The 71937-nt window shown below is 36.1% G+C and overlaps 4 protein-coding genes and 1 non-coding gene across 12 annotated transcripts; 4 read left to right on the top strand and 1 right to left on the bottom strand.

Moving 5' to 3' along the window:
* Positions 1-24439: 24439 nt before the first annotated feature.
* LOC120078787 (uncharacterized protein At1g03900) lies at positions 24440-26742 on the top strand. Of its 2 annotated transcripts, none has more exons than XM_039033100.1 (3): positions 24440-25174; positions 25616-25855; positions 26380-26742. In XM_039033100.1, the coding sequence occupies exons 1-3, from the start codon at positions 24668-24670 to the stop codon at positions 26440-26442; spliced, it is 810 nt and encodes a 269-aa protein (XP_038889028.1). In that variant the 5' UTR covers positions 24440-24667; the 3' UTR covers positions 26443-26742. The 2 variants fall into 2 exon arrangements, with proteins under 2 accessions (XP_038889028.1, XP_038889027.1); XM_039033099.1 differs by having other exon boundaries at positions 24442-25174; positions 25616-25900.
* Positions 26743-27997: 1255 nt separating this feature from the next.
* On the bottom strand, positions 27998-35652 carry LOC120077751 (protein CHROMATIN REMODELING 8). 6 transcript variants are annotated; one of them, XM_039031743.1, is made up of 8 exons: positions 35576-35652; positions 35155-35301; positions 34351-34881; positions 33782-34205; positions 32386-33253; positions 31416-32025; positions 30656-31120; positions 27998-29000 (listed from the first exon to the last, which is right to left on the bottom strand). In XM_039031743.1, the coding sequence occupies exons 2-8, from the start codon at positions 35242-35244 to the stop codon at positions 28320-28322; spliced, it is 3669 nt and encodes a 1222-aa protein (XP_038887671.1). In that variant the 5' UTR covers positions 35245-35301; positions 35576-35652; the 3' UTR covers positions 27998-28319. The 6 variants fall into 6 exon arrangements, with proteins under 6 accessions (XP_038887671.1, XP_038887670.1, XP_038887674.1 ...); XM_039031742.1 differs by having other exon boundaries at positions 35408-35647; XM_039031746.1 differs by lacking the exons at positions 35155-35301; positions 35576-35652 and having other exon boundaries at positions 34290-34493.
* Positions 35653-39054: 3402 nt separating this feature from the next.
* Positions 39055-39126, top strand: TRNAK-UUU. The gene has a single exon. It is a non-coding gene; the product is annotated as a tRNA-Lys (tRNA).
* Positions 39127-47071: 7945 nt separating this feature from the next.
* On the top strand, positions 47072-53635 carry LOC120077924 (casein kinase 1-like protein 6). The gene is made up of 14 exons (XM_039032033.1): positions 47072-47856; positions 47944-47984; positions 48871-48940; positions 49487-49635; positions 49729-49824; positions 50112-50182; positions 50331-50392; positions 50476-50539; positions 50665-50749; positions 51133-51259; positions 51496-51569; positions 51651-51714; positions 51819-51934; positions 53139-53635. The coding sequence occupies exons 1-14, from the start codon at positions 47781-47783 to the stop codon at positions 53391-53393; spliced, it is 1350 nt and encodes a 449-aa protein (XP_038887961.1). The 5' UTR covers positions 47072-47780; the 3' UTR covers positions 53394-53635.
* A 1939-nt stretch (positions 53636-55574) lies between these two features.
* LOC120078330 (CRIB domain-containing protein RIC7-like) lies at positions 55575-58817 on the top strand. Of its 2 annotated transcripts, XM_039032571.1 has the most exons (5): positions 55575-55664; positions 55748-55936; positions 56033-56133; positions 57125-57203; positions 58135-58817. In XM_039032571.1, the coding sequence occupies exons 2-5, from the start codon at positions 55876-55878 to the stop codon at positions 58557-58559; spliced, it is 666 nt and encodes a 221-aa protein (XP_038888499.1). In that variant the 5' UTR covers positions 55575-55664; positions 55748-55875; the 3' UTR covers positions 58560-58817. The 2 variants fall into 2 exon arrangements, with proteins under 2 accessions (XP_038888499.1, XP_038888498.1); XM_039032570.1 differs by having other exon boundaries at positions 55597-55936.
* Positions 58818-71937: the final 13120 nt, after the last annotated feature.

Below are 71937 nucleotides of genomic sequence, written 5' to 3'. Positions count from 1 at the left end.
AGGGTGTGGCGCCACATTGTTCAAGACCCGGAATCAGCTTTTAAGGGAGCAATTTATTTATTTACCCTTGCTTCCGGGAAGGAGTGAATTTCATCTTGTGTATTTGAGTTCTTAGCTCCCCAATCAGACGAACCCCAAAATGGTAGGCTTATTGAATCAGTGATCTGGCCACTCTTAACCATACAAATCAAAGGACCGCCCTCATAGGCAGGAGTTCACAACTCACTCAAGATTAAGGTTATGTTACCTATGGTCATCCTAGTGAAATGAAAGTCTTTATTATGAACGATGTTATATAATGAGACTAAGCATTTTGTGGTTCAATCTTATACAAACTCCTTTGTCTAGAATATCCCCGCTCGCATGTCTAATACATGAATGATCAGGATCAGATCATTTGTAGCATTTTACAACACTTGTAACACCTACAAAATGGGTCATACTCGTAATGTCACCAAGATTGTTGGGATTGGTGTCCTAATTCTCCCGTAGTCTCGTTGTTTTGTAAAGATACACATCGTTCAATGAATAAAATAAGTGTTATTTAATTTTGGCATTTACTCATATCCAATAAGCAAAGCTTCTTAATTAAGGTGGAATACCTGATCCTAGTGACACTATGGATACGACCTGCTTTGTAGAGGTTTGCAAGTGTTGTAAACTACTACAGATGGTAGATCTTGACCATTCATGTGGAGACGTGGAGCGGGGGTGTCCTAAACAAAGAGTTTGTATAAGACCTGGACCACAAGATGACTAGACTTTGTATATAATGCTGTTGGTACTAGAGACTTGTATCTCTCCTAAACGACCATAGGTGACACAACCTCAATCCTTAGTGTTTTGGGAACTCCTGCCTTTGAGGGCGGTCCTTTGATTAGTAGGGTTGAGAGTGGCCAGATTGCCAAACTCAATATGCCTACCCTTGGGGACTTGTCTGATCTGGGAGCTGGGAACTCAATCCATAAGATGGAATTCACTCCTTTCTCGAAGCAGGAATAATTAGAGAGATTGTTTCCGTAAGGGCTGATTCGAGGCTTGAACATAGTGGCCACAGCTTCTCTTTGGAAGAGAAGACTCAGTCATAGTAAGACTATGACTTATTTTCATTAGAGAGATCAGTGGTACTTAAGGAGATAGATGTAACTACAGGGGTTATAACGGTTATTGGCCCAGCTGTACTTATGAGTGATCTGTGAAGGGTTGTCGCACTGCTAATTGGTTAAGATGGACACATAATATATTTGTGGTAAAGAAAGTTCAGCTTTCGGTCTTTAATGGAGTGCTGGCAGTTAACGAATGGTGGATCCCGTGACTAAAAACTTTAGTCAGTTATTCACGTACCGTTGGAGCTTTGAGCTACAGGTCCATGAGGTACCCTTGGTAGATCAATGGATTTAGTTGAGGTTCAATTCTTGGTGTTGATTTGAAATGTTCAAATTTACAAGAGGTATTTTGACTATATATGATATAATCGGTATGATGTATGAGATACATCTAGTGGAGGATTGATGTAAATGAGATTTACATTAAGTTACCATGGAACAGAAAAAGAACTATGGTTTATATGTTTCATGAGATGAAATATTAAAACTATAGATTATAAATATAATATTATAAATTAGTTATCATTGATATAATAATATTAATTATTGGATCATTAATTCTTTTCTTTTAAATAACCAAAGTAGTGGGTAGTTATTGGATCATGGTACACGTTGAGTTTAAAAGGAAAGTGGTTTTTTTTTTGAAAAGAAGTTTTACAAATGATTAAAAAGGTTTTTGAGTTTTCTCTCCGCGCAAAAGAAACTCACGAGGTCGTCAAGTAAATTCGGATTTACTTAAATGACGGTTGGGCAAGCTAAACGGCCGTGTAGAGTTAGAGCTAAACGATCGTTGTAGTAGTTACTAAACGATCGCATAGTTTTGCTAGACGATCGATGGCCCAAGGTAAACGATCGTATTAGAGTCTGTAGGTGACAGACCGAGCTAAACGATAGACTAAACGATCATATAGCTTTTGTTAGACGATCGCATAGTTTTATCTAAACGATTGGGCATCGATCTACACGATAGGTCTCCGCCATCTCCCTCTTGCCCAGTCGTCTACGCGATCATTGTTTCCTCTGTTCGTCTGCCTCATACCAAGTCCGAACATAGCCCACCCTCTGGATTCTCACACCGATAATACCAAGGTCGTCTTGTTGGTGGTGTCAGACTCAACTCGACACCATCAAGGTTTTCTGGAGGTCATTCGTGGTGCTGTGGAGGCCGTTCATGTTGCTGAGGAGTTCCCAGCCGGGGCGATCGTTGAGGACAAGCGTGAAGTGTTCGTGCGATGTTCATGCTGTGTTGCGGTCGTGTAGATCAGGCACTCGTAGTTGCTGTTGTTTGATTAGAGTCACGCAACGGAGCGTGGAGACACATTCTCATATGTACGTAGAGTTTAATCTCTATTCTTTTGAGTGTATTCATGCTGTAATTTCTCTCTATGATTTGCATAACCGCTTGTTTGAAGTCAACTATAAATATATGTACATTCATGATTGTAATTTGGAATAGTCTTGTTCCGCTGCTCATGGAAATTGCAAATTCGATTTCCTTCATCCTTATCAGTCTGAAAATCAAAGTTCGTGTATCCTGTAAGGATAAAATCCTTAGAACCATATACAAGCATGTAGTCCTTCGTTCTCTGTAGATACTTGAGGATATTCTTAACGGTTGTCCAGTGATCATATCCTTGATATCTACTGACTATCCCCACTGCATAGTAGATGTCAGGTCTAGTACATAACATTGCATACACTAAACTGCCTACGAGATGCATAGGGGACCCAATTCATTTCCTCAACCTCTTGAGGTGTCTTAGGACACTATTCCTTAGACAATGTAACTCCGTGCCTGAAAGGCAAAAGGCCCCTCTTGGAGTTCTGCATCAAATCCTTGATCAACATCTTGTTAATGTACGATGTCTGAGATAGTGCTAGCATTTTGTTCTTTCGACCGATTCAGCTTGCAAACCTTTTGCTCTTGACCTTGGACTATGAATCCCTCGAGGTGCACCATATAAATGGTCTCCTCAAGAATTCCATTCAGAAAAGCTATCTTGACATCTACTTACCATATCTCATAGTCATAATATGAGGCAATGGAAAGGAGGATTCAAATAGACTTTAGCATGGCAACATGTGAGAAAGTCTCCTCATAATCGACCCCCTCTACCTGGGTATAATCCTTTGCCACTAGTCTAGCCTTGAAGGTTTGCACCTTCTCATCAACATCCCATTTTCTCTTATAGAACTATTTACAACCTATATGTTTAATCCCATCAGGTTGATCTATAAGATCCCAAACAAAATTGAACTATATAGACTCCATTTTGAGATCCATGGCTTTGATCCATTCATCTCTGTCAACATCCTTCATTGTCTTCTTATAAGACAATGGATCCTCAACCTCGCCATCAGCTACCATAGCTAGGATTTTAGTTAAACTCATATAACGAATAGGTGGGTTCGCAACCCTCCTACTACGTCGAGGTTCCCTCAACACTTGAGGTGGATTTGACCTACTAGATGAACCTACTTCAAAAATTCTTGTTGAGGTAATAGGCTCTTCAAAAACTTTTGTTGAAGAATCAGTAGTTTCTTTGGAAAGCTCATTCAAAACGATTTTGCTTCTAGGTCTGTGTTCCCTTTTATGATCCTCCTTAAGAAAAGTAGCATTTGTTGATACAAACACTTTGTTTTCTTTAGGAACATAAAAATAATCTCCTCTCATTCCTTTGAGGTAGCCTACAGAACATGGTTCCAGTTCTTAGGATTAACCTCAAGCACATGTGCTGAGCAACCCTATATTTTGAAATGACGTAAAATAGCTTTACGACCATTCCATAACTCCAAAGGTGTTCTGGCAACATTCTTGGAGGGAACACAGTTCAGGATATAAGCTGCAGTATCCACTGCATAACCCCAAAATGAGTCAGGTAAGGAAGCGTAACTCATCATAAACCGAACCATGTTCAACAGGGTTCGATTTCTCCTTTCTGATACACCATTCTGTTGATGTGTACCAGGTGCTGAGAGTTGGGATACTATTCCATGTTCTATCATATAGTTTTGGAAAGATGAATAAAAAAACTCTCCACCTCGATCAGATCGAAGTATTTTAATCATTCTGTTTAATGCGTTTTCAATTTCAGCCTTGAATTCCTTGAACTTTTCAAAAGACTCAGACTTATGTTGTATTAAATAAACGTACCTATACCTTGAATAATCATCAGTGAAAGTGATGAAATATTCATAAACTCCCCTGACTTTTACATTCATTGGACCATAAAGGTTTGAATGTACTAGCTCTAGAGGTTCTTTGGCCCTATGACCTTTTCCAGTAAAAGGTCTTTTAGTCATTTTTCCTTCAAGGCATCACTCACACACAGGTAAAGAATTTCTTTCAAACTCACTTAGAAGTGCATTCTTTACCAATCTCTCAATCCTATTGAGATTAATATGTCCTAATCTTAGGTGCCAAAGTTGGGCATTTTCTTTTGGAGAAATTTTAACCGCTTATTTTGAGTTATGAGAGTTTTAAATATCTCTATGTTATGAAGGACATTTGTTGCTAACGATCTTAGCACATACAAATTACTTTCTAGTTAAGCTGAACAATATAAACATCATTTTTCATAATAAACACTTTATTAAAAGAGAAAAAAAAAGTTGATATTTACATTCAAGTAGACACTTTATAGAAACTAAGTTCCTCTTTAAATCGAGAACTACATATACATCATTTAAAATGAGAAATTTATTCTATAAAGTCAACCGGAGACCTCCCACTACCACAGCTGAGACGACGTCCCCGATTCCAACTTGCACCGTCATCTCATCAGCACTAAGCTATTGCCAAGAACTAATTCCTTGAAATGAAGAATAAACATGGTTAGTGGTCCTAGAGTCAATAATCCATGCAGAATCATCATTCTCCACTAAACAAGTTTCCAAAACTATTAAATCATATTTACCTTGTTTGGCCTTCTTCTTTTCTGCCAAATATCTAGGGCAGTTCCACTTCCAATGCCCATCCTAGTTGCAATGGAAACACTTTTCTTTATCAACCCTCACTAGTTGCCTACCCCTTCAAGCAGCAGATTGTGGGTTAGTAGGCGCCTTCCCTTACCACCCTTCTTCTTCTTCCACTTTCTAGTGCCAGAGGAAGAAGGTGCAGACTTAGTTCTAGAGGTCGAACCTTTGTGAAACTTTTTGGATGATGAATCAACATTTGCTTCACCAACCTTCTTCTCCTTGCTTTTCAACAAAGATTAGAAAGTCTGCAACTCATTAAGTAGAGTTGTAAGGTTATATTTAACCCTATTCAGAACAGCGTTGCTAACAAAATGAAGGAAGCTTGCTGGTAACGATTCCAAAATAATGCTTACCTGGCTGGCCTCATCGATGCTCGACTTGTTCATCTCCACCATGTTGAAGTGGACCATCATATTGAGAACATGTTCCTAAACAGATGTTCCTTCCTTCATGCATGAGTTGAAGAGGTACTTTAGAGTGTCGTGCCTAAGCTGTGCAGACGATTGTCTGAACATTCCCCTTAAGGACTTCATGATCTCTCGTGCAGTGATCATGGGCTCATGCTTCTTAGTCAAGACTTCGCATGGCTGGCCAAGATATACGCTAGGGCCTTTTTGTTTGCCCATGTCCAACACTTATACACGTCTCGAACGTTTCGAGCAATGGTAGGAGGTGGAATAGGAGGAGACTCCTCCGTAAGGACGAAGCGAAGATCATTGATGATTAATATCATGTTAATGGTGTTTTACCAACTAGCGTAATTTTCGACAGTCAGTTTATCAATGACAAGCAAGCTAAGTGTAGCGGTAGCCATAATTAAATTTCTAAAAAAAATAACAAAGTTAATTAACTCTACTTGCATTAAATCACTTTTAGAAAACCAATCAAGTTTTAGCAAAATAGTCTAATGTACCCTAAGTGACATCTATTTTTGCAATGATGCTTCAGTGAGCCAGGACAAAAGTCACCGTAGGGTGATCAAGTGTCCCTTCACTGAAATGAGACAATCTCAACCATTAGATAGAAACAATTCTTTGTAACTGAATCTAATAGTCACCATTGTTCGGTCCAAAATTTGTTAACATCCTAACAATTATGTGTAAATGTAACCCCTCATTTTAGGTCCTGAAGTCCCGCACTAATGAGCCAACCTTAGGGGAAAGCCGATTAGGACAAGAGACTAAAACAACCCTATCCATTTTTGGAGATCAAATAAAGAGTTGTGCAAAACTGCCATCCTTCAGGGGGACACCCACGATGCCACAAGGCGATGCACAAAAACTTTATCCAACCTAATCAGAGAGACTGAGGGATATGTTATCACACATCCCGCTCCCACTTACTATGAACATTCTCTCCATTCACCTTGGTATTGACCTACCCAAATGCCACTCGTAGGGGGGACACTCCCATGGTGCCCCAAGGACGAGGATAGATCTCACGATGTGAACTTTTAGGGAGAAATGTGTAGAGGCTAAAGTGAGGTATCATATAACCCATTTACCTCTCGCTGAATGTTTTACCTAGGGTTCATTAACTTAGAAAATCTGGCTACTGATTTTATCTAAGTGGTTTGTTTAATTTGCTAAAAAACAACATTTGCTTTTGATGATTAAACAACTTTGATTCAAGTCTTGTTAAACTCTTTTTCAACAAATTTGCATGCATGTAACAAATCTATCTAATTCACCTTTCCAGGTAAGTTCCCAGGTAGGGGTGCGACGTTTCCATCGACTTAAGTACCCCAGCCTAACCAGAATCAGCCTTAGACAAAAGGTCCCTTATAGATACATTTGTTACATATTTAACTTTTATTAGAATCAATTTAATCCTATTAAACCGATTTAAAAGATTAAATTTAGATTTCTAATCTTATTAGAAATGTGATATTAGGTCTATCTTAATCAAATTTTAAAACACTTTTAAAAGATGATTAAAGCCTAAGGTTTGCATGCAACTCTTTATTATTGATTTTAATTATAATCCCATGAATTATAACACTTATAAAAAATGAAACAATTAAAACCATTCAGCATTGCAAGCTAGACATACATAAGTTATTTATAACAATTATAAATTAACTTAAGGTAGTGTCAAGCTTCATGCAATGTTCATTCATTACTAATATATAACTTTTATATAAACAAGTAATGAACAAAGTTATAGCATACATTCCATACATACATTCAACCTTATATTATAACATTTATAATATAAATTATGCATGGATATGCTATAATGCATGCATATATTATAACTCTTATATTATATGATGCATGAGCATGCTTTATGTAATGTAAATCATGCATACTAATATATTATAACATTTATGATATAAAATGATGCATGAAAATTAAATGCATAACCTATAGTGGGTTTTAAAACTATATGACATATATTATGGCATATATTAATAAACATACATCACATGCATATTTACATAAAAGTTGATGGACTGGGATAGTATATCTAAAAAGTGAAAAAGAAAAGGCTAAACTATTACAAAAGTTTGTGTCCACTGGTTCGGAACAGGTGACCGAGTCTTGAACCGCTCGCCTTGAAGCCTTACAGCTTGATCGTGTAGCAATCCTCCTGATCGTCGAGCAACGAGTGTCGAGTATAAACAATCATGTAGCAACGATTGCGTAGCTTTAAACTTTGCGATGAGCATGAAAGTCCACGCGATCGTGCAACATGCTTTGAGTAGCACATACCATGCGATCGTGTAGCTAAAGACTATGTGATAAGAATGGCAGTCTACACGATTGAATAGCATGTGCCAAGTATCATATATTATGCAATCGTGTAGCTACTGACTATGCGATGAGCATGATAGTCTACACGATCGTTTATCACGCATGCCTTGCATCGAGTATAAAATACCGCACGATCATTTACTCCTAGAGTGCCTACGCGATTATGCAGCCAATGCAACACGATCGAATAACAACTTTACACGATCGCGTAGTATTAGCTATGCGATCGTTTAGCAGATCCTACACAATTGTGCAAAAATTCTAGACGAACGCATAGCCAAATCTAAATGATCTTCTAGCTCAAGCTACATGATGCGACCACCATTTCGTCTTCTCCATCGAAACGAACTGCAACCTTTGCGTTTAAAGTTTCACAAATGACTCAAAAACCAAAACGAATACTCGATTGCAAGATTTATGCCCAAAAACGCAGGTGCCCTTACAAATTAACTTTTGTAATGTAAAAAGAACACAAAGATTACTATCCCGAAACATCCATCACCAAACCATGCACATACATTTAACAGTTAAACGCATTGCAGAACTTAAAACCCACCAAACTGTAAGCGATTTCAATGCAGCAAATGGAATTTGGAATCAGAACACAACCTGGCTCTGATACTAATTGAAGGAACTCATTTTATAGAAAACCTATGAGCAGAAGCAGATCGTCCAAATCCTATTTCGATTGAAACAAACATTTACAGTAAATAATACAGATTATGCATCAAAATATAAATTACAGCATGCATTTGAACTAGAAAAAGGGTTTAGAGATTATACCTTTGAAGAACTATTCTTCAAGTAAATCCTTCGAACTTTCACGAACACTTCGAACAAGCACGAACTCCTCTCGAACAAATAGCAACAGAACGAACCAACCAACAGTGTAAAGGACACTACCACTTGGTGACCTTGGTATTCTCGGGGTGAGAACCCAAGAGCGGTGACTATTTTGGTTAGGAGGAAGTTTGTGGTTTGGAGGAGAAATACGACTAAAGGAAGAACAAGCTACCGCATAGAGTTTTATTGAATCGTGTAGAGAACTAATTCTATCACATAGATTCTGATAAAATCGTGTAACCTTAAGTCGTGTGTATATTCATTATCGAAAAAATAAAATCATATTTTATTTATCCCAATAGCCACAAAACCACTTGATTAACTTCCCACTAAGGTGGTTATAGAGAAAAAGGGAATTAATTATCAAATAGTTGATAATTATAAATAAATATGATAACCAACTTATCATATTATATTTATAATTTATATTTTTAATATTACATCATATACAATATAAACTATAGCTCTTTTTCTCTATTTATGGAATTTAATATAAATCATAGTTATATTAAATTTAACAACTATGAATCTTATTCATAGAAAATATATTTGAATCATATTCAAGTATTTGTTCCTCCAATTAAACTATAATGTATCATATACATCATGTCAATTATATCATATATAATTGAATCTATTTAATTATATCATATATAATTAAATTCCCTCTTATTAATTTGAACAATTCAAACTAACCCAAAAACTGATTCTCAACTAAATCCTTTGAACTACCTAGGGACCTTATGGACATGTAGCTTGAAGCTCCAATGGTATGTAAATAATTAATTAAATTCTTTAATTACATTATTCACCATCCGTTAACTATCGGGCACTCCACTAAAGACTGACAACTGCACTCTTTGCACTACAGATATATTTCTATGTCCATTGGATATAACCAATCAACAGTACGATCACCCATCATAAATTGCTCGTAAGTACAGTTGGGCCAAATTATCGTTTGTCCCTATAGTTACATATAACTCCTTAAGTACCATTGATTCCTCTAATGAACAATAGATCATAGTCCCACTATGACTAAACCCTTTTCAGGCCAGGTAAGGGTGTGGCGCCACATTGTTCAAGACCCGAAATCAAAATGGTAGGCTTATTGAATCGGCGATCTAACCACTCTCACCCATACAAATCAAAGGACCGCCCTTATAGGCAGGAATTCACAACTCACTCAGGATTAAGGTCATGTTACCTATGGTCATCCTAGTGAAATGAAAGTCTTTATTATGAACGGCGTTATATAATGAGACTAAGCATTTCGTGGTCCAGTCTTATACAAACTCCTTTGTATAGAATATCTCCACTCGCATGTCTAATACATGAATGATCAAGATCAGATCATTTGAAGCACTTTATGACATTTGTAACACCTACAAAGCGGCCATACTCGTAGTGTCACCAGGATAAGGTACCCAGCCTTATCCATATACTATAGACCATTTAGGTCATCATTTAAACATGATCCACCTATATATCTCCACATGCATGTTTAAGTTACAACGATAACCGTGGATGTTAGTTTATTAGTTTGTGGTTAATGCAACTAAAATATCATATTTTCATAGACAAAGTGAATAAAATGTCAAATATTATTATTCACATATATGTTTGTTCATACAAGGCTTACAAACTATAGAACCCTACGAGATTTAGAGCATCAACCCCAACAATTATATTAATGGACATAGAAATATATTTGAGCAACTGTCGGTCTTTAATGGAGTGTCTGATGGTTAATGAATGTTGAATAATTTAATTAAATGAGTTTAATTAATTATTTAAGTACCATTGGAGCTTCAATCTATAGGTCCATAAGGTCAACTTTGTAGTTCAACAAGGATTAAATGAGAATCAATTTTGGATTAATTTGAATTGTTCAAATTAATTGAGGGAATTAAATAGTTATATGTGATTTAATTAATTTTACTTAATTGTATATGATATAATTACTATAATGTATTTGATACATGATTTGAGATGAAATAAATATCTTAATATGGTTCAAATATTAATTATGTGAATTAGATTCATATAATTAAGTTTAATATAAATGAGATTTATATTAAATACCATTGATGAGAGAATTAAAACTATAGGTTATATTGTATATGATACAATATTAAACCATAGGTTATATGTTATATATGATATAACACACACATATATATATAATTATAATTAATTCATTTTGTTATTAATTAATTTTTTTTATTTTTTATTTTTGAATTTTAAAGGGAGGAAAATAACTTCCCTCCACTTAATTCTCTCTACAACTCATGATCAAGGAGAGTTGGTTTTGTGTGTGAGATTGTCTTCTTCACAAGAGCTCTCGATCTCTTTGTTAGTGTGTGACACAGAAAACTCCCAAAACCTCTCTTTTTCTCCTATCAGTCACTCCCTCTTCCAAGATCACAGAGCCCACAAACTCCTATGATTCTCATCCAAAAGAGAATACAGGAGGTTTCAATTGGTGGTGGCCATTTTTGTGAATTTTTGTGAAAACTGTTTGTTCTTCAAGGGTAAAGGTTTCCCAAATCCTAGTTTTTCCTTTTATTTTCTATGTTGGCATGTTGTAATTTTGTGTTATTACATAATAATTTTATTTTGTAATTTTGCGTTCTCCGACCATGGTGAGACTTGTTGATTGTGCTACCGTGTGTTGTCTCCAGAGTCTATTCACCGTGCGATCTCAGGAGGTTCCTTGTCGTCACCGTGAGATCTCCAATGGTCGCTCTGTATCAGCCACCTCAACCTCGTCGTCACCAATCGGGGTGTTAGGTGGTAAGTTTTCAATCGTCGTGATTCTTAAACGTGATAAGTTTTGGGTGGTAAGAATCGGGGAGCCGCGTGATTCTGTCGGGTGTTAGGTAAGTGTTGGGTATTTTCGGCCTCTAGGTTATCACTACCATGGAACCCATTGGGTGTTGGGTAGTTGATTTGGGAGAATGGTGTGTAAACAATTGTCTTTAAGACTAAAGGAGAAGAACGGAGCTCGCGTGGCACGACAACGCTTTCGCCTGCTTAAACCGGAGGTTGAATCCGGTTTGGTGGCTCGTTCGGAGGTGAAGGAGTTTGGGGTGTCTGATGGTCGTTCTGAGGAGGGTGAAGGGTATGGTATGGGGAGTGTTGCTAGAGTTGGGCTGGGAAATTTGTTGGTTAGTGTTTCGACGACGCTCGAAGGGATGAAGACGCCTTTGTCCTCTAACCTAGAACCGGAATTAATTCAAATTGGGGAGAACTATGGTTTGAGTAATCTGGGTGGGTTGGGTATTGGTTCAGGTGTTGGGCAGGGGAGTCTGGGCTCTATTAAAGTTGAGGCATAGGTTGTGAGAGGTGTGCCTGGGTTGGGCTTTGAGGGAGTTGGGGCGAGTGTGGCTAATACATTGGGCGATATGCGAGATGGGGATGGGCCTAATGGGAGTAGGCTGAGTGGGTTGCAAGATGGAAGTGGGCTGGAAAAGAGGGAGCAGGGGAGAATGACGGAATGACTTGGGTGTTATGGGGGGTCGGCTGAGAGATGTTGGGCTGAAGATGGGGGTCGCGGTAAGGCTGAAACTGGACCATGAGGAGGTAAATAGGGTTGGGTTTGTGGAGAGTGTTGAGCGTCTGATTTCTACGGGCGTGAGTGGGAAGCTGGTTCAAACCAACGTTGGTTCAGCTGCAGAGTGTGGTTCAATGACGAACTGATTAGGTTCAATGGGGGAGCGGTTTAGTTCTGTTGGATCCGGTTTCAGTTTGAAAGGAGGGAAATTCGTGGGCGGCCCTTTTTGGGTCCAATTTGAGGGGAAATTTAGAGTTTACCCCTCCCTCCCCCCAGTTGATTGAATATGATTAACTGATTGTTAAGCCTTGTGAGAAGGTTCTTGATGCGGGTGTTTGTTTATGGGAGAAATCTTTGATAGGTCAGTTTGTGGATGCAAAACTCCCGCATTCTGTTATTTATCGCCTTATCCAGAGAATTTGGGGACGCGTAGAGATGTCAACTATTACCTTGCTGGAGAATGGATTGATTATCTTTAAATTTCAAAAGGCAAAGTCACGGGACTGGGTGCTGAAGAATGGTCCGTGGCACTTGGGTAGCAAACCCATCTTATTACGATAGTGGTCACCAGGTATTGTTCCTGAAACCTTTTTTTTTATTCTGTCCTTATCAGGATTAAACTGGAGCGTGTTCCCTTGAAGTTGTGGACAGATAGGTGTTTAGCAGTGTTGGCTAGTGTCGCGGGTAAGCCTGTTTCGTTTAATGTTGCAACTAAAGAGCGACATTGGTTATCGTATGTAAGAGTTTGTGTTCAGGTGGATGGTGATTCGTTATTGGCCCCTTCAGTCACTGATAGAATGTGGGGTCAAAAGTTTATCATTCCAGTAGTGTATGAGTGGAAGCCTCGTAAGTGTGCTTGATGTGGCTCTTTTAGGCATACTGAGGCTTTGTATGACAAACAAGGTGTGGCAAATAGTCAGAATTTGAGTATTATGATGGTTAATGAGGGGTGTTTTGGGAAGAAAGGCGGCCTTGAGAGTGTAAGAAAGGGTCAGAAGTTGAGTATTGGTGGGAAGGGGAGTAAGCCTAGTGATGACACGCAGAAGTGCATGCCATCTTAGTCCTCTTACATAGAATTATGAAGGTTTTTTGGCAGAAATTTCGTCGATCATGATAGGAATTTATGAGAAAAGGAGTTTGCATCGATCAGCATGGCGAATCTCAGCTAATCCATTACTTTGCGTTAATTATGCATTCAATGTTCTATTTTTGTAGCCAATGCAGGAAATAATGCAAACGCGGAAACCGGGCCATCGCATAGAAGGCCGCATGTGGAGAAACACTCCATCGCAAGGCAAACACATCGATCAACGCATAGATGTTTCGGTAATCAGCCGTATGTGTCTATTGCATGGAAGTTGCGCTCGTCAAGCGATTGCGGTCATCATGTAGAATTGCAGTGTTAAGCAAATGCATCCATTGAATGATTGCGGCTATGCGACAACGCATTCTAATGGGATCAATGCAAGGTAGGTGGAATGAACGCATCAATGCATTTGCCTCGAGAAAATCAAAAGCTGATGTTAACATTTCACCTACCGCGCCGTTAGTGGTAGAGGTTCAGAAAGGACTGACGCACCGAACGTCAGACTCAGAGCAGTCCAACTAATGTTGTCGGGGGTCCAAACTCTATAAATAGAAGTCGATGAGCAAAATTCAAAACCATCCAGAGATTATTCCTTAACCGGGGAATTTCCCCACGATCCAGACAAAATGCGTGAGAAGACGCTTGAGAGTTCTTCACCTTCTTCATCCATTCCGAGTGATGACCGGAGCCTTCAATCAAAGTTAGATCTTGAGAGAGTCAGCAACAATCAACTGCCCAGGAGGGTAAGTGGTTGGACGCATTAAGCAAGGTATGCGTTGTTCACTAGTGATAGTAACAATCTTGCGTCAACCAAGTTCATGCGTTTGTCTTGTCTTATGTTATGCTCAACACCCCTTTAGAGTTACTCGAGATAGAGTTTAAAGAAAGAACCTAATAACTCGAAAGAGCTAGGTTAGAATCTAGACTCGGGAGAGCGAGATTAGATCGGCATAAGCAAGAGATAGGGACTTAGAGATAAGCTGTGTTTGTCAACACTGCATCGCATGCACCCTAGGAATAGGAATGATGATATGTGGTCGCCTTGTTTGTATATCCTCGTATAGACAAGAATTAGAGGCTTGTGTGTAGGCCCTATAGACACCTCTGCACATACATCGCATGCGTTCTAGCATTAGAAGCCGTAGCATTCGCACCGATAGGTGGTTTACTATTGTATGAGTGTTGCATGACCGCATTAGTTTGTGTTGACTAGGGTTGCCCTTACGATCACTCTTAAGTTTTGCAATGAAAACATCTCCGCATTTTATCTATTTTCCCACACATTTATTTCAAGTCAAGGTTTGTCGTATCTCTACCTTTCATGCATGTTCTCATTGCATTGTCTGATAGATAGAAGTAGAAGTAGGATTAACTTAACAACATCCCCTCCATTCCTTTATTCAACCGCCGCATGCACAATCACCGCAAACATATAGCTGCAAGTCCCTGTGTCAACCTCGGATTACCCGAGAAACTTGCGTTCATGTTATACTTGGCGTGAACGCAAGAAAACTTATGGCAGGACGCATGGTCATCGCATACATTTATTAACGCATACTCATTCTAATGCATGACCATCGACGCATGACTAACAACGCATATCTTAGGAACATGCATCACATACCGCGTCCAAGGGAAGTTGGTTGTCAAGTAAAATTGACTTCCAATTTCTCACCATCAAGTTTTTGGCACCGTTGCCGGGGACTTAGCAACTAAATGTTTGTTAAGTTTTATGTCTCTATGAGCAAACTTTTTATCTTGAGTGTATTGCAGCTTGTACAACCAGGTTGCAAACAATATTGAAGCGTAGGCGATGCGCTAAAAGCCAATGTTGACCCCAAGGTAGAAGGGCAATCAGTCGCAAAATAACTGAAGGCAGTTTTAAGCTCATGGTGGCCAACATGCGCCCAACAATTGCTAGAAGTTCCAATGGTCAGGGCAACTTGATCCAAGCAGTTAAGAGCCATCTCCTGCATGGAAGACTCCTTGCGGTGACAACACTCCTATTTTTCCAGGGACGTCTTATGCTCTATCTTTACTTTGCTTTCATAGTATAGGTTATTTATTTTATTTTCATTTTTATTTTGGATATATGGCTTCGTTCTTGGTTGTGGTACGTTTGCTCTTGTAGGTGCAATAATAAGTATCCTCGATTCGTAGTTCAAAAGAAGAATTCCTTTCACCCTTCAACGCATGGCTTCAATCGTATGGATTCCAACGCATGAGCGCATGCATTGTTCCGTCTAAGGTCTTTTCTTGTTATCTTGTATGCCTTATCCTTTTGAAATTCTCTTTTTCCCGATTGCGTTGTTTTGCGATGTTTCTATGATGGTATGTATAGTTCACCGCATTTTCTAACTAATCAACACAAGGCATTCTTCACTTTTATTAGCTTATTCAAATTTTGGAAGTCTTGAGTTTTATCTTGTGCAAACCCTTGTTCAAACATTTATTAACGCATTCTTGTAATTTTGTTTTTAGCTTTGCAATGAGAACTCTGCCAACCTCTAAGTTTGGGGGTGGCAGCGGTCTCGGGGAATTGCGTTCATTATATTGCGATCATTTGAAAAAAAAAAAAAAAAAAGAAAGTTTAAGTGAGCTTTTGGGAATAAAAACTCCACTGTCAATGCAATGGGGAAACTCATGTTGATAAGAGTTAAGTTGTGAAAGGCACTTGCTCATAGTTGGATGTCCGCATGACACACGTGAGGGCAAGCCAAAACAAAGGCAAGTCGCCAAGATCAACGCATTAGTGCAACTCCTCTGTCCGGCGCAAACCAAATCAAAAGAAACAAGAATTGAGTTGAATATGGAACGTAACCGAAGTTGGATGCTCGCATGACACACGTAGGGGTAAGCCAAAACGAAGGGTATAACCAAGTTCAACGCCGCATTTGAATAAGTCATCACAAAGTTTTGAAGTATTTTTTTTAATGAATGCAATCTCAAAAGCTAAATACAAAATTGCGGTGAATGAATAAGAGTTTTTGAGCAAAGGTTTACTGGATTTAAACTTAGAAAAGATCTTTTTGAAGAAGCAGCCAAAGTGGAGGAGAGCATTGTGGTGACGGTCAAAGGTGTGTGTGAATTATATTCTGAGAAGCTAGTCATCGCAAAGGAAAGCATGAATGCGAGTTAGAATTTCTTGAGTATAACGCATGCTTGAGGACAAGCATGATTTTAAGTTTGGGGGTGTGATGACATGCAAAAATGCATGTCATCTTAGTCCTCTTACTTAGAATTATGAAGGTTGTTTGGCAGAAATTGCGACGATCATGATAGGAATTCATGAGAAAAGGAGTTTGCGTCGATCAGCATGGCGAATCTCAGCTAACCCATTACTTTGCGTTAATTATGCGTTCAATGTTCTATTTTTTTAGCCAATGCAGGAAATGAATGCAAAAGCGGAAATCAAACGATCGCATAGACGACCGCATGCGGAGAAACACTCCATCGCAAGGAAAACGCATCGATCAATGCATGGATATTGTGGTAATCAGTTATATGCGTCCATCGCATAGGAGTTGCGCTCGTCAAACGATTGCGGTCATCATGTAGAGTTACGATGTTAAGCGAATGCAGCCATTGAATGATTTCGGCTACCGACAATGCATTCTAATGGGATCAATGTAAAGTAGGTGGAATGAACGCATCAACGTATCTTCCTTGAGAAAATCAAAAGTTGATGCTGACATTTCACCTACCGCGCCGTTGGTGGCAGAGGTTCAGAAAGGATTGACACGCCGAACGTTAGACTCAAAGCAGTCCAATTAATGTTGTCAACGGTCCAAACTCTATAAATAAAAGCCGATGAGCAAAATTCAAAATCATCCAGAGATTATCCCTCAACTGAGGATTTTCCCCGCGATCCAGATTAAATGCGTGAGAAGACGCTTGAGAGTTCTTCACCTCCTTCATCCATTCCGAGTGACGACCGGAGCCTTCGACCGGAGTTAGATCTTGAGAGAGTCAACTCCTCCGCCCATCCATGGCACCACCGGCAGCCTTGATGCACATCTGCTGGAAGCAAAGCTCTACTTCCAGCCGGTTATTTCTTTTTCCTTTCTTTTCCTACATTGTATTGTATGACATTTTGAATTAAGAAATTAATACAATGTGTTTTCAATGCATTTCTTTATTCCTTCGACTCCATTTCCATCTTATTGCTTAGCATCATTACTTTCACTGCAACACTTAGTGGGATTACTTGGGTATTGCATACTTAGTCATGTGGATTAGGAATATGAAGCATGTAGCAACCCACCGAGAGGTGTGCATTGCGCGAGTGTGTGAGTAACCTTATTTCATTAGTGCAAAGTTGCTGCAACGCCTGTCTATAGGCTAACGCATTGCTTGTCTATGAGTGAAGTCAGCAATAATCAACTGCCCGGGAGGGTAAATGGTTGGACGCATTAAGCAAGGTATGCGTTGTTCACTAGTGATAGTAACAATCTTGCGTCAACCAAGTTCATGCGTTTGTCTTGTCTTATGTTGTTCTCAACACCCCTTTAGAGCTACTCGAGGGAGAGTCTAAAGAAAGAACTAATGACTCGAAAGAGCTAGGTTAGAATCTAGACTCGGGAGTGCGAGATTAGATCGGCATAAGCAAGAGATAGGGACTTAGAGATAAGCTCTGTTTGTCAACACTGCATCGCATGCACCCTAGGAATAGGAATGATGATATGTGGTCGCCTTGTTTGTATATCCTCGTATAGACAAGAATTAGAGGCTTGTGTGTAGGCCCTATAGACACATCTGCACATACATCGCATGCGTTCTAGCATTAGAAGTCGTAGCATTCGCACCGAGAGGTGGTTTACTATTGTATGAGTGTTGCATGACCGCATTAGTTTGTGTTGACTAGGGTTGCCCTTACGATCACTCTTAAGTTTTGCAATGAAAACATCTCCGCATTTTATCTATTTTCCCATACATTTATTTCAGGTCAAGGTTTGTTGTATCTCTACCTTTCATGCATGTTCTCATTGCATTGTCTGATAGATACGAGTAGGAGTAGGATTAACTTAACAACATCCCCTCCATTTTTTTATTCAACCGCCACATGCACAATCACCGCAAACATATAGTTGCAAGTCTCTGTGTTCGAACTCGAATTACCCGAGAAACTTGCGTTCATGTTATACTTAGCGTGAACGCAAGAAAACTTGTGGCAGGACGCATGGTCATCGCATACATTTATTAACGCATACTCATTCCAACGCATGACCATCGACGCATGACTAACAACGCATATCTTAGAAACATGCATCGCATACCGCGTCCAAGGGAAGTTGGTTGTCGAGTAAAATTGACTTCCAATTTCCCACCATCACCTAGTGATTGGGAATAGGAGTGTAAGGTGTGATGACGAGTTTACTATGGTTAGTCGTCGTCGGCATGATAGATGGGGTGTAGGACATAGGGTTGGCAGTGGGTCTTCGGGATCGTTGCCCTTGAGGAGTAGAGTAGTTTATAGCTCCCCTGGGATTACGAGGTTTGTTAAGCATGTTGATGATCGTAATCAGTTTGATGTATTGAATGATAAAAGGGGAGAATCGTTGGCACTGGCATTAGTGCAGTCTGATCCTGATTTGTTGTCTGTTTTGGATAGAATGTTTGAATGTTCGGGTAAAAGCCTAGTAGGAGGTGGTAGGTGTGACTTCTTGCAAGTTTCATGATCTAGTGATCCTAGAATGTTAGGGGGTTGAATGACCCAGTCAAGTGTAGGGTGGTGGCGGATTTTCTGTCCTTCTCTGTTACTTTCTGCTGTTTTCTTAAGACGAGGGTTCACCACGAAAACTTCGGTATAGTGGTGGGTAGGTTTGGTGATGCTTGGAGTTATGTGAGTAGCTACAGTGTGAGGGGAGTTGGGAGGATCTGGGTGATGTGGCGGAATAGTGTCTATGATTTTATTCTGGATGTTAGTGGGGATCAGTTCATTTTTGGAACTTTGGTGGATATTGTATCTAGTGCTAGGGTACATATTGATGTTGTGTATGCCTTTAATAATGTGAGTGATAGGCAGAACTTGTGGACCCAATTGATTGATGTGTGTGCCTCATGGCAGCTTCCTGGATTTGTTATGGGTGATTTTAATGCTATTTGTAGTAGTTCAGACGATCTTTATGGTTGCCCTAGCTTGAGGGAGATGGAGGAGTTTGATGGGGCGTTGTTGGAGGCGGATCTGGTTGAGATGAGGGTGATAGGTAACTGATTTAATTGGACTAGTAAAGTTTAGGGGAATGGTATCTTACGTCGGTTGGATCGCTGCTTGACTAATGAGGCATGGAAGGTGGTTTTTCCGTATTTGGAGGTTAGGGTTGGGCAATGAGGGATTACCGATCATAGCCCTCTTCTGGTGTCTACAGGGGAAACAAGGAGTAGGTCACCTCATACGTTTCGCTATTTTACTCATTGGGCGGAGGCATACGGCTTTATTGATACTATTAGGTCAGCGTGGAGAAGGTCGGAGGATGTGTCCCCTATGGTTAGCTTCGTGCAAAATTTGAAGGCAGTAAAGAGAATTTTACGTGCCTCGTTTAGTAGACGTATCTCTATGTTATCTGATGAGGTGCTGGTTGCTAGGCAGGTTATGGAGGCTGCTCAGGTTGAGTTGGAGAGGGATCCTTTTTCAGAGTCGGTGTGTGCGAAGGCAGCTCGGGCCACTGAGGTATTCTGGTCAGTGGCTAGATTGGAGGAGGAGTCGCTCCGGCAGAAGGCTAGGGTAAGGTGGCTGGAGTTAATGAACATGGCGTTTTTCATCGTTATGTCCGTTCTCGCCGTAGTTGCAGTGGTTTATTCTCAGTTGTGGATGCTGAGGGGACTCGCCAGATGGTGCTGTCGGGGGTGGCAGTGGATTTCTTTCATAGTAGTTTGAGGTCTCAACATGTGGGGTATAGGGATCTTACTGCCCGAATTGAGGATATTGTGCAGTTTAGCTGGTCCGCGGAGGGGGTGGAGGCGCTTGGTCGCCCAGTGAGTCGGGATAAGATTCAGAAGACTTTATTCTTGTTGAAATCTGAGAAGGCTCCTGGGCCTGATGGGTTTTCAGTGGATTTTTATAGAGTTGTTGGAGTGGTTGGGGATGATTTCATTAGTGGTAACCAGCCTGCGTTTGTCCCTAGTAGGTCGATTTTTTATAACATTTTATTATGTCATGAGCTTGTAGGGGGCTATAAGGTGGGCAGAGGGAAGTCACGTTGTGTGTTGAAAGTTGATCTTTAGAAGGCGTATGATTCGGTCAATTGGGATTTTCTGTTTGGTGTGTTGATTGCTATAGGTACGCCCCTTCAGTTTATTAGTTAGGTGAGGGCTTGTGTTACTTCACCTACGCTCTCTATGATGATTAATGGTTCCTTCGAGGGGGTTTTCTCTGTAGGAAGGGGTTGAGGTAGGGGGATCCATTGTCTCCTTTTTTGTTTGTGGTGGTGATGGAGGTTCTGTCCAAGTTGTTGAATAAGCCTCCTATGTAGTTTAGGTTCCATGATCGGTTTGAGCATGTAGGCCTGACTCATTTGGGTTTTGCAAATGATTTGATGATTTTCTATGCAGCTGAGAGAGATTCTTTGGAGTTTGTGAGGCAGGTCTTGATTTTGCAGGGTTGTCTGGGTTAGTTGCTGTCTCTTATACACATCTAGATGTGTATAAGAGACAGGGTTACAACTTGTTAGGTCTGTCTTACAGTCCTTTCAGGTGTTTTAGTGTAGCATCTTCGTGTTGCCTGCGTGTATAACTCATGAGGTTGATCATCTGTTGGGCTGTCTCTTATACACATCTAGATGTGTATAAGAGACAGCTCTCCTTTGCTGGGAGGTTACAGCTTGTTAGGTCTGTCTTACAGTCCTTTCAGGTGTTTTAGTGTAGCATCTTCGTGTTGCCTGCGTGTGTAACTCATGAGGTTGATCATCTGTTACGTCTGTCTCTTATACACATCTAGATGTGTATAAGAGACAGGTATATGGGTGTCTCTCTTGGTTCGATGCCTATTAGGTATCTGGGGTTACCTTTATTGGTTGGTCAGTTGAGGGTTGTAGATTGTGCGCTTTTGATACAGAGGATTACAACTCGTATTAAAAGCTGGCGGCTCAATCCCTCTCTTTTGCTAGGAGGTTACGGCTTGTCAGGTCTGTCTTACAGTCCTTTCAGGTGTTTTAGTGTAGCATCTTCGTGTTGCCTGCGTGTATAACTCATGAGGTTGATCATCTGTTGCGTAGTTATTTATGGAAGGGCAGTGTGGAGAGTTGGGTGGTGCGTGGGTGGCATGAGATAAGGTGTGCTTGCCAAAGGGTGAAGATGGGTTGGGTATGAAACATGTGGCTTCATGGAATTAGGTTTCTATTATGAAGCTGCTCTGGCTTCTTTTAATTAAATCAGGCTCTTTATGGGTGGTGTGGATAGAGGCGTATGTTTTGTGTGGGTGGTCTTTGTGGGTTGTTCGGTGAGGTTGGGAGGTCTTAGTGCTTGAGGGCTATCTTGCGTTGGAGAGATATATTCAAGCACCTGGTTTGTTTGATAGTGGGTGATGGAAGGTCATGTTTTGTTTGATGGGATCCTTGGTTGCTGGGGGGTGTGATTATGGATTCATATGGGGCTACGGTGGTCTATGATGCAGAGAGTAATATGGAGACGTGGTTGTCGGAGTTTATGGATGGTGAGAGAGGTTGGAGGTGGCCTATAATGTCATGGGAGTTGCTCGAGATCTGAGGTTTTATTCAGGCAGTGGGGCCCAGGATGAGAGGGGAGGATTATTAGGTTTGGGTGCCAGGTGCTAGTGGTCGATTTTCTATTGCTAGTGAAGTTTGTGCCTTCGTCGTCCTAGGGTGTCTTAGGCAGGTCTTTTATGGTCTAGGGGTGGTATTCCGCGTCATTCCTTCTGTGTGTGGTTAGCTGTGAGGACAGGTTAGGTATACGGGATTGGTTGAGGAGTTGGGATGTGTTGTCGGAGAGGGGTGTCTTCTGTGTGGGGGAGTTGTGGAGTCGCAGGATCATCTATTATTTTTAGTGTGGGTTTGGGAGAGAGGTGCGGTTAGGTGTGTTGCGTCAGTTGGGTTCGTCTCATCGGGTTGTGGGTTGGGATGTTAAGTTGTCTTGGGTTTGCCGAGTGGGGTTAGGTAAGGAGGTGCATAGTAAGTTGTTCCGTGTCTTCTGGTGTGCTTCCATCTACTACATTTAGTAGGAGCGTAATTGGCGATTTCATCGGGGTAATCCGAGGACAGTGTCTGCTCTGTTTCACATTATAGTCTCTACGGTTCATGCTCACGTTGCTTCCTGGCGAGCTGATCTTCTTGGTCTTATCTAGTGCGTTTATGGATGTTTTTCCTCTTTTTGTTCTTGTTGATATTCTTTGTTTTGTTGTTGGCCCTAGGTTGTGGGGTTTTGTTTCCTTTTCTTTGTTTTTCTCCCAGGTGGACGGTGTTGTTTGCTTTTGTTTCAGCTTTGTTTCAGTTGAGTCCTGTTTTTGTTTGTGCTTTGTTGCTTTGATGCCTTGATCCCATGCTGTGGGATCCCCTTATTGTTGTATAATAATATCACCTATGCTAATTTTTTTTTTAATTTTAAAAAAAGGTATAATGGCTTTATAAACTCAAGGCAATGGCTCACCATGAAAACGTTTCCAAAGACATTAGAAGCTAAGTCTCCATCCCCTTCTGATTGAAAATAGATTTGCAAATCCTTTGAAACCTTCTAATATAAAAAGTTCATTACACAAATGACCTTAGATGTTTGTTGATTCAATAATAACTAACATCAAAGCGATGATATTCAAGGTTTTATTCTAATTATAGGTGTAATTGAGTTGAACACGAGCTTACTGTGTGTACTTGATAACATAAATTTTAGCGCCAATTTAACTTGAACATTCATCGTGGATAGACTCTTTTGAAGTTCCAATTATCACATTTTTTAGTCCATTTTTTCTTTTTTCTTTTATCTCTGTATATGCTCAAAATGTATGTATATCGAAGTTTCATTTATTTTCGTTGTAAAATTGGTAATATTCAGTTAAAATATAACCATCTTTTACAAACAAAAATTTAGAAACACATTTTTAAATTTTTGGAAAGTCAAAAGTAGTTTGATTTTTATAAGAAAAAAATTTGATAAAAAAGAATGTTAAACTACTTTTACATGAAATTTGATTCTTGAAAAATATTGATCAATCTAAATCAAGAAAAAAAAAATCTAACTCAATTCAACAATTACATTATAGATTGAGTCGTCTAGGTTGTTTGAATTGTGACATAAAACACCCTTAGTATCAATTTTTCAATAATCTTGAGTGATTTTTCATTTTCTTGTCTTCTTTTTTTTCTCTATTTATTAAAAATAATTACATGATGATTTTTGTAGCTAATTTGGTAAGATCTTAGAATGATTTTATTTAGGTGATTTTGAAATAATTTTAAAAGTACAAATAGCTATAAAATACTAACAAATCATCAAAATTAGTTTATTTATGAGAGTGGATCCAAATGAAGGATAACTTATTCATTAGCGAAATATATTTTCTTACAAAATTACTCTACATGAAAATACCTTTTTGGTCCCTAAATTTTCAAAATATACATTTTTCAGTCTCCGAATTTTATAGAACATGTCCCTTTAGTTCCTAGGTTTTCAAAATATAATTTTTTAGTCCCAAGTTTTTAAGAATATATTTACTAGAACTCTAGATTATTATTTTTTTTATTATTTTAAATAATTATATATTAAGAAAAATAAGTTTAAGAAATAATTTGAGGGAAGAGATAGTTTTTCAATTTTTATTTTTTTAATTTCAAATTTTTAAAAGTAGACCTTTAAATGTACTTTAAAAACTCCAAAATTAAATTATATATTTTTAAAACATAGACGCTCGACGTATATATTCTTCAAAAGTCGAGAACTAAAAAGATAATTTAAGAAGGAAAAAAATCTTATAAATAAAAAAATCTAAAACATTTTTACACTTTATAGCAAGAGTTCTAAAAATGCAAACATTTTAAAACTTTTTACTATAAAATGTAAATATTTTAAAATATTTTTTGTATTAAAAAAAAAAGCTTGGAGCTTATCATTTAAAATTGATCCGTGTTTGTTGGTATTTTTGGGACATCCAAAGAGGGCAAATGAGTAAAATGGGGGTATGACACAGTAGAGTTGACCTCTGGATGAACACAATTCTTCAAAGCCACGTCTGTGTTTTGCATCTTTTCTGTTTCTAATGCTTTCTTCTCAAATCTCACCTTTAATTCCTTCAATAAATTCAATTTTTTGAAGAACCCATTTCCCCAAATTCCATCTCTTTGAAGAAATCCTCAAGCTTTCTTCTCAATCGATCTCACATTCCCAGAAATTCGCCATGTCGTTTGAGGAGGACGATGAGACCTTCGAGCACACTCTCCTTGTCGTTCGTGAGGTTTCCGTCTACAAAATTCCTCCTCGAACCACATCCGGTGGCTGCAAGTGTGGTGAGTGGCTACAATCCGACAAGATCTGGTCCGGCCGCCTTCGAGTTGTGTCCTGTAAGGACCGATGTGAGATCCGATTGGAAGATCCCAACTCCGGCGAACTCTTTGCTGCTTGTTTTGTTAATCCTGGTCAGCGGGAGAACTCCGTTGAGACCGTTCTTGACTCTTCTCGATACTTCGTTTTGAAGATCGAGGATGGCCGGGGTAAGCACGCTTTTGTAGGGTTAGGTTTTGCCGAACGAAATGAAGCTTTTGATTTCAATGTGGCATTGTCTGACCATGAGAAGTACGTTAGGAGGGATCTTGAGAAGGATCCGGCTAGTGGCGGAAGTAGCGGCGGCGATGCTAATGAAGAGAGCCAAATTGATATCCATCCTGCTGTGAATCACAGATTGAAGGTACACTTCCCCGGATTTTGATGGACTTCTGATATTTAAATCTGATGGGTTCTTGACTATGAACTGATTTGATTAATGAATCCTCTGATCTAACTATTAGGAGAGCGAATTGTTTACATCGAATAGTATAGAATTACTCATTTGGCAGGCCAAACCTCTGGCTGCGATAATGGTGTTGTAAGGATACAAAAGTATACAAAAAATACGAAAGCCCACGATTAATCAAGTAAACTAATACCTAGTGAGTAATTACTATGATTTAGTAGCTTTCATTGAGAGGAGAATGAAAGAATACAAAAGCATTAAAACAAAGAATCCTCAACTAACTAATCAAGCAAACTGTTACCTATTAAGTAATTACTATGATTTAGTAGTTGTAAAATTATAAACGTTTTATATTGTCATTGTAATTGTGTTTCTTTACCATGGACTGGATGATAGGAAGGTGAAACAATTCGAATCAATGTGAAGCATAAACCATCTAGTGGAACTGGTATGCTCTCAGCTGCTGGCCTGTCGGGGTCTGGTTCTGGAAAGCCAAAAACTCTAAGTCTTGCTCCACCACCAACTGGAGCTAGGAAAATCAGTACTCCTCTTCCACCCCCTCCAAACGATCCAGCTGTGCGGAAGTTATCCGCCAGCACATGCCGTGATGTCGGTCATGAAGGAAAAAAGGACAATGTAAGCAATGCAAGCGACCCTTTATCAGATCTTTCCCAACTTGAGGTACAATGTCTGCTGTTAGTTGTTTGTTAATTCGTTCCGTTATACCTGTGATTCAGAGAAACATATTTGATGGGGATAATGGTATTCTTAAGTGACTAGTATAAATTGCCCCTTTAGCTTACATATTATGGTTCTTCTGTCCTTTATGCATAACCCATTTAAATCTAGATTAGTTTAAGGAAACTCATTACTAAGTTCGATTAGACTCAAGTATTGGTTTCTCTCCTTTGTGATTAGAATTCACTACTATCTTAGGCATTTGTGTTGAAGCTTGCCCTTATATTTGCTAGGCCAACTTCAAGAATAGTGCCTGGTGTAAGCTTATAGCCCAAGCATTTGAAATATAAATCCGATATTGATCCCTATTCTTTAGATTCTCTTAGAACATAGGTAGCTTGTATTTTCGTACGGGTGTGTGTATCCTTGTGTCGAAAAACAAGCTATCACAATTTTAACTCGTGTTTGAATCACGTTTGCAGAGAAATCTTCCTTCTGCACCAGGTTCAACAAAGGCAGCAGCATCAGGATGGGCAGCATTCTGATCAATGTAAGCTGGTGTTTGTTATTAAAACAGAAAGTCTTAGTTTGATGTTATCTTCATTTTTTGCTCATCTTGAGGGTGAAATGAGAGGGGAGGAAAAAAAGGTGAAAGGGAAGTTACAAGTTATATTACCATATTGGAAAATAATCTTTGGAATACATATCTATACTTCTCCAGTTATTTTCCTTATTGATCTTGAGTTGTCTCTTTAGCCTATTTTAAATCCACGGCCTTGTGTTTCTGTTCTTGATTGGCTTGATTTCATTTTGTAATTCAACTCATAAAAGAATGTCCTTGCAAATTTGCATGCCTCGTGTATACTATATAATGGAAAGTGGTAGGCCTCATTGAGCTGATTTATATCAAAATACAAATTGCCTCAGTAAAGACAAATTTTAGGTTGAAAAAAACAATTTGAACTTTGATTCATATTGACTCTATCTTTTAAATTTATAACAATTTTAACTTTTACCATGAGATCACCAAAATTAAGCATTAAAATCTTCTTAGTTTGTAATTACATTTAATCTCTAATTAGTCTGTCAATTTTATCATGTAACAAATTTCCTTAAATTTGAACAATATTTTTCATTTTACATACGGAAAAAATTATTTAACCAGAATTTTAGATTAAAATAATGTCGATGTCTTATAACCATGTATTCTTTTGTCATCCCTCCATTTCCAACAAGTGATGATTATTTCATGTTAAAATATTAACAGGATAACATTGAGAATATTAAGATACTATTAATGATAATATAACTGTTATTTAGAGAGATTTGTTAGAGTGTAGTGGTTACAATTTGAGTGAGTGACGAGTTAAACAAATGAAAACAAATTTTTAAAAATCAGTTATCTAACTTTTGATATCAAACTAAAATGTTATATGGTCATACGAGTTGTATTTTTACAGATAAAAAAATAGTTATGAAGTGAAGGGGAGTCTATGATAGAAGTCATTGAAATGACTGTTCATTAAATGTAGAAGAGATGGAAAAAAAATATTTCAAAATTATAAATATATCTAATTGTTATGAAGAGGCATCATGAATATTTTTAAATCTACCTACAAATGTCGAATAATTTTTTCCTTCAAGGGCTATAATGAATATATTCTCTTTTATGTCATTAAACTCGAATGTTCTCAACATCCGACTGGGAGGCAATTTCAGTGTGTTGAACTGGAACCTAATAAAGAATACCATAGGCTATAATAATTTTTTAAAAAAAAATGTTGAATGACAAAATGAGTTTGCGAAAGCCTTCAAAAGGTTTTCTACACAGCTTGGCAAGTCCCCAAGTCTTTCGTGAACTGAAGAAAGATTAGAATTGCTATAAATAAATCCATCTACAGCTTGAAAAATGACTACCAATCCATAAATCAAGGACTCTACAAATTGAATTATTGACAATCTGTTTCAGAATAGCTGTACACGGTATCATTGTCAGTTAAGCTGCAGCTTGGCTGGTAAAAAAGGACACCAAGAATGGAAGAATCTAGACAAGTAAAATAAAAACGCCATAAAGGAGACTAAATTACAACAAAAAAAAAATATCCTTGAACTTTATTTTGGAATTTTATTCTTTTGGACGTTATAATAGTATCATTGATCTTATAAAGGTTTCTAAACTATACTTGGAGTAGAAATCTACTTAAATATCGAACGAACATCGAGACTTGGAATGACATGATAGAAACTTGGAACAATGTGACCGTCTCAATGTTCGTTCAAGATTCATTCATATTACTACTCCAATGGTAGCTTAAACAAAAACAAAGTTCAGATGATTTGTAATTTAGCCTAAACAAAATTCCAAGTCAGAAGTGGAAACGGCATTGATGCAATGGAAGTAAATGACTAATTGTGGCTTAGATTACTGTTTATACTCTGGCTTCAGAACCCAGAATGAACCACTAGGGCTTTTCTCTAATATTGCTATCTCTTTCAGCAGATTCTTAAACAAGGGCAAATCATTTGAGGGTATCCTGTCCTTAAAATGCTGTACAATACTGGCTGAATCAGTGGTTCCACCTCTTTGATGAATAAATGTACAAATCTGACGAATCAATACTTCGGGTTGTACTACAGATAAGTTCTTCGACGACCGAGAAGAACCAATACCAGCAACTCTTACATTATTTGAACTACTTGAAGGAGTTGTCTGATGTTCAAGCCCAGCGCTGATTGCTCTTTCTTGGTTTCCTCGGATTTTAGCCAGCAGCTCTGCTGAAGATAAGGCCTTTCCACAAGATGCTCCAGCAGCATAGCCATTTAAATGGCTAGTTCCGTTTCTAGATACTTCATCTGAGGATTTGGAATTGTTGTTTACTAGAGAGTTAACAGTTGAACCAAACTTCCGACGCACAGACGATGGTGCACCAGCAGTTCCAGCTTTTCCAGTCCATGTTGGAACTGAGATGCTCTCGTTACTTCGCAGCATTCTAGACTGACGCAATGCTTCGGCTGCTCTACGTGCAACTTGAGAAGCTTGCTCCTCTAGCCGTATCTTCTCCCCATCATCAGCATTAACAATGATATCATGATTAACAGCGCTCTGCATATTAAGAAGGATGTAAAGCAAACAGCAGGAAATAAACCAAAACCCAATCAAACCATATTGAAATACAAATGTAAATGATTGGAACTTACAAGATAGTTAAGGAATTCGAAGTACTTAGCCTCTCCCCTCTTTAGATCTCTCGCAAGCCCCAATTCACTTACCAAAATATTTCCCAACTTTCTCCCTTCTCTCGCCCTCTATGTCTGACTGAATACCATAAAAACCTCCTAATTAATTACTCACACCCATAATATCCTAATAACATGTCTGTCACTGCTGGCCCCTAAAACATACATTGTCCTCAAGATGTGTTTAAACAAAACAATAATCTGCAAACTATAGTTCCTTCCGTTTCTTTTTTCTTCTTTTAATGACTGCATTCACATCAGTAAACAATCCTTCAAAAACCTGAAACTTATGCTTGGCCGATGACAATTGGCAGATGGTGGCAACTTGGATGCAAACCAAGACAAAGCCAAGGGTGTGCATCGACACAAGTAAAAAGAAAACGAAGGAAGAAAAGTTAAGGGAAAGAGTCACAGAGTTGTGGGCCACAAATGAAAAACAACCACTTAAGAAAGGCCCAGGCCAAGAACCCTTGTAAGTCGTATTGGCCCTTCCAGGCTTTTAGGGCATGTTTGGCTTAAAGGGTAGGAGTTGGGAGAAGTGGAGTTGTTGAAAAACAACCACTTAACTCCACTTCTTGTTTGGTCCAAAGAGTTCTTAAACCTATTTTGGGCCCCACAATAAGAAAACATCCATTCCACTATTTATTAACTCCTTCCACTATGGACTTGGACCCCATAACTAAACAACTTTTCAAACTAAACTTCACTCTTTTGCCCAAATATCCCCTAAAAGATAACAAGATTTATCCCATTCATTAATTCCAGCCCACACAGACCTATTCTCCCATAAATAACTTTCTTTCAGATTCTTCTTTATTTTTCTTTTCACGTGTTCCTGCACACCCTAGCCTTTGTCTTGGCATTCACCACCCACTCGCCACCATCTGCCTATAGTCAACGCACAAACCCAGATTTCAAGTTTCTGAAGGATTGTTTAGCAACGGTATATATATATAAAATAAAAATTAGAAAACATTACTTTGCTTAGTATCCAATTTTTATTGTTGTTCTATTTAACCACACCTTGAGGACAAGGCCTGTTTTAGGGGCCCACAATAATAGGCATGTTATTAGGGTATTATTAGGATATTAAGGGTACATTAGTTATTACTTAAGGAGGTTATTATAGTATTTGGTTATAAAGAGTGGGAACGGAAAAGAAGAAAGTTAAGTAATATATTGGTGAAAGAATTAGGATTTGAGAGAGATTTCAAGAGGGAGGATCCAAGTACCTCAAATTACTTGGCTATCTTGCAAGTTGTACTCATTTACATTTACATTTCAATATAGTCCGACTGTGTTTTGGTTCCTTCGTATATTTGTGCAAATATAGGAGCTTATCAGTCTCGTCTTTTATCGTCATTTTACAATTCTTAATTTAGGACTTTCATGTATGCCTATAAATATTGAACTCTAATCTATAGAATAATGAGAATCCTTGTGTATTTTGATCTCACGATAACACCTATCAACAATAGACATGAAAATGCTTATGTGGATATAAAAAAGGATGAGACTTACATGAATACCATTCGCATCAAAAAGGCTCTTCAAGATATTTGTGTCCTCGTCTGCTCCACCACCCTGGCCCATCTCTACGGAACCATTCCTTCCAGAAGTTTCAATCTCTGATTTGCATAGGTTTTCATCAGCAGAGTCTGCATACAATACTGAGCCACTGCCAGATTTTTGCTCATCCTTCTCATTTTTCTGAACACCAACAACATTTACACTATCAGTCAACTGACTGAAAATAGTTGATGTTTCTGTTGATCCATTCATCCCATCCTCGTTCAGTGTAAAGAGATCCTTCATGTCTCTAGCCTTAAAGAACCTTTTCTGCTGTGGGTTCTTTAGTATCTTATTAGTGAGAAAATGCTTATATATCTGTCGATGGTACACTTTCTCCTCTATAGTTCCACGAGTGATCAATCTATACACTGTTACATCCCGCTGTTGACCAATACGCCAAGCACGCTCCCTAGCCTGTAACGGGAAGAATTAATGACTAAATTAGATTCAAATGGCTCAAATATAATAATGTAAAGTTATCGCCATGTAGCAGAGAATACGAAGAAAAATCTTCCATAATATTGTAATAAACAGGAAAAATTATAAAAGATGCTGCCTACTAAACTGCAAGAGGCGCAGTACAGTAATTCAACGTAGTTTTCCAGGTTTAAACAAAGTGAAGAACCTCAATCAAAATTTTCCGGACAGGTATGAAACAACTAGTTCAATAGAATAAAGTAGAAAAACAGAAACGTGATATATTTATTACCTGCATGTCAGTCGATGGATTCCAATCGGGGTCAAAGATTATCACCCTATCTGCTCCAGTTAAGTTGGTTCCCAGACCACCAACCTTGGTAGTTAAAATAAAAACAAACACTTCATAGGAATTATTGAATTCGTCAATCAAGGCCATTCTCTGTTTGACGGGAGTACCACCATCCATCCTCCTATAAGTATAACCACCTCCAACCAGAAATCTCTCTAAAATGTCAAGCATCTGTTGGGTCTGAGCGAAAAGAAGAACCCGGTGACCTTGCTCCTTCCAGACCTTCAGCACTTCCTCAACCACCTTCATTTTTCCACTACGTTCAGGATTCCCATAGTCAGGATTCTGAAAAGCATGGTCTCTCTCGAGTAGATCTGGATGGTTGCAAATTTTACGCATTACATCAATTCCAGAAAGAGAATTTCTATTCCCATCCAAAATACTTTCCACTTCAGAGCTTGCAAGGAATGCTCTATACACAGAACGTTGCTCAAAAGTAAGGCTGCAGAAGAGAACGTGTTCAGTCTTCTTTGGCAAATGAGCATTTACATCCGCTTTCATCCTTCTAAGAAGATAGGGCATAATCAAGTCACGAAGAACGACAGCACACCTGCATAGTGAGAACTTCAAAGGTTGGTGACGTTCAGCTACTGAAGGAAGAGGGAGGGAGAACCACAAGACCAAGCACTACCCCCATCCAACCTTTTATTAAAACATTTTTAACATTCCACCATGATAAAACCACCTCATAAACTCTCAACTTGATCATAGCTCAACTAGTAAACCAAGCACAACAGTAACCTTAATAACCTCTCCTAAAGGTCAAAGATTCAACTCTTCACTTGAATCTTTTAACTAGGAAAAAACAAAATACACTTACCAATTCTACACATTTCCAAGAAAAGAGAGAAGTGAGGGAAAATAATAAAAATAAGACCGCGAATGTTCACAAAAATTTCAGAACATTTACCTATATGCAGTTGATACTTGCAATGGAGAGGCATTAGCATAGCCACCAACTGATATAGGAACTGCAAACTCTGCTTCAAATACAGGCAACACCCCCAGCTTCCCAGGGAAAACAAAATCAAACAAGGACCACAACTCGGTCAATTTGTTCTGAATTGGAGAGCCAGTCATTATTATGCGGTGTACTGTCTGTAGCTGCTTGCAAACTAAAGTGACTTCAGCATTTGGATTTCGAATACGATGTCCTTCATCCAGGATTGCATAACCCCACTCAATGTCAAGCAACTTCTCGCCTAACAGTCGTAGTTGTTCATAGGTGGTAATGAGCAAACCCGACTCTGAACCCCAAACACGGTTTATCAAGGAATCCCATTTTTTTGAGCCTTTGGACTGTGAGTTCTTCCTATAATCACTTTCCTCTGAATCTTCACTTTCATCACTTCCATCAGATTTTTCTTGCATCTTCTTATAAGTGGGATCATGAGCAGAATCATGTAGGATTTCTGCCAGAAGTCCTGGGCACCATTTCCGTGCCTCCCTCTTCCACTGTCTAACTAGTGTAACAGGGCAGACAATGATGCTTGGTTTATAAATGTTACTGAAATGTAATGCACCTAAAAAGGCCAAGACCTGGACTGTCTTTCCGAGGCCCATCTCATCTCCAATAATTCCACCTGCCCTTTGGCAATGCAATTCCCATAACCACTGCACCCCAACTTTTTGGTAATCAAAAAGCTGATCAAATATGCTATGAGGAATTTTCAGCCCGCCTTCAAGTGTTACAGAAGAAGGTTCATTAACATCATCTTCTAAATCTCCTGAATCTTCTCTTTCAAAACTTGATGTAGGCAAACCATCTGACATATTCTCTGCAACATGAATAACACATCAGGAACACAAAAATGTTCTTCGTAAAAGATCCATTGCTAAAGATGATGTATGTAAATATGTAATAGAACTAACAATCAATGGCATACCCATTCAGTAAAACATTCCACGATGAAGAACTAAGAACAGTAAGGTTTTCTCACAGATCAATGCTCTATTACAACAAGTTTTCAACTTAATAAGATATATGTTAATAACAACATGACTTCTTGCATGTAAGTATCAAAATAAGAACAACATGAAGAAAATTTTCTCAACTAACAAACTCCGGTAGATCCATGAAATTTTTCTCATAGTTTGCAAGCATCTGAATACGTGGCCTTCTTTGACCATTGAGAAGATAGCAACTAGAGAAGAAGCCAGAAAAGTATATTTTATATGATTAGTTGACAAGGTTAAGAACTTAGATGTTAACATCATGTAAAAGATACAACTGAATCAAGGAAGCTGCAACATGAACTTGGAGAGAATAAGCGGTAGAACAACCACAAGCTAATTACAAGACGTACCAGCAGCTTCCTCATCTCTTTCCTCCATGGCAATTCGTCTTCTATATTTTTTATCTGGCAAAGGCCGTCTAGGTTTTTTGCATTTTATTTTCTTTGTAGCTTTGTCTTCTGCAGATAGGGGAACCTTTGCAAGTTTTTTTAACCTGTAGAAAGGATGAGTTGGTGGATCAAGCTTCGGCAAAGCTTCTGGATCAAGCAATTTAGTGGTTGGCCGAGCTTGTGCAGCCACTGACATTGACTGGAGGGCTCTAGCGACACTGTCAGAAGCAAAGTCATCGTGTTCCTCTTCTTCCGTCTTTACTTCACACCTTGATCCCCTGGGGTTTTGAAGACTTGATTGCCCTGGATTTTGAAGACGGCGTTCAAAGCCCTTTAACTTGTGAAATGGTGTTAAAATTCCCTTCCGTACCAACTCATCTCTTTCCTAAGACAAAGAATGAAAGTTACTCACCTGTTGAATTTTTTTTTTTTTTTTCAATGTCAAATATAGAAGCATATTTCAATTTACATGTACATAAGACTTGTTAAGCATCTTACAGAGTACAGCATTTGAAAACAGCTTAACTCACTGTTTCAACAAAGCCCACAGTGGCTGCATCCAAAGCTGCATCAAAATCATTATCTTCATCAAATGACACAACTTTCAACCTCTTTTCTCCATTGTTTACTGATTTCTTAACCTCTTTAGACTTTCTCTTAGGTTTTGATCTGTCCTTGACTATCTCCAATATTGTCTTGGCGTGTTTGTCATTCAAATGAGAAAGTTCTTTCTTCAACTGCTGTTGGGTTTTCTTCAGGCTTCTTAGCCTGTCAACTGCTATTGCATGCTGAAGGCCATCTGCAGAAGCTGAAACACCATCCACTTCACGCCCATGCTCCTGGGAATCGGTGCCAACGTAAGAATGTTCTTCATTTCTTTCAAGTTTCTTCCCCGGTTCCACTGTTGATGCAACAGCATCTATTTCATATTCTACAGCCCTAAGCTTCTGATAGAGCTGCACATGGCTGGCAGAAGGTGAATCAGTGCTATCCAACTTATCACAAACGTTTTCCTCTGCAATCGCTCCAACTTCAACACTATTCTCACTATTCTTTTTTGCCTGCAATTCAAACACAAATCATTCAATGATGTTAACTGCAACAAGTTTATAACTGATTTCCAGTTGAAACCAAAGAGAATTGCTGACTGAGTTCAATTTCATGTAATACTTCAAATTTTCCCGTACTAAACCGACAGCAGACATTCTTGTCTAATCTAAACCAAGCTAAAAGGTAATTCAAATGGCCAAAACCATTACAAACAACAGTAAAATAACTGCACGCCAATACAAAACTTAAAATCACGAATTATGCAAAAGAACTCCCGCCATTACCTTCTCTAGCAAGTCCCGCTCTATATCCTCGGGATTAGCAGATGTCACACCCAAGCTGTTCAGCAAAATCCGATCCTCCTCTTCCTCCATCAAATCAAATACGTTGTGTCACCCAACACATTGCATTGTGCAGCCAATAACCCAAACCTACCAAACAAAACTAAAGCGCATCAAATTCAACACATTCACTCCCATAGTCGCCAAAGCTTCGCACCTAAAATATTCAATCCGAACAATGAGACCAAGTTGAAACCTGAATTGGAAGCGCGGTGAAGCAACCAGAGGAGAACTAACTCCAAATCGAAAACAGCAAAAATTATACACAAAATCGGATGGAGAAATCTCTGTCAAATAGGGAATCGGAGAGACAAGGGAAGGAATCCGATTTCTTCCCCGTTAATCGGAAGGATTGCGAGATTACCTGAGACCTAAGGTCCGGCACCGCCTCCGACTGGCTGCGATTTTTTACCAGTTCTTCAGCTTTTATTTTAATTTAATTTAATAATTTTATTAATTTACTTTTCTTCTTAAAAAAATATTAATTTATTTAAACTTCTTGTGCACGCTTCTGTGCTTGTGGCGTTCGACTTTGTATGTTGACCTCCTTTTTCAAAAACAATTTGTTTTTTTACCCAAGCATGGAAAAAATTTTATGTAAAATTATTCTTATACCATTCTTTATTAAATTCTCGCTATTAAATTTAACAACCAACCTATAAAATTAATTATTATACCATCTACAACAAATATATATATTCAGACTAAATTCTCTACCAAATTAATTGTTTTACAACTCACAATAAAAAAATTATATTCTCAAAAAATTCTCTTCACCAAATTATCTTTAAAATGAAAAGTTGCTATTTGACTTGATTAGAGGAGGGACACAGTGTGGACCCGATCAGGGATATGAGAATATGGGACGACCATTTGAAAATTTTAAAAAATTTTAAAGAAGTGTATTTCAAAATTAAAAATAATAATAAACAAAAAAAATAAGAAAAGGCAAAAAAAAAAACTTAACTTTTTTTTAAAATACCTGGTCAGGTTTCACCAGATTCGATAGAAATGGGTTGAAATTACCTGGCAGAGAATTGTGTGCATTTTGTATGTTTTGCATGAACCCGTTCGGGAATTAGCACCTACATGCATGAACCTGGCCGAGAATTGTGTTCATTTTGTATGCTTTGGATGAACCCCGACCGAAAATTGTATGCATTTTGTATGTTTTGCATGATCCCGCTCGAGAATTGGCATTTACATGCATGAATCCGGCTGAAAATTGAGTGTATTTTGCATGTTTTACGTAGCACAAACTACTTATTTATATATAAGGCCAACTATAGAGTTTCATCACTTGAACCATTAAATACATAAAAGCTTACAAATTTCTAAAACAATGCTCTATTTGTCCAAATTTAAATGACATATTGTCTACGAGTATATATCATCTTATCTTGTATTATGGTGTCCATTTGGACTCAATTACATCTTATTTGAAAATTTTACACACGGACGTATCACAATCATCACTCTCATGTTGTTGAGGCATGAAAACATCATGACATAGACTCCATCAATCCACTAGAAGAATATTAGATATAGACTTCAACAAATATTATTAGCACCTCTTAGGAAACACAAATATATATCAAACCAGCGGTTCATTGAAGATGATGTTTGTGTCAATGAGAGGACCAAAATATATTTATCTAAATATGGCTAATTATGTCGGAGTAAGTTCCTTCTTAATTTTAGAGATACATTTTTATATATGAGAATAACATGAAATGGCCACAAGAAAATGATGATTAGGAAAATGATCACTAGGATGAATCTTTGTTTCCAATTCCATTATAACCTACATTATTTCATTAAATAGATAAATTAAAAGTCTTAACACACATATTGAGTCAGACTAAAAAAAAAATCTAAAACCGATCGGGTATGGGACAGGCCAAAAACATTAGCTTACATGCACTCTACACCTGGTCCTGCTTCCCTTCCCGGTCCCACCTACCCACATCGAACCCCCGGTCCCACCCACCCGTATCCCACCCTAGTCCCCACCCCTGTCAATATCTTAAGTAGCTCGGCTAGGCTTCATATTCAGTCGCTCGGTTCCACCCGCATCACACCCTAGTCCCCCCTGTCCGGTCAATATCTCAAGTAGCCCGTTTCATTGAATTATAAGGTCTCAAAATTAGCAAATCAAAATTTAAACAGTATATATATATATATATATCATGTACAAATCAACTCATACACTATTTATAGACCTAAAAAATTCTAAAATGCAACGTTCTTTTTCACAAAAAGTCCAAAAATTTATGAAACCCAATGAAAATAAAACCTATAAACCTGTTACAAAAACAAAAATCATTTTTTTCAAACAAATAAGCTCGAACAAGATTGAAACTCACTATTATAACAAAAGTATAAAGATTCACAAAAGCATGAAATCAAGAACAATGAAGAAATCCAAAACCAGAACCCTTCTAAAATGTGTGAAAATACTTACTTAGATGAAGATAAACTTTAAATTTTGAATGTTTTTCCTAAAAAATGGTATAATGGTCTTTTTCTATCTCTAGTAAATATTGAGGGGTCAAAAATACATTATTTTTAAAATGATTTTTTTTTTTTCCAAAGGAAAACTTCTAAGAGGTTACAATTGTCAAATTTCTGAATCACAGCCGTAAACAAAATTTCACATTAGTTAATTTGTACTAAAGTTATATGCATTCTATAAATTCGACTACAAATTTCAACTACGAAGATGGGAAATCAAACTTTTGAATCCAATAAAAAAATATTATATCAATTACATTTAAGTTAAGTTCATTTTGACACTAGTTTTTCAGGTATCGTTTGATAATAATTTTGATATTTATTTATTTATTTATTTTAAACTTATTTCTGTTTCCTCCCAATTTTAATTATGATTTTCATCTTTATAGGATCACTTAAGTTCGAAGTTAAATTATAATAATTGATTAATTTTAAAATTGTCTGTTGATTATATTTAAAACGGTCCGTTGATTAATTTTTAAAACGGTTCGTTAATTTTAAAACTGTCCGTTTTGATGCTGAAGGCCTATAAAAGGTGAGGCCTTCGGCAATTCGTAAAACACAGGATTCATTTTTTCTTAATTCCCAACTTCATTTTCCCCTTCTCCTTCATCTTAGCTTTCCGAGCAGTGAGTTTAGAAAGGGTGTACGTTCCAATCGGTAACGATTTTGCTCTTCGCTTGACCGTCGTGCCCTGACGGCTTACAGTTCATCGTTCTGAGGGCCCTGCTATTTCCAACATATTTTTTTAAAGATCAACAAACACAATAAAACACTAATAAATTTCAGTATTGTTCATCCTTAAAAAAAGTGATGCATTTATTTTACAAATTTATAAAGGTTTGTAATATATATATATATATATATGAACTAAAATGAATCAACGTTGAAAGTATAGATCAAAATGAATATACCAAAAGTATAGATGTCTAAATGAACTAAAGTTAAAAATACAAGAATCACAGTAGTATTTCAAACTATTAACACACATATACCAACCATGTGATGTGATCATTTTACGATCAACCATCCATTGTAATGCGATAGTGAGAGGAAGGATATAGTAAAGAAAAAAAGAAAATAGAACATAAAAAAGACAAGAAACCACACACATATATACATATTAAAATATAGTTTTAATTTTTCGTGCGAGTGAATTTCTATTTGGAAATTAATTACTACAAGTTAATTGAAGTAAAAAGTATACATTTAGGCTATGCTTAAAAGGGAAAAAAAAAGGTTCAATAAGTAAGACATGATATTTAAAAAGTTTGGAAAACATAATTTAAACTTAAAATATTTACATCATAATAATAGTTATATGAAAAAGCCGTCTTAGCTCAGTGGTAGAGCGCGTGGCTTTTAACCACGTGGTCGTGGGTTCGATCCCCACAGACGGCGTTGTTTTTTATTTTTTTTTACTTTTTTAGTAATTATATAATTTTTCCTTTTTCTGTTTAATATTATCATATAATTAAATAAAATAAAGTTATAATCGTGACACGCATTTCCCTACTTTCTCTATATATTTTTTTTTTCCTTTTTTGTCCGTAGTTTCTTTTATTGTATTTTACTTTTAATATGTTTTGTTTGTATTTATAGGCTAGATTATAATAAATTTAGTTGGTTGAGAAAGTTAAAATTTGGTCCATTTAAGTTAGAATTTCATAAAATCTTAGGCATTATTTATGAGTTTTTTTTTCTTTTCCTTTCAAACTATAAGGACTTAATTCTAACTTTTCAATTATAGAAACCAACATCGACTATATATTATAAGAATCGAATTTATAATTTAAATTAGCATATTAATGTTAATATCAACAAATATTGTTGGTTAAAAATGTTGAGATTATTAAAAAAAAAAATTAAAAACACTTTTTATCTTTAAACTTTTATAAAAGTAATAACCCACTCATAAACTTTGGTGTATGTATTGGAAGTAGTTTTAAAATGATTAAAATAATTTTTAATGTAAAAACCCACTTCAAAACATGTATTTAAAACTCATAATTAACATAATATTTAATTTTACACTTTCAAATGCAGTTTTTACATCGATAAAATGAGTTTTTGAATGATCATAAACATGCTTTTATAGTGATTTTAACCATTTTTAAATAACTTTCAAACATACCCTTAGCTTGTGACAGTCTAAACTATAAATCATATGAACTAAATTTTAACTTTCTCCGAATCATAAGGACAATAATTGTAATTGAATTTGCACGTGAATTTAAAGAAAAACACTATTGATCTCTAAGTTCTTGTTTGGTAACAATTTGATTTTTTGTTTTGAGTTTTTGAAAATTAAGCCTATAAACACCCATTCTGTTTTTTGTGACAATCAACTATCGATGATCGACCGTCATGACTGTTGGTGATCAATTGTTGTGATAGTCTTTTTCAGATACATGACTGCTTGTGATAGTGGACGACTTTTTTTCCTACCATTTCCCCTTCTTCCTCAATTTCCCCTTCTTTATTTTCAAAAATAAAAAAATAAAAACAATCTCCGATTGTTCAAAGATCTTCTTTGCTCATGGTGTCGATTATACTAGTTGAGGGAACTGACAAATGAATTATGAATGTTGTTAAATGCAAACCTCATAGGTAAACTCATTTCATAACTACAAGAAAAAATATATAATTTAGGGATTTAAAGCAAAACTAATGTGTTGTGAATATGTTAGTATATTGAATTTCAAACTTTATTACTTTATTATCCAAACATCTATTTGTCATTTAAAAAGAGATAAATAAGAATTTTAAAGTCAAACTAAATTTGCTATAAAACTTAATTTCAAAACTCTGTTACCTTGTTACTAAAAATTAATTAAGTTTTTTGTATATAAAAATAACTAACTCGTGAAAAATTAATTAATTTTTTTATATATAAAAATAATTAAATCATTATCATTCCTACATTATTGTCATAAAAATTAAGAGGTCTAATAAATTAATGGTTTAAAACATATTTTGGTTCATAAACTTTGAAGTTTGTTCTATTTTGGTATCTAACTTAAAAAAAAAAAGACGTTTATTATAGTCCCTGAACTTTTAAAAAGTGCTTACTTTAGTTTCTACTATTAAAAATCGTCAACTCTTGAATGAAATGATGAGATGATGATTTGTATTTTTTATGACTAGGTTGCCGAATAAATTAGTCACACTAAAAAAATTTAGGGTTTCAATTTTGAATTAGTTGGTAAAGTGATATTCTATAAAACTCAAAAATCGTCTCACGTTCAAGATTTTGATCGTTCAGTTTTTTGGTGCTTTGATTGTTGACATTTTACTTCACCTTCATAATGTTTAACACATGCTAGATGCAATTTCTTTAAATAGTTAACAAATAGTAGGGACCAAAATAAACACTTTAAAAAGTTTAGGAACCAAAACAGTCTTTTTTTAATAGGGATCAAAATAGAACAAGACAAAAAGTTCATGGACTAAAATAAGATTTAATTTAGGAGTATAGAAGAAAAGTCTAATATAAATTTTATTTTAGAATGAATAGATTAAATTTTTAATTCAAAATTATGACAGAAATTTAATATCGTTGAAAGAAAAATTGATCCAGGTTATAAATTCACGAAATACGATTACAAAAATGAGAAAAAATAGATTATCTAAACCCATGCATCCATCCTAAACACAGACATTTGTGATTCTACTTTACAACCCCCTCTTCCCACAAATATTTGATTTTCAGACTTTTGATTCTGAATATGTAGCCTTTACGCCCTCTTATAGGCTCTGAATTTTTAATTAAAGGTGTGTTTGGTCGTTATGTTTTGAAGATGTACCATTTTATTGTGTTTTAAGAGTGGATTTAAAAAGTTGAGTAATTGTATTTGTTGACACGACGTTTTAAATTGGGAATTATATTTTCTCTCTCTCCCTCATTTGATTGTTATGTTAAAATACTATTTTGGTCCTCATCCCTTATATTTAATATTTGTTTTGTTTTTCTCTCAGAAGATACTTTAAGTTTTGTTCTGTTTTATTCCGTGTACTTTCAAGTATTCAATTTTAATCCTCACACTTTAATAAATCTTAAATTTAATTCCTTACAAGTAAATTTTATAAAAATTGACTAAATAATAATAATAATTTTCATGCATAAAACTATAATTTAGACCGAAAATATTAATAGAGAACAAAAAGTTTTTTTTTTTAAAAAAAATCATCAATAAACAAGTAGTAGGGCGTTTTTTTTTTTTGAAAGTATATGCATTAAAATTGAACATTACAAAGTACATGGATCAAAATTGAACAAACCATAAAGAACATAGACTAAGATGATATTTTAACATAATTATTATTTTTAATTTAAAATATTGTGTCAACAATTAAAATAATACTAATAATAATTACTCAAGAGGCATTGGGGCATTGTGATGAGTTTCTTCTTTTAGTACAATTGAAGGTAGGAGGATTCAAACCACATACCTCGTTTTAACTAACACACTCAAAGTCAATCGAGTTATGTTCGCTTTGGCACGTTGTGTTGAATTATTAAATATGAAGTTGTTTGGTCTTTGATAGTCCAATGTATAATTTTTATATTTAGAGTGTAGAATAGCTAACCAAACGTTCCAAAATTTACAAATATATTATTGTTGTCAACGGTGTAGTTTAATACACATGTCTATATATACTTGCTTCAATCAACCCACCATGCAATGCCCTTAATTGATAAAAAAATTTAATTATGTATTAATCATATTTTTAGTATTATTGTAGGAGTAAGGGATGAACTTTCGACCTCTAAAAAAGAAAAAAAAAGTTAATTATCATTAAATTAAGTTCACATTAACAATCATATATAAATCATTTAACCAAAAAGAAAAATGATGCCTCTTTTAAATTATTGTTTCATTAACGTATTTAATCACACATATATGACACTAAGAAAATGTATTGGCAAGTGCTCAAAAGTGTTACTAAAATAATAATTGAATGAACAACTGACTTTATATCAACAAAGTTGATTGAAGAAAACAAAAACACAATGATTAAATTGAAAATTAAAGATTACAAACACTATCCTGGACATTTTGCCCTAAAAAAAAAGGAAAAAGAAAAAAAATCCTATATATTTAAGAGAAAGTTAGAATTTATTTTTTATGATTTTAAAAATGAAAATTTAGTCGTTATAATTCGATAAAACTTCATAAATAATACTTGATAAACCCTCATAAATTCTAATTTTAGAGACTATTTAGAGGATTTTATCATATTACAAAGACTAGAGGTGTGTTTGAAATACATTATCACGTATTTAATTTAAAAAATATGAATGTTTTCAACTATGGGAAAATGAACCATAATATTTACAAATATAACAAAATTTCACTGTATATCTGAGATAGACCACATTAGACCGTGAGATAGATAGTAGTTTATCGTAGTCTATCATAGATAGACTATTATCTGTGTCTAGAGATCGATAGTAGTTTATCGTAAATGGACTATGATATTTTATTATTATTTATAAATATTTTTTTCTTAAATTAATCTAAATATATCCTAAAATTTTAATTTCCTCCGAAATAAGGGAAAGAGGAAAAAGAAAGGAAAAAAAAGTTGCCGGCTGGGGCCAAATGGAAGCACGTTTATGTACAAGCAACGTGGGCTCTCTCTCACCATTTAATTGACAGCACAAACGTGTGCGGCTCGGCGGTCGATTGATAACCAATTTACGTATCTACCCTCCACTAATTTGACCACATTAATTAAGGATTTATATTACAAAAAGTAATTCAAACCTCTGCCACTTGTTTAAAATAAAAATACCCTTGTTATTATTATTATTATTCTTTTCCCCCCCAAAAATCGTTGTATTACTCTTCATCGTTCATCAGTGTTTCAAAATTAATTTTGAAGGTGAGAATTGTTCAAATGTTGGACAGAAAGAATTGGGACTTCAATCAGTGTAGCGATGAATTGTAATAAGAATTTAGAACCGAATACCTTATTGTTGGAGTATCTCGACTTTGTTTGTTGGCATTTTGAACAATCAAGTACGAGAATTTTGTTGTCCGATCAGCAAGTCGGGATTCGGGACGATGCGCCCTAGTCCCCGATACCTATTCAAAATCTGTATTTAGCATATTTATTTATTCATAGTTATTTACGATTATGGTCTTAAGGTTTAAAGTAATGCGCTATATAAACTCTCTAGTCATAGATGCACGGTTTGTGCATTCAGAAAACGTTCTTTCTAATAATACTATTTTTCCTCTACCCCGTGGACGTAACTAATATTACTCTGTTAGTGAACCACGTATATCTATGTGTCGATTTTTGCTTTTTTTATATTTTTCAATTGTCGTTTTCTTTAACACATGTATTGTTTTATACCCTAATTTTGTACTAACATTTTAACATATATATTCTATCGATGATAGTTTCGAAGCATTATAAGAAATATTACAATTATTTTTTTTAAGAATATAAGTTTTCCTTTTTAAAAAACAAATAAACGGCAAAAGTTAGGACTATTTTTTAAATTTTATCCTTCACAAATAAGGTTACATGTTCCATATCTAAATTTTGAGTTAGTGTTAATTAGATTTATAAACTTTAAAACGTTTAATTAAAACACCAAATTAATGATCGTATCAATTTAAACTCTGAATTTTCATAAGTGTGTCAATTTATATTTCATTACATTTCGTTTGGATAAACATGATGTGAAACTTATAATCTTATTAATTAGATAAGTAAACTTCCATAATCAAATCAATTTATACCATTTACTAAGATTACCTTAAAAATTGCCAACACATCAAATCTTACATATGTATAGATTTCTCTAAATGTTGAAAGATTGCAATCAATATATTGATGATTTTTAGAGGAAAATCTAAGGGTTGAAATTGATTGACTAATGAAATTTTAGAGATTTAATTGATAAAATTAGTATTCTCACATAATGTTTATTCAAACGAAATGTAATGAAAAAAATATAAATTTATATAATTAAGAAAATTCATAGTTTTAAAATTGATACAATTTTCATTAAGGTTAATAAAAAATAGGAAATTTTTAATTTGTATCAATTTAAACCTTGAACTTTGGTATATATATCAATTCACATCCTCCTTTAGACTTACTTCGAAAAATGTTGTCCGAAACATAAAAGTTTCAAATTAAACTTATATATTATTATAAGTAAATCATTTTAGACTCTTTATTAGGATTGCGTTCGAAAATCAACCATGCATTCAATTCTTACTTGCACGTAAACTTCCTTAAATGCATGTAAACTTCCTTAAATATTGGATTGATAAAATTGACAATTAAAACTGATGAATGAACAAGTTTGAAACGAAACTTTAATTGATAGTTTAAATTAATTCATTTATGAAAGTTCAGAAGTAAAATAAAATTATAAGCTTCACACGATGTTTATCCATATAAAATTTAATGAAAAATTGTAAATTGCTATATTTACAGAAGCTTATAGTTTAAATTAATACAAATATTAGTCCATTATTTACACAGATATAAATCCATAACCTTAGAGGTGTAAATTTGATACTAAAAAGAAAGGAAAAAAAAAAAAAACCATTATCGTCTCTAAGTTTCAAAATGTGTAAGTTTTGAGTATGATTTTAATTTAGTCTATAAGTTTCAAAATTTTATGTAATCTATTATTTAGATACGAGTCTTATTTCAATTTAATCCCTAAGTTTTAAGATTTTCATTTTTTAACTTTTTTTTTGCTAAATACTTACTTTTTGTCTTTAGTTGTGAGGCTAAAAAAACCGATGACTCGAAAAATCCAACCAACCCAACCTAATCCATACGATTTGGGTCGAGTTATCAATTAGATTAGTTCATGGGTTCACCTCAAGTAACCCAAAACCAACTTGAACCAATCCAAAGTTATTATTAATTTTTAAAATAATGTTTTTTTAAACTTATGATACAATTATATATATGTGTGTTTTGGATAAATTATCCTCCAACCATTCCTAAAATAAATTGAAATTGGATTGTTAATCTTAATTTAATATATAAAAATAATTAAATAACAATTGCACACATTAACACTTTACATATTTTTCAGGACAAAATTTTAAATAAATGATCAAAGTAATCCTAACAAATCAAATCCAAATGTTTCATGATTGGATTGGATTCATTATTTAATAAGAATTACTGCAGTTGAAAAAATTTACGATTCGAACAATTCACTTGCATCTAAAATTATTTCACCCATTCTAAGAAGAATTTAAAAATAATAATTAATTTTGTTTCACTACCTCGGTCATTAAAATAAAAATTTGACTACATAACTATTTAAAATTAATTTATAGATGCAAAACTAGACCCAAAGACCCAAAAAAGGGGTTTGACACTGACATTTTTTTTTTGGTTTGTTTTGCAAAAATTCCAAGGAGACTTCTAGTCAGATGTAAGTTTTTCCAAAAAGTATGATGTGGGATGAGTGATTTGCTTTAGATTCTTGGAAGTGGCTGGCGAGCAACCTTAGGGGAGATGACATTCCGAAGACTGTTTGTGCGATTTGGAGTTTGTGGAACCATAGAAATCGCCTCCTCTCCTCATACTCTCCTTGCAAAAAGATTGATGTTTTCTCTCTTCCTTAGGACTTCCTTGCACCGATGAGATTTGCGAGCTGCATGAGTCATGATTATTGTTGGTCCCCCTCTCCTGAAGGTTGCTGGAAGCTCAATATGGATGTCTCAAGCAATGAAAAAAGTTATGATGGATTGGAGTGGGTGGTTTGTGACTCTCGAGCATCTCCTATCTACACTGGGTTCGAACATTTTGAAAATGGTAGGTCTATTAAAACGCTTGAAGGTGAAGCCATCAGATCAGGACTGTTGTACTTTATCTAGATATCTATGTTTCAGAAGTAACCCCTAATTGTTGAATCTGATTCAATCGAGATCATTAGTGCACTGAATAAGCTGTCAACTGATCTTTCAAAGACAAAAAAATTATGAAACTAGGGTTGAGATTGTGCTACGTACGAGTGTTATTTCTTATGTTCATTGTTTTCATTCTTGTAATTTTGTGGCTCATTCGCTTTCTCACGTTGTTTTTTTTTTTATTATTTTAGTACCCTACCTTATTCTTATGTTCAAGAAATGTATGAGATTTGTTGGGAGTTTGTTTCTTGGATTGGTTGCATCTATTTTCCATTAGGATTGTATTGGTGGTTAAGTGTTTCCTTAACAAAGTTTGATTTAAAAAAAAAAAAAAAACTAAACACAAAATTTATGGACAAAAATGTAATTTTGTTTTTTTTTTAAAGACAAATTAATAAAGCAGGCTTCTGTTGTTTAGAATTTTTTTTTTAATAAAAAAACCATTATAAAAATAATAAAGAAAAAAGGCTAGAGAGAGAAAGAGAGAGGAGAGAGAGAGAAGGAAGAAGAGAAATACATCGGCCGCCTGACCTCTTTTCTTCTACCGTCTCTCTCATCGCCACCATTTTTCCTCTCTTTCTTTAACATTCCTTCTTCTTCTTCTTCTTTCAACCCTAATTCTCTTCTTCCCTTCAATTTGTTTGTTTCTCCTTCAAATCCCATCTTCTTCGATTACCTCTTCTCTCCATTATTATTTGTTTTTCTCATCTTTCAAGACCATTTCCCCCTTTTTATATTCATTTCTTCGGTCAATGTAGCCTCTTTTCCTAATCAAACTAGGGTTTCAATTCCCCGTCTCCGGTTTGAGTATGTAGTTCCAACAGGATCTTCTTCTTTTGACTACCTTTGATTTCAAACAACTCTCTTTTTTGTTTCTTTTTCGTGTATCGTTCTGTCAGTATCATCGTTTATTGTAATAATCCAAGCCGACTTTCTTGTTCTTCAATTTGATTTGTTAAGTGGGTCTTCGAGAAGAACTCGATTGTTGTAATCTGCTGAAGTCGTCGGAAGTGGAATTACGTTACCCTGCCGAAAAAAAAAGGATCATACTATTGTAGACGACGATTGGAGGCAATTCTGGGTGGTGGTTGTTGTTGTTGTTGCATTTGAGCTTTTGGGTTGACTTTGATTTGATTAAAGAATTGGATCATGGACCATGTGATTGCGGGGAAGTTCAAGCTCGGAAGGAAGATTGGGAGTGGGTCTTTTGGAGAGCTTTATTTAGGTCTCTCTCTCACAAGAGTTTCTCTTGTTTTGTTTTCTCTGTTTACCAACGGTGGTTTTGATTCATTTGTTTTCTTTATTGTTGCAGCTGTTAATGTGCAAACTGGGGAGGAGGTTGCTGTCAAACTAGTATGTGACTGGGCTTCAATGCAAGCATTTTCGTGTTTTTTGTAATTTTGATTTCAATAAACTGTTTACTTTTTCATTATCAGTAGTTGCTGCATCGAATTTCTGTTTACTCGCATCAAGATAGATTCAAATGCTTTTTTTTCTTGTTGTTAGTGTCCTTTGATCATATTATGAGAAGCGTCAGTTATTTATAACCACCTTTTCTTTTCCAGTCTACTTCAATCAATTTTAAGTACACAATAGAAAGCTGGACTGCATTCTTTGCCAAACGGCAACTGATTTTCAAAACAAGAAAAATGGAAAAAGGAAGAAGAAGAAGAGATCATTACTCTTACACCAATTTGGAGAAGAAAATTATCAAAGATATTTTAAAGCTGAATAAGATGTTTTCTGATAAAGTGTATGGCTCAGTTGGATCAGAGGATTAGAACAGGAAGGAACTGAGAAGCTGGTGGTAAACAATATTCCATTTACCTTGATATGAGAGGAAAGAATGCGGTCTTAGTGTTTTTTGCTATTCTCTCTCCTGCTTTCTCTTACAAGACAGACAGTAATTTTTAGTTCATAGACATCATTTTTACTTAATCGATTCCCTTTACCTTTTTTTTGTCTTTCCCTCTTAATTCCTTTGATTTTAGGAACTGGCTTTTTATGTTTTCTCACTTGTTTCTGATGGTCTGATAATTGAACGAGTAATTACTGGTCCCTGGATGTGACATTTAATCCTTTTGTTGTTCATATCATATGCTTTTAAACAAAAGCATTCTCTTTTTACTGAAGCTTTCAGGTCCTGGTATGGTTATGTTTAAATTTTGAGGGACCACTACAATCAAATAAATAAAACAGTTCTTTATGACTTGTTCTAAGCCTAGTTGTTATTTTTCAGGAACCTGTGAAAACCAAGCATCCTCAGCTTCATTATGAGTCCAAATTGTATATGCTTCTTCAAGGAGGAAGTAAGCCTCTCTCTCATTTTCTCTCTCTGATGATTAGATGCTGTATAAATGGATGTGTAATTTTCTAAGTAATGGAGAATTAAAGATATGCAATTTTTAGTTTGCATCATTTAATGGTGGACGAAGAATGCCAGGGGACAGTTGGATGTTCTTGGTACCAGTGGCCAGATTCATCCTTGTCCTTTGTCCAGGTGGCAATAACATATTACATTAGTTTGGGGATCTAATCAAATCAAACCTCTTATCCAAATAAGAGGAACATGAAAGAAATGGTTTGCATTAAATTCGTTGATATTTAGGGAAGTTTCTGCGACAGAATGCTGATGCATGTCACTCTTACAAAGTTAAACTTCTTGTTGGTAGACATTTCATTGTGATGTTTCTTTGTAGCCAAATGATGATTCAAATACAACTGCTCTTTACCTTGGCTATTCATTTATCTTCTAAGCTAAGCCTTACATGTTGCAAAATTTTGGAAAGGGTCATCATTTTTTTTTGAATAAGCTCTTTTATGATGTTATTAAATACTATACTTTGTCAATGTAGCGGGAATCCCCCACCTGAAGTGGTTTGGAGTTGAGAGTGATTACAACATTATGGTGATTGATCTTCTGGGGCCAAGTTTGGAAGATTTATTTAACTACTGTAATAGAAAGTTTACATTGAAAACTGTCTTGATGCTTGCAGATCAATTAGTAAGTGTGCAGGACTGCTTTTGTATTGTATACGTGAACATTGGTTGGATGGTCAAGCTAACTAACCCCCTCCCTGTTTATAATAACTTTCAGATTAACAGGGTTGAGTACATGCACTCAAGAGGTTTTCTCCATCGTGATATAAAGCCCGACAACTTCTTAATGGGACTCGGGCGGAAAGCCAATCAGGTAGTATTTATATGTAGTTTTGTATGGTTCTCTATGCCCTATCGAAGGGAGATTTTATTAGGTTCTTATCTTTTATTGATGGGTTTTATTGATGGAAACTCAGGATAATATCCCTTGCAACGATTTAAGGAGCAAAATCTTATATTGTTATTTGTTCCATTGTATCTAATATAGTTTTGATGAAGGATAATGATAATTTTGTTATAACTTGTATAATTGCAATTACAGTTCATGGTCCCTCCCTCCTCTCTCTCTAACCAGTGTTTCATGTAATAATGCTGTTATAGGTATACATCATTGACTATGGCCTCGCAAAGAAGTACAGGGATCTTCAAACTCATAAGCATATACCATACAGGTCAATACTGATCTTAACCTTAGAGCTGATAAATTATGGTTCTATTTGGGACATGACAATATACTTTTGTTTTCAATTGTCTAATTCTGTGAACTTTCAGATAATATCTATATATAAGTCTTACAGTTTTTTCACCTCACTTTTTCAGGGAGAACAAGAACCTCACTGGCACAGCTCGCTATGCTAGTGTCAACACTCACCTAGGAATTGGTGAGTAGTTGGAAGTGGATAAACTTCAAAATTTTGTAAATGTCTCCGCATTTTTTTTAATGTCATGTTTCTTTTATGGGCAGAGCAAAGCAGAAGGGATGATCTAGAGTCTCTTGGTTATGTGCTTATGTATTTCCTCAGAGGAAGGTTGGTCTACCGAACTCCTAAAGAACACCCATACATGTTTCAGGGCACTCAAGTAAAATACATGAATGCTGCCTATCTTTTTCTTTTTTGGTTTGCGTATAATAACTTTAAAATTTCCGTTTCAGCCTTCCCTGGCAGGGTCTGAAAGCAGGCACAAAGAAGCAAAAGTATGATAAAATCAGTGAAAAAAAGATGTCCACTCCTATTGAGGTATCCCCAAACAAAAATGCATACTGTATACATGATCACACATGTAATTTTCAATTTGAATGATCAGATTGTCAGTAATGATGGTTTGATTAATAAGTATTAAATTATTTATTATTTTAGAATAATTACTAAGAAAACTGGTGAAACTTCCATTAGATGGAGCAGAATATAAACGTGATGATGAGAAAACACAATAAAACTACTATAAGGTTTATTTTATTCTTTATTAGTATTATTATTGAATTCCAATTTTTATCTGTTCATTGCAAGTTGCAACCAACACAACCCCACCATGATCGTAGAACAATTTCTCTTTTATGGGCAATTAATTAGTCTCCATCCTTGCTACTGTTGGTTTAATTCATTGTAATTATGTTTTATAGGTGCTTTGCAAATCACATCCACCTGAGTTTGTATCTTATTTCCATTACTGTCGATCACTGAGATTTGAAGACAAACCAGATTATTCATATTTAAAGCGACTTTTTCGCGACCTATTCATACGAGAAGGTAATTCATTGTTCATGATATCAACCTTCTAACATTTTATTCAAGATATTTGTTTCTGTTTTTGTATGACCTAGGTTGGTGTACGTTCATTCATCTTAGTTTAATCTGGTTTCTTATTGGAAAGAATTTGGTACTTGAACGTATTTAGTGGCTTTTTATCTCCTTTTTTCGTTATCCATTATACTCTTCAGCGTTGAGTACAGATTTCTTAGTAGGATCTGAATATTTCCTTTCAGGCTATCAATTTGATTATGTCTTTGACTGGACTATACTGAAGTACCCTCAAATTGGAAGCAGTTCAAGAGGACGAGTAAATACTTGCAACTTTTTCCTTTTGTTTATTATTTGGTTTATACTGATTTGTTAATTTGGTTTCTCGTTCCATTTGTAGCACTCTAGTGGGAAAGCCGCAGCTACTCCAGGACCATCTGCAGAGAGGCCAGAGAGAAACTCAGGTTTGCTTCCGTCAAGTTTTTCCTATTTTGAATTTTTTTTTTGTTTTTTCTTTTTTAAAAAAGAACTAAGAAACATAAATTTTACTTGGTATTATTTGCTGAAGTTGGGAAAGAGATCCGAGAAAGATTTTCAGGGGCAGTTGAAGCATTTTCCAGGAGGAATATTTCCAGTTCCAGTCCACATGTTGATCATTCTAAACAAAAGGCTCATGAGGATGTGGTAAATTATTTTCATTGAATTGGAACTAAAATTTTATCGATGTATGTTCCTATCATTTAGATAACGTATTACTTTTATCCAAATCTAACCATTGAATCTTCTAGCTTTGGATCAATTTACATTTTTTATTTTATCTTTCGAAATTCTGTGTTACTTGCAAGTCCTTTTCCCAGTAGTCATATTCTTAAAATTATTTATAGTTACAAGGTTGAATGGTACCTGACGTTATTTTCACAAAACAATTATGATGAGATGAGACTGTCTTATGGGAGGAGAGGAGAGGCTGTTTGGCCCTTTTGGTGGATATTCTTTCTATTTCTGGAGGATAACAACCATCATGGGTTGACCTAGTGATAAATAAGGGAACATCCCTTGATAAAGAGCTAATTGGTGATGGTTCAATCCATGGTGACCAACATTTATTATCCTATGAGTTTCCTTGATAGCCAAATGTTGGAGAGTCAAGCGGGTTGTCCTATGAGATTAGTTGAGGTGTGCGTAAACTGGTCTGGACACTCACGGATATCAAATGAAAAAAAAATTCTGGAGGGACACTGAAAATAGAAGAGTGAATGCATGCATCATGTTTGAAAATGGGTAGTTTTGTTCAGCTCGTTTTACAGGCTTGCTCGCGAAACTTGCTAGAGAGGGGAGGGGAGGGGAGGGGGAGGGGGAGGGAAGCAAAGAAACACGAATTCTTAAATTGAAAATCATTAAACTGGAACATGGAATGAAAATAGTTAAATGACGCTCTGCACGGCTAACAACCAAGCCCTAGGAGTTGCCTGGTTGGAAATACTGCCCTTCCATTTGATGGTTTAGCATTCAGTTAGAAAATTGCTGGAGTGTTAGCTAAGTTCAGTTTAGCTTGGATATGATTATTGTCCTTGGATTTTGTTTGACAACCAAATTCGGATCCAATTTTCAGAGCTGTTTCTTGAACTAGTTCGTTTAAATAAATATTTTGTAACCTATCATTGTTTCTCATTTTGTTCTCAAGAACCATATTCCACCCAAATATTATGCATTTTGGGGAAGACTTAGCTAAACTTTGTAGTTTCAATTGGGAATTTTGGAGGATACTTCATACATGACCCTTTCTTCCCATGACATTGCAGTGACTGCACGCACTTCAGTGAGTTCATACTTGTAGAATGTGTTATATGAACTTTCTAATTGAAGTTATTGCTACCCTTGTTTTCAGCATCCTGATTCAGGACGTGGTTCTTCTCGATATGGAAGCTCCTCAAGAAGAGCTGTAATTACAAATAGCAAGCCTAGTTCTTCCGGTGATCACAGTGAGGGTCGTCGACTAGTTGCAAGCACTGGACGCCCCTCTACCACTCAGAGACTTCATTCTTCTTATGAGACAAAGCCAACCTCATTTGTTCGAACATCAACAAGAAGCGGCCGAGATGATCCTCTCCGAAGCTTTGAACTTCTATCAATCAGGAAGTAACTAATACTAATAACAAGAAGGTTTTCATTAGTTTATTTGGTATACGATGCATCAGAGGGATAAAGCCCTCGCCTTCCTTTTTTTAAAAAAATTCTAGTGTTGGAAGCCTCTGTAATATTGGGAAACAGACCATTCTTGAGATTTTTCAATTGAAAAATGCTCTATTGATTTTCCAGGATTGGGATTCCTACATCTTATCTCTAAAGTTATATTTTATATTTAATTATTTTAGATTCATTAAAGGAAAGTGAGATACTTTGAGAAATATTCAATATAAGGTATTCATTAATATGTTGTACCTTTCTAGTATGTTTTGTTCTATATATTATGTACGTTTGATGACAAATGTCTCTATATCATTTATCTTACCATAAAAAGGGATGGACTATTTTGACTAAAAGAAATGAATTGAGTGTATTATAAAATTTACCTTTTTGCTTTAGGAATTTTTATGTCATACTTGAAGCCAAGGCATTTAGCATATTACACATGTAATGAAAACGGTTACAGTTGATTAATTTAATTAATATTTGGAAGTTGGATGAATGTGTTTGATTTACCAATTTTATATATAGAAATTAAAATTAAATAATTATTTAATCAAATGGAAGGAATAAATAATGTATTCATAATTAAATTTAACTATTGTTATATTGATTAATTATTTAGTTAATTAAAATATCTTTAAATGAATATTTTTAAATTAAACATTATCTAAATTATTTTATTTGATTAATAAAAATAATTAAATAAATTTATTAATTAGAATATTAATAATTAACAACAAAATTTTATATTAAATAATCAAGATAACATAATATATATATATAGTAATAATTAATTGATATCAATTATTAATTAATCCGACTCTATCCATCTCCCAAGTATAAAAATCTTAAGTATGGAGGGTATTAAAAAACTTATATCAGATGGATTTTAAAGTTCATCTTAAATTTTAAAAACTGAAATTATGTGAAATAAACACGAATATTAAATGTCCATTCGAAATCTCATGATAATATTCGTGAAATAAAACAGACCCTTAGAATCATGGGAATGTTGAAAATTATACATTGAGGGATATTAGTAAAGAAAACATGGGAAGGAGAGTGAAGAAAAGTAGCTCATTTTTTTGGCGTAGTGTTGTTTCGTGATTTTTGAAAACTAAGTTTATAAATACTACTTTCAATTACGAGTTTCTTTATTTTGTTGTCTACTATCTAATCATATTTTCAAAATTAATGCAAAGTTTTGAATACTAAAAGAAACAGCGTTTGTTAACTTTGTTTTAGGAATTTAACTAAAATATCAAATGTGTTATTTTATGAAAGATAAAAAAAACCAAGTATTATTTAAAAAAAATGATATCTAAAACCAAATAGTTATCATACGGACAGAAGTTGTCATTCGTCAAATACCTTCTCTCGTGGCAAAAAAATATGAGTAATTTCATTTTGTTTTTTCTTTTTGTGAGTCGTGAAAAAAGAAAAAGAAAAGTAAAATTGATCACAAATAAGTATAATGTTAGTTTGAAAAAAGAAAAGCCAAATTACACAAAATTCCTTGAATTATATCAACATATTTTTATTGTTTCAAAAGTTACAATATTTTTCTCACGAATATTTCAAAACCACTCTCGAAATAAAAATCCAAATCAGGGCCTTGAATGAGAATAATGGTGACCAAGAACATGGTCACGTCCCAATATTCCGTTCTGTGCCATCACCATACTCTTCCAAGTCCTAATGTTCATTTAAATTCTAACAGATTTCTACTACGAAGGTAGTTTCGGAGAATAGATGTATTTTTGTTTTTTTTTTTAAAGAAAAAAACTCTATGAACAACTTTTGAGACGAGTGGAAGACCTGTCAAAAACTTTCCTAATTTTAGTTTATACGAATAATTTTCTTTTTCAAAAAAAAAAAAAAAAAAGGAGAAAAACCCTAAAATTTCGATCCCATTTCTGGCCAAAATTAGATGGGAAGGGAAGAAAATACAACAAACAAATTCAAAGCCACCAAATGAACGAAATCAACGATACATTTTTCCTTTTCTTTTTCTTTTTTTCTTTTTTCCCCTTAATTTTCAACACTTTAATATTTGTTTTGTTAATTCATTCATTCATTTTTCTTCTTTAACCTCTTCCCTTTTTCCCTTCCTTTTCTTCTTTTTCTCAACCATTTCTCTCTATGTTCTTCTGATTTACATGGCTTCTTTTCACTTTCTTTTCCCTCTTTTTTCCCACCATCTGGGGTTTTTTCCTTTCAAAAGGTAGGTTTTTTAATTTTATTTTCTAATAAAAAAAGTACCCAATTAATTAGGGTTCCTCTAATTGAATTTCATTTTTGGCTTAGTTTTGAACCTCTTCTCAAAGCTTGGATTTGAATTCCATCAATCTCCTTCCCCAAAAGCAGAGTTCAATCAAATCTCAATTAGTTCATTTTCCATTCAAAAAGAAGAAAAACCAAAAAGAGAAGGAAAAATGTCTAATAATAAAATGAAAGGCCTTCTCAAAGGCCTTAGATACATTTCTCAAATATTTGGTATGCAAAATCCAACCCCTTTTTCTTCATTTTTTTTTTTCAAAAAAGATTTTTTTTTCATTTATTGTTAATTAATTTGTTTATTCTTTTGGGCAGATAATGAGAAAGAACCTGAAATGCAAATTGGGTTTCCCACAGATGTCAAACATGTTGCCCATATTGGATGGGATGGTCCTTCAGTCAATTCTCCAAGCTGGGTATATCTTTCTTTTTTCATTTTTTAAAGGTTTTTTTTTTTTTTTTTTTTGGTACAGATAACCTATTCACAAGGTTATGTTTGTGCATCAAGGATGACATCAGTGATGATCATCTCTATCGCTATCTAATCTAACCAACTGTGAAAAAAATGGGAAAACACAACAAACCTATCGTTTCTAATGTGATTGTCATCTCTATCGTAATTTTCGTTCATTGTGTTAAAGCTATGAAATACATGATCATCCTTAACGCAATACATTATAAAATGCATAACTAAGTAGAAACTTAGTTTGACATATTTGTGGGGGCGGGTCAATAATTATAAAGATGCCTGGAAATGAGTTCAAATTCAAAAAACAAAAACTAGTTTTTTAAAAAACTAATTTTTTTAGTCTTTAAAAACTTAGCTTAGTTTTTGAAAACATTGGTAAAAGATAGATATCAAAGTAAAAAATTAGAAGTGAAGGATTCTTTGTAGACTTAATTTCCAAAAGCTAAAAATAAAAAATAAATCAGATTACCAAGCAAGGTCTTATATTTTTGGACAAAAAACTGAACTTGAATGAAAATTTAGGTTAAAGGATTTTGAAACATTAAATAAAGATTAATATTGCAACTTTTAAAAGAAAATACAAACTTAAGACCTAAAATAAAAAAAAGTGTTCTTATGAACAAGGATTAAAATATTGATGTTGATACCGACATTGACATTTCAAGTTTACGGATATCGATATCGATGGATCTTTATGTAAATCATGAATTTTATAAAATTTACTTAGATTAATAATTAAGTTGGTTTTACTCCTAAATTAAGTTATGAATATTAGATATGTTCTTAAATTACTAATTGACCCGAAGATTTAAGCTTATAGATGAAGGTAAATTTAAAATTATATCATCTAATATATTTAATATCGATATCGAATCCTTCCATTTACGGATATATCGACATGTCAACGGATGTTTTCATCCATGAGGCATTAAATGCAGATGAATGAATTCAAAGCTCCACCAGGAATATCATCTGCTCCTCATCAAGAAGATGCCTCTGGCCAATGGGCTTCTCAAGGTATCATTTCTTTACTTTTTCCCCTTTTATTTATTTATTTTTTGTTATATTTTAATAGTTTTTATGTTAAATTATTATTTTGGATTTCATTCCGTTTTGAATTTCCTATGACATATATCAACTTGATAAAAAATTAAAGATTTAAAATGTTGATTAAAAATGTATAGTTTAATGAAAAAGCTTATAAAGTCAATTTATTAAACACATTTAAAAGTTTATGGAATATTAAAATACCAAGACCGGTTTTAAATAATTTTAGAATTAAATATATCTGAGTTTAATAACTACAAAATTGAAAATTTTTTTAAAATGGAAAATTTATTAGATACAAAATTGAAAAGTGAGACTAAATTTGTAATTTAACCAAATTATAAAGAAGTAAATGGTACAAAATATCCTTAAGCTTGGAATTTTATTTAAAAAACACCTCTATACTTTTAAAAATTTCAATATTAACCTCAAATTTTTTAAACATTTTAAAACTAATCCTATAGCAGAAATTCTTCCGATTATTTATTTATTTATTATTATTATTATTATTTTTTTACATAAATTGACATCTAAATGATGTGATTGTGGCCTAAAACAGAAAAACGAATTATCGGATTATTTTGATTATTGTCACAACGTTTCAGGTCTCAATTTATATATTAAATTATAAAAGATTTCTACCACAAATATTGTTTAAAAACATTTATGAAACTTTAGTATTATAGTATTACAATTGATGTATTTTTCAATAATTTAGTCAATAAATACATAAATTTTGCATCGAGCATAGTTCCATTAATATTCGAATGTGAAATCTCGAGAGTTCAAACCTCTCACCCAAATTGTACTTAAAAAAAAATGAAATTAAAAAAATCTTTTAAATTCACACAAAAACACACGTGTGGAGGAGAAATTAATTAGGGATATGGAATTGGAATAGATTCAAAAAGAGACATGGCAGTTACGACTCGTGACCTGCCGGAGCTACCTAAATCATCGAGACGGCAGTCGTCCACCGTCGGCGGAAGCGTGGGGGAGTCTCCGACCACGAGAGAGAAATCGGAGAAGACGAAGTCAAAAAAGTCTTCAAAGTCCAAGGAATCTTCTTCGTCGGATTCGCGCCGGAGCTCCGATCTGAACCAGGGCAGCGAATCGCCGACGCAGAGCCTTCCCGGAGTTCCAAAGAAAGCGCGGCGGAAGAAATCAAAGGAGGAAGGATCGACGAGATCAAGATCCAAAACCACGGCGGGCGAGACTTGCTCGTCTCAGATCTCCGATAACGGGTCGGACGCTGGATCGGTAGCCGGATCCATTTCTAGATCCAACGACGATGACTTGTTAACGGGAGATGGGGTTTTTACATGAAAAATAATAAATATTTGCTTTTGGGGAAGATGGAAAAAGGGAGAGGGGCAATTATGTAATTTAAGGTAGTAGGTAATTTAGGGCAATTTCTTAGTTTTACTTTTTACTTTTTATTTATTTTTAATTTTTTTTTTGAAACATATTAAGTCTTTTTTTTTTAAAATACCTTTTTATTTCTATTTTCTATCAATGGGTAAAAAATTGGAAAGTACTTTTACCTTTTGTTCATATCTTCTATCATTTTCTTGGCCTATCTTATGAATATATGTAAATTAAAGGTTGAGTTATTATGAATTTGATATTATCTATATCAATTAGGGTGTTCAAAAGTTATGTCTAGTAAGCTTTTGTATTATCTATATATATATTTTTTATATATATCTTAGAATTTTTATCCTATAGTTATTTAGTTCTTATATTAAAAAAAATATTTTTCTTGTACTTTCAACTTTTGTGTTTCTTAAATCTCTACATTATCTCTATCACCTTCTCCTTCTTATTTATTATTATTTATTTTCTTTGGAGGAATTAGCTTTGCTATCTTATACATAGATACCTTATTATAGAAAGTTTTTATGTTTATTGGTGCAAAAAACTCGCTTGTGTTGTGGGGCTCTTGCGCCATTTGTTGAAACATTTCTTTAGTCTCGTTCTCTTCTTTCTAGTTGGCCTATGCGAGAGTATTTGCATCAGTGTGGTGCTCAATCAATCATACTCTTATGCCTAATTTAATACAAATAGTGTATATAATTCAGTTGAGTACAAAGAGTAAAGTCGCAATTCTCTTTGGGAGCTTACTTATTCCCTTTTGGATTGTCGAATAGAGCTATTTAGAATGCCTTCTTGTTGACACTCGCATGTGATTGTGTGTATTTGTAACACTAACAATGTTAGAGATTGCGACCAGCCACGCCCCCTCCCAGACTTAACTACAAAGTTTACATCAACAACTCTTAAAACCAGAAGTATGGTTGTGGTGTGGCGGACCTTGACCTTAGCAGTATCCTGGAACTCCTCACCTTTTGCTACCTAGGAAAAAAAATATGAAAGAAAAGAACGAGCTTCCAGAAGCTCAGTGAGTGGTAAGCAACTTCTAGAGTCTATTTCAACTCATAATAATACAAACATATCACAAATACGAGGTTAACATCCAAACCTCAGTCTCAAATGTGTCTGTTCTCAACTCTACCTACACACACGATATATAGTTAAATTGATACTAATCATAATGAGTCTGTTCTCAACTCTACCTACACACATGGTAGATATTTAAATTGATACTAGTCATAAACGCATACTCTCCTGCGTTGCCTATGTGCACATAGATCCCCACTTATGGGCTTAGAAGCTAGGCCTGTCGGTCCTCTGACCATCCCATATGAGGTTCTTCTCACAAGCTCAAGAAATAGACCTCTCGGTCCCCTGACCATCCCATGAGGTTCTGCTCTAGGCTCAGGAACTAGGTCTATTGACCCCCTGACCATCCCGATCACATATTTTCATTCTCATTCTAATTACTTATTCACAAAATAAGCATATACATATACTCTAAAATATATGCTTAAGACTTAAAGGAAATACAACTCACTTTGGTAGGGTAGGAACCTTTCTATTTAGAAGTTCCTTGGTTTCCTCGGGCTCCCTTTGGAACCCTACATTCCAGATTCAACTTCAAGATTAGATTACTCATCATTCCAAGCCTTATTTTGAGACACTTCCTTCTACAAACATGTTCTGTCTCGGGAAGCTTACCTTAAAATATCAGCTCAGAACTCCTCGTGGTTTGGCCTGAATTCTCAAATAATCAAGAATGGCTCAAGTTTACCCGAGAGCTCGACCTTTCTTCACTCTCTAGCCTGATTCATTTGAGCTTCTTCTCCGGCAGCCCTGCCTTGAAATATAGACTTTCAGAGCTTTCAGGCGGCTTTGGAATCACTTAAAACGCACGAGTATTCTGGGAGAAATCCTTGTTCTAAGTTGATGCTACTTCAGGACCTCACTATCCGAAAACATCTCCTCCTCTTGGAACCACTTGATCAATGCATAGCTTCCTCCAAATGCCCTCTAACACTCTTCCTAATGTTCTTTGAAGAGAATTTGAGTTATGAACTGAAGAAAAGACTTGTGGTGGTATTTATAGGCCTTAAAAACCGATCCTTATCATCTCTTAAAGCCTCCAACGCATGCCACCTTCTACTTAGAAACTTTTGGAGTGTCTGCACCAAGCGTTGCCACCACCTACTCTCCATGCCACTCACCTACTTCCATGCCACTTCCTACTTGCATGAAGTGTGAGTTGTCTTCCTCATAAGTCTTTCTTGCATGAAACACTATTTGTCCACCTCCTACTAACTTAAGCTCAACCTCTTCTTGGTATAGCCTTTTGTCTGGGTGGATCCATCATCCTTGTGTACCGCAAGCCCCATCAATGCATAGACACTTCACTATGTGCCCATCATGGCTTGAAAACATACTTGCGCTCATCGTGTAGCTCTTGCGCTCATTGCATAGCTTAATACCTAGTGATCTCTCGCTGTCGCTCATCATCCAGCCCTCTCACTGTCGCTCATCGTCTAGCGCTTAGCACATCGTATAGCCTGCATCTATTGCCTAGCGCTCGCCCATCGTCTAGTGCTTCGCCTATCTCCTAGCGCTCATGCTTGTCATGTAGCGCTTGCGTCTATCGCCTAGCGCTCACGCCTAACGCATCGTCTAACACCCAAGCCCATCATTTAGCACTATCGTCTAGTGTAATCGTCCAGTGCTTCAAGCAGCTATGCAATCGTCTGCGCACATGCTCCAACGCCCAACGCCCATGCTCACGCATACTAGTCAGCGTGCATGCCCAGTCTCAACACTTAGTGTCTTGCGCTCATTGTCTAGCCCTCTCGCTCTTGCTCACACAACCTCTTATCATCCCAATGCATGAGCAACCTTTGGGCAGTGCTTCTTGCCAACGCTTCGGCCAACATGCATCCATACCTCGCATGGTTGTCCTTGGCTTCAATGCTTAATCCCTTATAACCTCTACAAACTTAGTTTTATTAGAGCCACATGCGTTAATGTTTCCTAACACCACTTGCATGGTTTCTTTTTGAAGGGACTCTTATACAAGAGTATCTATGAGCGGAAGCGAATCTTTCCATTTCATTGTGACAAAATTTTCACATGTACATTCAAACATACAAATATGCATTGATTACACTAAATTACTGGCATTCTTAAAGGATAAACACAAGAGATTGAGAGAACATACTAGTTGAAGACTTTTCTTCACGTGAACGAATGTCTCTCACTCTCACTAGTCCACCAAGTAATCGCCCAACAATAACTCGGTCGTCTACATGAACAGCTTTGCACGAACAACAGCAAACGAGGAAAACACCACCACTCGGAGTCCTCAGTATTCTCAGAGTGAGAATTCAAAGGTTGGGCTTTGATGGAATTGGTAGATAGGAGGAGGAAAGGCTATTGTGTACTACGATCAAGCAAGTGGGAGCATAGAAAGACTATCGTATTGTCGGGTGCTTGATCGTTTAGTGCGGGGTACACGATCGTGAAATAAAAGCTAGGTGATCGTCTATGAAAAGGTAAGCGATCCTTTAGTTATGCTTAGGCGCTAAACGATCGTCTATGAAAAGGTAAGCGATTGTCTAGATAAAGGGCGCGCTGGTGTGCAATCGTTTAGTAAACGGTCACTATTGTATAGGCTCTCAAACATTAAGATAGAAGGCTTATCACACCGTGAGCGATTATGTGTCTCCCTTGCAAAATGAAAACCATTTTCATTTTATTCTTCAGTTACTAGAACTGAATTAAACTTCCCATTAACGCACGAGTTCGGAGAAAACGCCGGCAATTATCTCATAACCATCCAATTAATAAAATAAAAAATATAATCATATTATATACATAACTTATAGTTTGATATCATATATCAACTATAGTGTTTTCTCCTCTACTTGATATAAATCATATTTATATCCAATTTCCTCCAAAATAATGTATCTCATACATTTAGTCAATCATATCATATATAATTAACCACTTCAATTATATCATATATAATTGAACTCCAACGGTATGTGAATAGCTGACTAGACTCTTTAGCCACGAGATCCACCATCCGTTAACTGGCGAACATTCCACTAAAGACAGATAGTTGAACTCTTCTTACCACAGATATATTTCTGTGTCCATCGGATATAATTAATCATGAGTACGATAACCCTTCAGAGATGCTCGTAAGTACAGCTAGGCCAATTTACCGTTTTGCCTCTGTAGTTACATCTCACTCCTTAAGTACCACTAATCCATTTAATGAACAATACAACATAGTCCAACTATGTGTGAACACCTCTCGAGCCATGAGAAGGTGTGTGGCGCCACATCGTTCAAGCCCTAGAATCAGCCCTTAAGGGAGCTATCTATCTATTTACCCTTGCTTCGGGGAAGGAGTGAATTTCATCTTGTGTAGCTGAGTTCCCAGCTCCCAAATCAGACGAATCCCCAAAGAGGTAGGTTTGAGTCAGTGGCTTGGCGACTCGCACCCATGCAAATCAAAGGACCTCCCTCAATGGCAGGAGTTCTCAACTCACTCAAGATTGATGTCATGTTACATATGGTCATCCTAGTGAAGTGAAGTCTCTGTCATGAACGGTGTTATATAACGAGACGTTAACCCTTCATGGTCAGGTCTTATACAAACTCTTTGTATAGGACACCCCCACTCGCATGTCTCCTACACGAATGATCAGGATCAGACTATTTGTGACAAGTCACAACAGTTGTAACCATTCTACAAAGCGGGCCGCATCTGTAGCGTTATCGGGATAAGGTTTCCCTACTCTATCCATATACTACAGATCATTTTGGTTATCACTTAAGACATGATCCACTTGTATGTCACCACACACATGTTTAAGTTACATAAAGATAACCAGAGATTTTAAGTTTATTGGTTTGTGGTAAAGCAAATAAAACATCCAAATATGCAAAATCAAAGTGAAGTAAATATCATATATTATATACCACAAGTGTTCGTACAAACTATTTACAAACTATAGGACACAATACTTTAGGGCATCAACTCCAACAATATCCCATTTGTTCTAAAGCGAGTGGGATGTACAAAAAACCAGTATATAGCTATAAACTAGGGCATTAAGGCCCAGTACAATAAAATTTCCCACTTGCCCTAGTCTAGCTACGGGCGGTTCCGTAGACCCATGCTCTGAAGGTGACCCTCAAATACTGTAGTCATGAGAGCTTTCGTAAATGAGTCAGCAATATTGTGCTCCAAAGTGATCTTCATGACGTTCACGTCCCCTTGATGCACTATCTCGCGGATTAGGTGATACTTCCGCTCTATGTGTTTGTCGTGCCTGTGACTCCTAAGCTGCTTGGAGTTCGCCATGTTCCACTATTGTCAAAATAAAGAGTGATTGGCTTAGACATATTTGGAACAACTTCCAGTTCTGTCAAGAACTTCCTGAGCCAGATTACCTCCTTAGCAGCTTTGCAAGCTGCTACATACTCCGCCTCCATAGTGGATCGGCAATGCACCCCTTCTTAGTGCTTCGCCACACTACAACTCTTTTGTTAAGAGTAAAGACTGACCCTAAAGTGGACTTGCGAGAGTCCTTATCAGTCTAAAAGTCAGAATCAGTGTATCCAGTAAGAATCAAATCCATAGATCCATACACGAGCATGTAGTCCCTCGTTCTCCAAAGATACTTTAGGATGTTCTTCACTGTGGTCCAGTGACCTTAGCCTGGGTTAGACTGATACCTACTGACTATTCCCACAGCGTAGTAGATATCTGGCCTAGTGCAGAGCATCACATACATCAAACCGCTAATGGCAGATGCATATAGGACCCGTCTCATTTCTTCAACCTCTTGAAGCGTCTTAGGACATATGTCTTTAGACAAAGTAACTCCATGCCTGAACGACAGTAGGCTCCTTTTGGAGTCCTATATTGAGTACTTGAGCAACATCTTGTCAATATATAATGCCTGAGACAGTGCTAGCACTTGGTTCTTACGATCTCGAAAGATCTGTATACCCAGAACAAACTGAGCCTCTCCCAAATCTTTCATTTAGAATTAGGTCGCTAGTCAGTTCTTAACTGTAGTCAGTAGACCTACATCATTTCCAATGAGTAGCATATCGTCTACATACAATACTAAGAAAACTACTGAAGCGTTGACGATCTTCTTATAGACACAAGGTTCATCAACGTTTTGGTCAAAGCTATATGATTTGATTGCAGTATCAAACCGAATGTTCCAAGATCTAGACGCCTGTTTCAGCCCATAAATAGACCGATTCAGTTTGCAAAATTTTTGCTCTTGACCTTGGGCAATGAATCCCTTGGGTTGCACCATGTAAATGGACTTCTCAAGATTGCCATTTAGAAAGACTGTCTTGACGTCCATTTGCCAAATCTCATAATTATAATAAGCTGCAATGGACAGGAAGATACAGATGAACTTTAACACGGCAACATGCGAGAAAGTCTCCTCATAGTCAACTCCTTTTACCTGGGTATAACCCTTTGCCACAAGTTGAGCCTTGAAGGTTTACACCTTCCCATCAGCACCCCGTTTGCCCTTGTAGATCCATTTACAATCTATAGGTCTTACCCCATTAGGCTGATCTACAAGATCCCATACTGAGTTGAAGTACATCGAATCCATCTCGAGATCCATGGTCTTGACCCATTCATCCCGGTCTACATCCTCTATTGCCTTCTAATAAGACAATGAATCCTCAATGTCGCTAATTGCTACCATAGCAAGGATTTTTGTGAAACCTAGATAGCGAACAGGCGAGTTTGCAACCCTCCCACTGCGTCGAGGTTCCCTCAACTCTTGAGGTGGAACCGACCTACTAAATGAACTATCATCAATAACTTTTGCTGATGAAGCAGGTCTTTCAATAACTCTTGTTGAAGTTTCAGTAGTTTTGTTGGAAAGCTCACGTAATACGACTTTACTATGTGGACTGTGCTTCTTAATATGATCCTCTTCTAGGAAAGTAACGTTCGTAGAAACAAATATCCTATTTTTCAATGGATCATAAAAATAACCCTCTCCTGTACCTTTGGGTTAGCCTACAAAAAGGCATAACCTTGACCGTGGTTCCAACTTCTTGGGATTTGCCTCAAGCACATGTGTAGGGCAACCTTAAATGTGGAAGTGACGTAAACTAGCTTTACGCCCGTTCCACAACTTCAGAGGTGTCCTTGCAACATTCTTGGAAGGAACACAGTTGAGTATGTATACCGCAGTCTCCATTGCAAAACCCTAAAACGAAGCTGGTAAGGAAGCGTAATTCATCATCGAATGAACCATGTCCAACAAAGTTCTATTTCTTCTATCCGCTACAATATTCTGCTGAGGTGTACCCAACACTGAGAGCTGGAAAACGATTCCATGTTCTATCAAATAGTCTTAGAACCCAAAATCCAAAAACTCTCCACCTCGATCCAATCGAAGTGTTTTAATCCGTCTATCCAATACGTTTTCAAGTTCAGCCTTGAACTATTTGAACTTTTCAAAGGATTCAAACTTCCGTTGCATCAGATAAACATACCCATACCTAGAGTAATCATCAATAAAATTGATAAAATACTCATAGCCACCTTGGGCTCGCACATTCATAGGACCACAAAGGTCAGAATGTACTAACTCAAGAGATTCTTTGGCTCGATAACCTTTTCCAGTAAAAGGTATTTTAGTCATCTTACCCTTAATGCAAGATTCACACAGTGGTAAAGAATTTTCTTCTAACTCATTTAGAAGCCCATTCTTCACCAATCTCTCAATCCTATTGAGATTGATGTGCCCTAATTGAAGGTGCCAAAGTTGGGCATTTTCTTTTGAAGAAATTAGTTGACGTTTAGATTGAGTTACGACAGTTTTAAACAACTCTGTGTTATGGAGAGAACTTAAGGCTAACGATCTTAGCACATACAAGTTACTTTCCAAATAAGCTGTAAAAATTTCAACACCATCTTTATGAATAAATATTTTATCCACATTAAAAGAAAACGTATATTTACATTGTAATAGAAACTTTACAGAATTGAGGTTCCTTTTAAGTTCAGGAACTACATACACATCTTTTAAAACTAGAAACCTATTCTGTAGATATAACTGGATGCCTCCCACTGCCAAAGCTCAGACGACGTGTCTGGTGCCTACTCGCATCATCATCTCACCAGCCTCCAGCTGTCCCTAGGATCTAATCCCCTGAAAAGAAGAACAAACGTAATTAGTGACTCCTGAATCAATTATCCAGGCCGAATCATCATTCTCCACTAAACATGTTTCTAGTACAAGTAAATCATATTTACCTTTGTCTGCCTTGGCCTTAGCCTTGACGACCTTCCTTTCTTTCAACCAGCAAGGATAATTCCTCTTCCAGTGTCCGTCCTGATTGCAGTAAAAATATTTTCCTTTTTCAATCGGCGGCGGATGCCTCCTTGGGGCGTCAGGTGGCGGGTTAGCAGGCATTTTCCCTTCCCTTTACCACCATTCTTCTTCTTCCCCTTTACAGAGATAGAAGTAGAAGGTGCAGACTTCGTTCCTGAGGTCGAACCTCGATGAAACGTCCTAGAAGATGAAACAACATTTGCCTCAACCCTTTTCCTCTCCTTACTTTTCAGTAAAGATTGGTATGTCTGCAACTTGTTGAATAGAGTTGTAAGGGTATATTTCACTTTGTTAAGAATCACATTACTAACAAAGTGCATGAAGCTCTCTGAAAATGAATGCAGGATTATGCTAACCTGACTGTCCTCATCGATTCTAGACCCATTCATCTCCGCCACATTGAAGTGGACCATTATATTAAGCACATGTTCACGAACAGAGGTGCCTTCCTTTATTTTGGAGTTGAAGATGTATTTAAGAGCCTCGTGCTTGAGCTGTTCAGACGATTGTCCAAACATCCCCCTCAGGGACTCCATGATCTCACGCGCTGAGACCATGGGCTCATGCTTCTTGGCCAAAACGTCATTAAGACTGGCTAAGATATAGACTTGGGCCTTATCATTTGCCTGTGTTCATCGCTCGTACGCCTCCCGAACATTTCAAGCGGTGTTTGGAGCTGGAATAGAAGGACAGACCTTCATGAGGGCAAACATGAGATCCTCGATATAAGTATTATCGTGATCATATGTTTCCAAGTTGAACAGTTGTCGCAAGTAAGTTTGTCAACACTAAGCAAAGTTATTGTGGCTGTAGCCATTTTAAAACTTGTTGTTGAAAAACAAACAAACTTTTATAAGATTTTGCTAAACCACATTTTAACCAATTAATTTTAGCAAAACAGTTTCCAAGTACCCTAAGTGTTTAAGACTTCTATTTCGCAATGATGCCCCATGAGGCAGGACAAACATCACTGGTGGGGTGCTCAAATGCCCCTTCACTGGGATGAGACGTTCTCAACTATCAGGCAGAACCAACTCTTGGAACTGAACCTAACAACCACCATTTATTTAGTTCAGAACTGTTAACCCTTAATAATTCCGCGTAAGTGTGACCCCTCGCTTTCGGTGCTAGAGTGCCGCCCTAATGAGCCCACCGTAGGGAAGAAGAAGATTAGGACAAGAGACTAAGTAACCTTATCCTCTTACAGGAGATCAAATAAAGAAACGCGCAAAACTGCCATCCTATAGGGGGGATACTCCTAGGGTGCCTCGAGGCGATGTGCAGAAACTTTATTCAATCTAACGAGGGAGACCGTGGGATATGCTATTGCACTCCTCGCTCCCAGTTACTATGAACATTCTCTCTATCCACCTTGATATTGACCTACCCAAATATCATCCTTTAGGGGGACACTCCCAGGGTGCCACGAGGCTAAGTGGGTAGATCTCACGGTGTGGACTATAAGGGAGAAACGTGGAAGGTTTAAATGAATCGTCATATACCCAAAATGCCTCCCACTGAATGTTTAACCTAGGGGTTCATTAACCTAGACAATTCGGCTACTGATTTTAGTCTAAGTCATCTTTTAAGTCTGCTCATAAACAACTTGTCTATGAAATAAACAAGTTCAAGTAGTCATATTTAAACATTTTAATGGACTGTCCTTAACTTGCATGCATGCATCAAATCTATCTAATTCACCTTTCCAGGTAGGTTTCCAAGTAGGGGTATTACGTTTCTGTCAATTTAAATATCCCAGCCTATACAGAACTCGCCTTAAACAAAAGGTTTCTTATAGATAGATTTGCTACACTTTAACCTTTTATTAGTCAATTTAATCCCATTAAACTGATTAAAAGATTAAAGCCTAAGGGTTGCTAATCATATTAGAACTGTGATCTTAGGTCTATGCCATCCAAGTTTTAAACATTTTAAAACCACGAATTAAACCTAAGTGAGCATGCATGTCTTTCTTATTGCTTTTAGTTCTAATTTTTCTTTAACCTTTAAAAAGAAACAATTAAAACATATTGCCACATAACAAGGTATTTATAACGCTTATAAAGTAACCTATGTGTCATGCTTCATGCAATGTCCGATCATTACTATACATAACTTTTATATACTAGTAATAACTAAGCAAACATGCTTTCCATACACCCTTATACTATAACAATTATAATATAAAGATGATGTATGACAATGCTCTTTATGCATGCATAAATATAACTCTTATATTATATGATGCATGAGCATGCTTTCATGGAATAAGGTTTGATCCTATTCATTGGGATTCCGTAAATATTCCATTCCAAAAAGAGAAAGTTCGAAATAAGTGGGATTTTTTTTGGAGATTGGATGCAGTTACTGATTCATGGTCTGGCATGTACAAAATGAAAACTTATAACTCTTATATTATATGATGCATGATCATGCTCTTACGTAATATAAATCATACTTCTCTAAATCATAACACTTATAATAAAGAGATGATGCATGACCAATACATAACCTAAGGTGGGATTTTTCTATATGTGCATAGCATATGACATATAATTAAACATACATCTCATGTATTAAAACACAGATTAATAGACCGGGATGAACCATCACTAAAATTGGAATGAAAAATTCTATCTATTATATTTTTCCATTGAGCAAACCGGTTCACAAGTGAACCAGGTCTTGAACCGCCGGGTGAAGCTCCATCATTTAGTAAACACTTCCAGGTAAACGATCGTGTAACCTACATTAGACGATAGCACGAAAAGCTAAACAATTGCTCAGACGACAACGAGACTGTGAAGCCTGATCGTCTAGACGATCGCTTAACATGCGAAAAGGTAAACGATTTACCACGCCTTTACTCCACGATCGTATAGTCAGTAACTAAGCGTTAAACGAAACCCGAGCATCCAATACTCAGTGATCGTCTACCCATCATCTACATGATCCGACCAATGCTTGGTCGTCTTCTTCCTTGAAGAACAACAACCCTTGCTCCGAACTTCTTTACAAACGACTCAAAACTCAAACTAACTTTGAAATTACATTCTCGATGGCAATTAATTATGCTAAAAAATGCAGGGGCCTTTACAATTAACTGGAAATGTAAAAGAATTTAACAAACCATGGTTTCATCCCAGAAAACTCCATTAATCCACACATCCACGAACGAATTAACAATTAAACAAAGAGTAGACATGTTGCACCCACCGAAAATGTAAATGCAATTCTTTGCAGCAATAAAATTGAAATATCAGAAATCTGGCTTTGATACCAATTGAAGGAACTCTTATACAAGAGTACCTATGAGCGGAAGCAGATCTTTCCATTTCATTGTGACAGAATTTCCATATATACATTCAAACATACAAATATTCATTGATTACACTAAATTACTAGTATTTTTAAAGGATAAACACAAGAGATTGAGAGAACATACCAGTTGAAGACTTTTCTTCACGTGAACAACGACTCTCGCTCTCATTAGTCCACCAAGTAATCGCCTAACAACAGCTCGATTGTCTACACGAACAGCTTTGCATGAACAATAGCAAACGAGAACGACACCACCACTCGAAGTCCTCAGTATTCTTGGAGTGAGAATCTAAAGGGTGGGCATTGATGGAATTGGTAGAGGGAAGAAGGAACGGCTATCCTGTACTACGATCAAGCAAGTGGGAGAATGGGAAGACTATCGTATAGTCGGGTGCTTGATCGTTTAGTGCGGTGTACACGATCGTGTAATAAAAGCTAAGCGACCGTCTATGAAAAGGTAAACGATTGTTTAGTTATGCTCAGGCGCTAAGCGATTGTCTATGAAAAGGTAAGGGGTTGTCTAGATAAAGGGTGCGTTAGTGTGCGATTGTTTAGTAAGCGGGCGTTATCATATAGGCTCTTAAACACTAAGCGATAGAAGGCTTATCACACCATGAACGATTATGCGTCTCCCTTGCAAAATGAAAACCATTTTCATTTTATTCTTCAATTACTAGAACTGAATTAAACTTCCCATTAACGCACGAATTCGGAGAAAATGCTGGCCAATTATCTCATAACCGTCTAATTAATAAAATAAAAAATATAATCATATTATATACATAACCTATAGTTTGATATCATATATCAACTATAGTGTTTTCTCCTCTACTTGATGTAAATCATATTTATATCTAATTTTCTTCAAAATAATGTATCTCATACATTTAGTCAATCATATAATATATAATTAACCAATTCAATTATATCAATTTGAACTCCGTCTTGTCAATTTGAACATTTCAAACTGACCCAAAAACTAATTCTCATCTTTTATCCAAGCTACCAAGGGGACCCTATGGACTTATGGCTCGAAGCTCCAACGGTACATGAATACCTGACTAAACTCTTTAGCCATGAAATCCACCATCCGTTAACTGCCAGGTATTTCACTAAAGACTGATAGTTGAACTCTTCTTACCACAGATATATTTCTGTGTCTGTCAGATATAACCAATAATGAGTACGATAACCCTTCACAGATGCTCGTAAGTATAGCTGGGCTAATTTACCGTTTTTCCCCTGTAGTTACATCTCACTCCTTAAGTACCACTGATCCCTCTAATGAACAATACAACATAGTCCAACTATGTGTGAACACCTCTCGGGCCATAAGAAGGTGTGTGGCGCCACATTGTTCAAGCCCTGAAATCAACCTTTAAGGGAGCTATCTATCTACTTACCCCTACTTCGGGGAAGGAGTGAATTCCATCTTGTGTAGCTGAGTTTCTAGCTCCCAAATCAGACAAATCCCCAAAGTAGTAGGTTTGAGTCAGCGGCCTGGTCACTCGCACCCATGCAAATCAAAGGACCGCTCTCAACGGCAAGAGTTCTCAACTCACTCAGGATTGATGTCATGTTACCTATGACCATCTTAGTGAAGTGAAGTCTCTGTC

The sequence above is a fragment of the Benincasa hispida genome, chromosome 5 (assembly GCF_009727055.1).
Source record: "Benincasa hispida cultivar B227 chromosome 5, ASM972705v1, whole genome shotgun sequence".
Classification (NCBI taxonomy): domain Eukaryota; kingdom Viridiplantae; phylum Streptophyta; class Magnoliopsida; order Cucurbitales; family Cucurbitaceae; genus Benincasa; species Benincasa hispida.
This window is presented reverse-complemented; position numbering and strand designations above follow the sequence as displayed.

Excerpts from the sequence above, each read along its gene's own strand:
- LOC120078787 (XM_039033099.1), top strand. The coding sequence starts at position 24,668 with ATGTCGTTTGAGGAGGACGATGAGACCTTCGAGCACACTCTCCTTGTC. Across the intron at positions 25,175-25,615 it reads CTGTGAATCACAGATTGAAG|GAAGGTGAAACAATTCGAAT; the intron begins GTACACTTCCCC and ends ACTGGATGATAG. Across the intron at positions 25,901-26,379 it reads CAGATCTTTCCCAACTTGAG|AGAAATCTTCCTTCTGCACC; the intron begins GTACAATGTCTG and ends TCACGTTTGCAG.
- LOC120077751 (XM_039031743.1), bottom strand. The coding sequence starts at position 35,244 with ATGGAGGAAGAGGAGGATCGGATTTTGCTGAACAGCTTGGGTGTGACA. Across the intron at positions 34,882-35,154 it reads AGCGGGACTTGCTAGAGAAG|GCAAAAAAGAATAGTGAGAA; the intron begins GTAATGGCGGGA and ends TTTGAATTGCAG. Across the intron at positions 32,026-32,385 it reads CAAGTATCAACTGCATATAG|GTGTGCTGTCGTTCTTCGTG; the intron begins GTAAATGTTCTG and ends CTCACTATGCAG.
- LOC120077924 (XM_039032033.1), top strand. The coding sequence starts at position 47,781 with ATGGACCATGTGATTGCGGGGAAGTTCAAGCTCGGAAGGAAGATTGGG. Across the intron at positions 50,183-50,330 it reads CATAAGCATATACCATACAG|GGAGAACAAGAACCTCACTG; the intron begins GTCAATACTGAT and ends TCACTTTTTCAG. Across the intron at positions 51,715-51,818 it reads GAGGCCAGAGAGAAACTCAG|TTGGGAAAGAGATCCGAGAA; the intron begins GTTTGCTTCCGT and ends TATTTGCTGAAG.
- LOC120078330 (XM_039032571.1), top strand. The coding sequence starts at position 55,876 with ATGTCTAATAATAAAATGAAAGGCCTTCTCAAAGGCCTTAGATACATT. Across the intron at positions 55,937-56,032 it reads ATACATTTCTCAAATATTTG|ATAATGAGAAAGAACCTGAA; the intron begins GTATGCAAAATC and ends TCTTTTGGGCAG. Across the intron at positions 57,204-58,134 it reads TGGCCAATGGGCTTCTCAAG|ATTCAAAAAGAGACATGGCA; the intron begins GTATCATTTCTT and ends GAATTGGAATAG.